The sequence below is a fragment of the Hemitrygon akajei genome, chromosome 18 (genome assembly GCF_048418815.1).
Source record: "Hemitrygon akajei chromosome 18, sHemAka1.3, whole genome shotgun sequence".
Classification (NCBI taxonomy): Eukaryota; Metazoa; Chordata; class Chondrichthyes; order Myliobatiformes; family Dasyatidae; genus Hemitrygon; species Hemitrygon akajei.
The window spans coordinates 11,162,138-11,234,226 of record NC_133141.1 but is presented as its reverse complement, the minus strand read 5'-3'; the positions used below and the strand labels follow the sequence as shown (position 1 = coordinate 11,234,226).

At 45.4% G+C, this 72,089-nt stretch overlaps 1 protein-coding gene across 1 annotated transcript; it reads right to left on the bottom strand.

The window, feature by feature from the left end:
- Window positions 1-18,178: 18,178 nt before the first annotated feature.
- Window positions 18,179-48,421, bottom strand: gfap (glial fibrillary acidic protein). The gene is made up of 10 exons (XM_073070779.1): window positions 48,268-48,421; window positions 33,004-33,402; window positions 32,429-32,489; window positions 30,243-30,338; window positions 29,957-30,118; window positions 26,540-26,665; window positions 22,933-23,153; window positions 21,697-21,740; window positions 19,911-19,996; window positions 18,179-19,148 (listed from the first exon to the last, which is right to left on the bottom strand). Exons 1-10 carry the CDS (start codon window positions 48,363-48,365, stop codon window positions 19,107-19,109), a joined length of 1,335 nt encoding a protein of 444 aa, XP_072926880.1. The 5' UTR covers window positions 48,366-48,421; the 3' UTR covers window positions 18,179-19,106.
- Window positions 48,422-72,089: the final 23,668 nt, after the last annotated feature.

The following is a 72,089-nucleotide window of genomic DNA, read 5'->3' as shown; positions in this document are numbered from 1 at the left end:
CCATTTTTAAGAGGGAGGTTGGAACGTGTCTAAATTTACACATGTTTAAAAATAAAATGCTCCACTGCGTGTTGTGCTCTTGAGACAGGGATGCTGAGGAGTGGAACGCTTCCCAGCTCCTCTGCAGTGACAGATCAGACGCGAGATACGACAGACTAGTCACAGTGTCAAATTCCTGAACAATGCCAGCTCACACTGTGAGGACAGGTACAGGCGGCCTCCCGTAGTATTCAGGTCCCTTTACAATGCCACATCAAACAGGGCATTTACAAGGATTATAAACAGTAAAGACTTTCTTATCAAATGCTCCCCAGAGGTGCTAACGCTGAATCAAGTTCCATTCTATTGTCGTCAAACACTCCTAGGGTTAGATGCGGAATAAAATGAGTTCTTTCGGCAAAACATACTCTCGCAAATAGGACATTGTATGGATTGCATACAGATCGTAAAAGTCCCTAATGCTGTTGCAAAACGGAGTAAATATAGTCTAGGGTTTCAGAGTGAAAAGCTGCATCAAACTACCAGCGCTTATCACAGCTTGGGTATCTTCCACACAACTCCTCAGAATTCTGGTCCTAATATCTGGTTAATGTCTTAGTAAGTGCGGTCAGATAGGAAGCTAATGGCAGGTGGCAGCGTGCTTCAAGGATCACATCCTACAAAGGTTCAATCTTGACTAAATATTTTGCAGTAATTGTCAGCTTTGGCTCAGCTGGCAGCATTTCAATTCAAGAGAAGATTTTGCATTCAAGTCTCCCTTCAAATATGTGACCATAAAATCCCAGTGTTTGCTAGTGCCTTTTCTTTGAGCTATTGTGTCATCTTTAAGATACGGAGTCACCTTAATTCCATGTCCTTGAAAATACAAATCTTCGAACTGCTCTCATTTTGAGATCCCTTTGCCTTCTCCTTAATGGAGAACTGCCTGGGCATCCACAATATCACCAGCCTGCTCCACAGGAGGAAGTCCTTCCCAGAATCTTGTACATCATGATAAAATGCTTTTCAATAGCTCATATCAAGAGATCCCTTCCTCACACTGACTGGAACCCTCTGAACTAAAGGTTAATCTTCAAACCCCTCTGTGAGCAACCTAGAAAGTTGAGAATGAAAAACAAGGACTTGCATTATTTAGCACTTTTCATGACCTTTAACAGTGAATTAAATACCTCTGAAGCATTTTGTCACTCGAGCACCGAGGTCATTTTACAGAAATCTAGCACCACAGACAAAGCAGTATTCCCTTAACAGTGCATTACCTAAAACATTTTGCTCACACAACTGTTGTAGCCCTGGACCCAGAATCTTCTGACTTGGAGCTAGAATTCCACCTGCTGAGCCAAAACCAACAGCTTGTAATTTTATGGAAACACTTTCATTTCTCACCTTACTCTCAACTGTCTCAATGTTCCCAGGACAAGTGTGGCTTCGTTCCTCTATCCCCTAAAAGGGCAAACAAAATGACAGAACAAATACAGCAGTTTCTGGAATTTGGGAGATTGTGATTATTCCAGCTATCATCAATTGGTGATGCAGACGATCAGAAAGCAAAGGTTGTAGCTTGGAAGTAGGGTATTCAGCAGGAGACCAGTGACAGAGCCCAACCGGTACCACCTCCACATGACACAGAGTAACTTCTCTACAGTCATTGCTGACAGCTCATCCTTTATTCTGAGTATTATACTTGGCTTGCCATAAAGGGAAAAATTAACTCTTCTGCCAAGTGACTCAATATAGCCTGCTAGTATGCAAAACCAAAACAGGAGTGTCAATTTTGTAAAGGTGTGATGTTTTTCATTGCATTAATGAAACAGTAAAAGGCCTTGTTGACAAAATCCCAAGGTGTGTTATCAGCAAAACATTCAATTATGTGCATCCAAGTGATATAATCCATCATCAACAGTGCTTTCAAGCAGCACCACTCACCAATAGCCAACACATCATCACTCAGTTTAGGTTACACCAGGCCCATTTAACTCCAGACCTTTGGAATCCATGATTCCACATGAGTTGAGTAAAAAATGAAAAGTTCACTAATTGACTGGTATCAATAACACATAGTCAATGTTGGGAAGATCCCACAAACCCTCATATCTGAAGCCCATGTACTTCAGTTTTCTCGACTTTCCTCACTCCACCTTTTATAGCCTCTCAGACTCCAGTTCAGCTGAATTTAGTAGAATCCAGTTGTAAAAATTTGCATCACGAAGAGGGGGACTGATGAAGGGTCTCAGCCCAAAATGTCAACTGCTTGTTCCTTTCCATGGATGCTGCCTGACCAGCAATTTGTGTGTGTTGTAATTAATTGGTGCTTAGTCTGCTATTGGCAGATATATTGAGATGCAGTTTAATGCTTTGTCTGCATGCCATCCAGATGGATTGTTCCATACATTAATACATCCTGGTAGTGCAAAGGAAAACACAATAACAGAATGCAGAAAATACTGTTACAGTTACAGAGAAAGTGCAGTGCAGACTGAAAAATAAGCAGCAGAGGGCATGAGGACATAGACAGAGATATCAAGAGTTCATCTTTTACATACACAAGATCTGTTCATTAGACTTATAAGATTGGAACTGAAGCCTGTTGAGACTCATTTTCAAGCTTTTATATTTATGGAAGTGGAGAGTAGAAGAGAGAATGACAGGGTGGGAAGGGTTTTTGATTATGTTGCCAAGGCAGCAGGACATGTAATGGGGAGACCAGTTTCTGTGTTCACAGCTGTCTGCAATATTGGGCAGATTAGTTGCTACGTGAAGCTGCTATTAGATAGAATGCTCTCTATGGTGCATCTATAAAGATTAGTGAGGGTCATCAAGGACATTCTAAATGTCATAACCACCTAAGGAAATTGAGGTCCTGCTGTGCTTTCTTGTTGAAGGGCGGGAGACTCATTAGTGCGGAGAACATTCTTCTGCACCTGTAGGTATGAATCCAGGATGATGGTGCCAGGGTCAAGAATGTCACAGGTCAGTTGCAGGACATTCTAAAGAGCCAGAGGTTGTGCTTCATGTTGAATAACATGGGTAAAAAGGAGGAAAAGGTGAATTTAGGGAGCAAAGCTACAGATGAAGGAACAGGACCTGAAGGATGTAATCTCTGCAGATGTGCTAGTGTGCATTGTCATGGGAGTATCAGTCCGATGACCGAGTGGCTCTGGATGGCACAAGAGGGAGGTCTTTAGATTTCTGGATCACGGGCCAGCTTCTGGGGAGAGTGGGATCTGTACAAGCTGTAAGCTTTGCACCTGAACTGAAGCAAATGCTTCATCCTTGCAGAGCTTGCCTGTGCTGTTAGGAGAGTTTAAACTAATTTGGAAAAGAATGGGACACAGTAGATGCAGTTGGGAGAAGGAGCAGTCAGATATAGAAGGAAAACTAAGTCAGTGCAATAGGCAGAGCAGACAAGCATGATTTAGCACACAGGAGGAATGGAAAGCTGAAATGCTTCTATTTTAATGCAAATGTATCTGACAAATATGGCAGATGAACTTGAGCATTGATCAGCAGATGGAAATATGATACTGTTACAAGCAGAGAGACATTGTTTAAAGAAGGGCAGGACTGGCAACTCAGCATACAGGGTACAAAATCTTCAGCCATGACCGGGAGTAGGGTGTGCTTGTAAAAGAGGGGACATTGCACAATTTAGGAGAACATCACGGCAGCAATGGAGAACTCCCCATAAGATTATTCGAACGACTGCATGAGTTCCTCCCCGCACTTTGTTTGGCAGCAACCTTGCCGTTTCTTTGGTGGTTGTTTGTTTTACAAGGCCAAGTTGCTAGCTGGACCCTCAACCCAGTACGGATGGAAAGTATGCAAGAAGATGGCCCGATTCGAACCTGGGACCACTTGTTCCACTACACCACCAGCATAGACTGCACAAATAGAGGAGTTTAAAAAAAGTGATCACTTTGCTGGGGGCATACTACATACCCAAATCAGTGGGAGATAGAAGAACAGATACATGGACATATCGCAGAGAGATAATTACAGAGCAAAGGGATTTCAACTCCTCCAAAATTATGTAGGAACATCTTAGTGTGAAAGAATCAAATGGAACTGCATCTTGTTTATTAATTATTGTACTGCCCTGCACTGTTTTGTGCACTTTATGTAGTCCTGTGCAGGTCTGTAGTCTAGTGCAGTTTTTATGTTGTTTTACGTAGTCTAGTGTAGCCTTGTGCTGTCTCACATAGTCTAGTGTAGTTTTGTGTTGTTTCATGTAGCACCAGGGTCCTGGAGGAACGTTGTTTCATTTTTACTGTGTGCTGTACCAGCAGTTTGTGGTTGAAATGACAATAAACTTGAACCTGACTTGACTTGACTATGAGAGCTTTTTGAACACACAGATCATCCTATAAGTAGTGCTGGACCTCATCTTGGGGAATATAACTGGGCAAGTGATCAAAGTGTCACTTTTGATGACAATGACCATACATTGAAGTTCAAGGTAGTTTAAGAAAGGGATAAAGAGGATCTGGTGTTTGGGTTTGAGGGGCATGGTGGGCGGAAAAGAAGTCAATTTCAAAATATCGCAAGACAGGACCTGGCAAAAGTAAACTGGAAAAAGTTGCATGTGGGAGTTACACAAATGTGAAATAATAGGAGTTCAAGACAAATGTTCCTCCAAGGGTGAAATGTAGGGATATCCATGGACCCCTGGATGCCAGGGAACAGAGAGTTAGATCAGGAAGCTTATGATAGAAAATGGAAAATGGGGGAAAGAGGTTTCAGGAAATGGGCGGGGAATGTGTAGAATTTAAAAATTAGGAGGCCAGAGGGTACTTAAAATATTGCTGGCAAAGAAGATTACTGAAAATCACCAAGCATTCCCCCTAGTACATTAGGGGGAAGCAGGTAACCAGGGAAAGAGTAGAGTTCATTAGGGAACAAGGAGCAGAGGGAGTACTCTGTCCATGTAAGTGGAGGGCATTGTAGTTGAATTCAGAGGTGTGTCTGGGGATGGGGAAAGACAGTGAAATCTTGGAATATAATTACTGTAATAAGAGTATATTTTAGATGTCATTTCAGGCTTAAAGATGGATAAATCCACAGAGCCTGATAAAATGTATCCCAGGCTATTATGGGAAGGAGGCAAGGGAGGAGGTTGCTGGGGCCCCCGATGAAGATTTAAAAAAATTTCTGCTGGCCCTTGGTGAGGTGCCAGTGATGGGACAACAACAAATATGATAAAATTATTCAAGAACAGGCAGCAGGGATGAACCAGTAATTACAGTTGAGTCTAACGTCCGTGAGGGGAACTCAGGGGAGAAACTGAAGGACAAGATTTACCTACGCTTAGAAAGGTAGTTTGGTCAAAAAATGTCAGCAGAGGTTTGCAAGAGGGTGGTGGTGGTGTGGTGCAGAAGAAACTCCTGTCTGATCAATTTGAATTTTTCAAAGTAGGAACAAAAAATGAACACATATCACAAACTCCCACAGCCCCCAATGATCCAGTGATTTCGGGCTCTGAGGAATCTGTAGATCATTAACCATGTGATCCAGATTAAAACATGGAGGAACCATCTATGTGATGAAAATTAATCTCAGGGTTGTGTATGATGTTGTAAATGTACTTTGGTGATAAGTTTACTCTGAACTTTGAAAATATATTGAAGACGACAGTGTGTGGTGTAGTCTATATGGATATAATGCTTTTGAAAGGTCTCTTTTGGGAGACTGATCCAAAATGTTAGATCCCATGGGATCCAAAGCAAATTGGAGAATAGCATGGTGTTGTTGATACAGAGGATAGTTGCATGTTATAGAATAATATTGATCAGTTGGTAAGAGTGCAGAGCAATGCTAGATGGAATGTAATTCTGATGAGTGAAAGGATTGGGCGGACAAACAGTGAATGGCAGGGCCCTAGGAAATATTGAGAAGCAGGAGTGCTTAGAGTATGTCCAAGATCCATGAAGGTGGCAGCTTAGGTTGATGAAATGGCGAAGACCATAAGACATAGGAGCAGAATTAGGCCATTCAGCCTAGTGAAGACAGCATATGGGATATTGATATTTTGAGTCCTGGGTAATGAAGGGAAAGGCTGGAAGGTTTTTTAAATGTTCTTATTCACTCTAAAGCCAAAGGCCTTCACTGTTTTCTGAAAGCTTTCAGTCTGGGTAAGACTTACCAAGGATCAGAAGTGGAGAGAGTGAGCAGCTTCAAGTTCCTGGGTGTCAAGATCTCTGAGGATCTAACCTGGTCCCAATACATTGATGTAGTCATAAAGAAGGCAAGACAGCAGCTATACTTCATTCGGAGTTTGAAGAGATTTGGCATGTCAACAAATACACTCAAAAACTTCTATAGTTGTACCATGGAGAGCATTCTGACAGGCTTCATCACTGTCTGGTATGGGGTGGGGGAGGGGGGCTACTGTACAGGACCGAAAGAAGCTGCAGAGGGTTGTAAATCCAGTCAGCTCCATCTTGGGTACTAGCCTACAAAGTACCCAGGCCATCTTCAAGGAGTGGTGTCTCAGAAAGGCAGCGTCCATTATTAAGGACCTCCAGCACCCAGGGCATGCCCTTTTCTCACTGTTACCATCAGGTAAGAGGTACAGAAGCCTGAAGGCACATACTCAGCGATACAGGAACAGCTTCTTCCCCTATGCCATCTAATTCCTAAAGGGACGTTAAACCCTTGGACACTACCTCACTTTTTTTTAATATAGAGTATTTCTGTTTTTTGCACGATTTTAATCTATTCAGTATATGTATAATGTATAAAGTATACTGAATAAGATTTATTTATTATTATTTTACTTTTTCTCTTCTAGATTATGTATTGTATTGAACTGCTGCTGCTAAGTTAACAAATTTCACATTACATGCTGGTGATAATAAACCTTATTCTGATTCTTCCATGGAGATGGACACAGATGTTTCATTTCTTTGCCATTTCCATATTTTCTAATACAATTTCTCCTGCCTTGTTCTAAGGGACCCACGTTAGCTCTCACTAAACTTTCCACAGAACTCTTGCTATAAAAGGAGTTGGGTCAGGCATGGGGCTAGCAACCCCATCCCAAAAAACCCCAGTGCTACAGAAATGTCACAGAAGCTCCAAAGACCACATCCCTGAAGGGGAAGGATCATTGCCTCGAAGACCTAGGAAGTCATGTGGTGGAAGTGGAAGCCACAGGGCCATTCACCCTTCTATAGGCCTAGGACAAAGGACTTTGTTGAGCTGCTGTTGGCAGCCTGTGCCCCAGAAGGGATGATGGGCTTAAGAAGAGAAAGAGAAACTCTCAACAGCTAAAGGCATATTTTAAGTTTGTTTTTGTTGCTTGCTTCCTCTGTTCTCACTTTTCTATTCCTCTATCATTGCTTTGGTTTTCCGTTGCTGAATCATGAAATTTACCAATTTTCAAGCTTACTATTTTTTTTGGCATCTTTGTCTTCGATCTAACTTGGTTTAGCTACTCTTAAATAGCCACGGGTGATTCATTCTCTTTTTATTTTTCCCTATATGGGATATTTACTTGGAAACTATGATTGAATCTTTCAAAATTAGCCATTGCTTTATTGTTTCATGCCTTTTGAAGTAGTTTCCTATAGGGCTGTTTTAATTAGATTCAAGAAGCTGGCTACAGTGTGAACAAAGTAATTTTAAATCTTATTAAAATTCCATCATATTCTGATCACTGGTTGCTATAGGCCCCTTGACTACCAGATCTTTAATTAATTCTTTTCATACACAATAATGAATCACATCTCTCATAAAAGATTTTAGCGGTGGATGTTGGAAATCCATCATCCCAGCCCTGAGACTTCACTGCAGGAATTCATCCATCATTAAGTCAGAAGTGGGGAGAATTGCACGTAGCCAATCATGAACAAAGAAAGCACCCATTCCTAAAAACGTTGCGATATGGAGATACAAGAGGCTGCACATGCTGGAATATGGAGCAACATTTAGACATGGGTTGCTCTGTGCTCATTAACATCAGACAATGAACATCACTAACAAAGAATCCTGCCATCTTCCCTTTATATACAATAGCATTACCATCAGAGTACCCCATTATCAACATCTCAGTGGTTGTGATTGGTCAAAAGCTCAACGGGCTATATAAATTCTGTCAAAGGTTTGATATTCTGTAGCGTGTGACTCACCACTTGACACTGCAAAGCCTTTTTACCATCCACAAAGCCTAAATATTAGAGACACCAGAAACTGCAGAGCTGGAATCTGGAGCAACAGATCATCTGCTGGAGGAACTCAGCAGGTTGAACAGCATCCATGGGAAGAAAGGAATTGTTGATGTTTTACATTGAAATTCTGCATCAGACTCAAATTTTTAAAAATGTATGTGAAGGGTTGCCTTACCTGTGAGGGCTGTTTGGTCCCAGGTTGATGGTGAGGGAGGACGAATGAGAACAAGTTTTTATGGCTCCTGTAAGGGCAGGGGAAAGTTCCAGGGAGTCAGGGATGGGTGGGTGGGGACCAGGACGTCCAGAGGGAGTGATCCCTGTGGGAGGTGGAACAGGATGGGAGGGGAAGATATGGTTGGTGGTGGGATCACATTGCAGCTGGTGGAAATGACAAAGGATGATGTGCTGGTTGTGGAGGTCGGTGGGGGAAAAGGTGAGCACCAGGGTAACTCTGTCTCTTTTCTATCAGGACGGAAGTGGGGTGAGAGTAGGAGAACAGAGGAGATGTGAGATTGGGCTCCACCAACCACTACAGAAGGGAAATCACACTTCTTGAAAAAGGAGGATAGTTCAGATGTCCTGAAACAGATACATTGGAAACGGAGAAGCTAGAAGAAAAGAACTGCATCCTGACAGCAGACAGGGTGGGAAGAGGTGCAGCCCAAGTAACTGTGGGAGTCGGTGGATTTATAGCAAATATCAGTGGATAGTTTGTCTCCTGAGATGGAAACATGGAGATCCATTGAAGGGAAAGAAATGTTGAAATGGTCCATATGAATTTGAGAGTAGGGTGGAAGTTGGTGGGGAAGGTACTGGCTCTTTTGGAGTTCTGCATGGGTGCAGAGAAAGAGTTGGGGAGTGGACCTGGAGAAGAATTGGAACAGGGGACCGCTCTATGTAGCCAACAAAGAGCCAGGAATACCAGGGGTTACACCTTTGACTTGTAGGAAATTAGTAGATTCAGAAGAGTTTTTCAGGATAAGAAAAAGTTCAGCCAAACTTGACCTGATACAGAGTTTCAACCCAGAATGTTCACAATTCCTTTCTTCCACAGGTGTTGCTTGACCTGCTGAGTTCCTCCAGTAGATTGCTTGTTAATCCTAAACACTCATTCCCTTTACCATTCTGTTGTGTGGCCTGTCTACAAAAGCACGACAGTTATTTGTTAAACTGTTGTGACAGCCCCGCCCTGAACCCATAACATAAAGCAGCATGAAGGTGCAAGGGAGCACACCTGTAATATACCCATTATCCTGACTCGGTAATATTGCCTATGCTGGGCTAAAAATGGAACTGCTATAACTGTCTGCTCCTCAGCACTGTGAGAGCACCTTCACCAGGAAGACCTGAAGCAGCACCACCTCGAGAGCTGGTCAGTGATGCACAGATCCCAACAATGAATAAAAGGGAGTAGGACAACATAGAAGGTCTATACTACCTTCCACAGGCTGGAAAGGTATGGCCATTATGCCACAGCTGTGAGCTGGGACCAGTAGGCGAGTTTTGACATATCCTGTCCCCGCGGGGGAGACCATGACAGGAGATGCTGTCACCAACCAACGTCTGATAGAGGCCCCCAGCTATTACCCTGCAGACCAGAGCTGGGAACGGTCCACTAGCACTGGGTCACAGGCGGCTGATGACCTGAGGGAACAGTGGAGGTTTGGGGCGGGAGTCAGGGTCCTACGACGGTTCAGGACAATAAACCAGTGGTCCTACTGGCTCTTTTGGAGACCCCAGCAAGACCAACAGTCAATCCAAGTGTCGTACAATGGAGGCCAAATGTGATGAGTGAGGAGTGTGGCTGTATAGAATCGAGTCTGGACCTATCCTCTAATTCTTCCCCCTCTCCAACACCCTCACTTAACCCTTCCCCCAACAGCCCCTCCCCAACCCCTATCCCCAACACCCACTTACTTGAACCCTCTTCTCACTCCCCTTACTCAAACCCTCCCCATTACCTGATTTCACCCTCCCCCTCCCTCAATGCCCCTTTGCCTCATCCCTTCCCTTCCCCATCTCTTAATCCCCACCCTGGAAGCAGGTGCTTTGACTGGTCACTCTGTGCCCCCCTACCCCACCATGAGTGCAAGGAGAAGTCCAGCAAAATGTCACCTTGTGTTTTGCAGAGGCAAGACATTGGCCCACAGCTCTATGAGTGGAAAATAAGATGGGGAGAGAACTGCCCCACACCCAGCACCTGAAGTCCCTTGGCAATGGCAACTGGTGGGCTGCCCCCAGACCAAGTCTCACCTCTGGGCAGGGAAATGGACCTCAGTCCATCAGGCATCAAGTTCATCAACAGGTCTCCCAGTCAGTCAATATATAGATCAGCTCAACTACATTGTTCACTGCTCCATTTAATTAATTAATCCAATCACTAATTTACCAGTCAATCAGTTGGTTAGAGCACAGAACAGTACAGCACAGGAACAGGCCATTCAGCCTATTATGTCTATGATGACAATCTACCTGGTCACGGTCTATATCTCTTTCTTTACTGCCAGTTCATGCGCAGGTCTAAGTACCTTAAACATAGATAGTTCATCATTCATTCCAATAATCTATCCATTCTACTATCAATTCAGCAATGTATTAACCAAACCAGCCTATCAATGAATACAGGAATAAGTAACATTGGTGCTATGGTGTATATTTCAAAGGGAGTATGTCTGAATAGCAGTTATTTCTCTTTGATATTGCACAGGCTATTTTCGAATAAGCTGGAACAAAATTAGTTGTCTTTCTCTTTCTTTATCTCCTTGCTGTTAGTAACTGCACAGTTACTCTACTCTGACCTTTTGCTATGTTCCAGTATTATCATAAAGAGATACTCTTGACAATATCTTCCTTTCTTCACCCAGCTTAGTGAAAAGATAAACAACTTTCAGTGTGGAAGATTCTGCCTCATCATTGCAGTAGAGTTGAAGGTCAACAGTAGACAGATTATTTATGAGCATACTGGTAGGAGCTAGTGGGGCGAGTGCAGATTAATCCTGCTGAGGGTAAAAGAGCAGCACATTGATCAGAATTAAGTAGAATCATGGAGCTATACAGCATGGAAACAACCCTTCAGTCCAATGCTGACCTAATTGTTTAACGGAGCTAGTCCCACATTGAACAGAGAAATCTACAGCTCATTCCAGGCCCTTCGGCCCACAATGTTGTGCCGACCATATAACCTGCTCTAGAGACTGCCTAGAATTTCCCTACCACATAGCCCTCTATTTTTCTAAGCTCCATGTACATACCCGATTGTATTCACCTCGACCATCGTCGCCAGAAGTGCATTCCATGCACCCACCACTCTCCGTGTGAAAAACTTGCCTCTGACATCCCAGGAAGATTGTGTTGTGGAACTGAACACAATGCCCAGGCATGGGACTAAAGATATCTTTGGACTGGACAAGCTAATGTCTATATTTGTTGTCCATAGCTGAAGTGATTAGTGAGCATTTTTATATACACATGTGAACTTGGAATGGCCAATGTGAATGTTTAAAATGCTTAGAGTACATTGAGATATTTGAAAGGAAATCAATGCAATGTTTCACACGTTGCTTGCTTCAAACAAAGGGTAAGTGACAAAAGAAGATTGTAATGGGGTGTGCAGAATGTAGGGCGATGCACAGAACGAGTTGGGGGGGGGGGGGAATGGGGTCTACTCAGACTATGGAATACTCCAGTAGGATGGTACTCTGTTTCAAAGATAGGTTTACTGCGTACAGTGATACTTTAAATGCTGGGATCAGAAACCCACCCTCAATATTTGTCATTGACCGAACTGTAGGTTGAAAGATAGCAAGTGTTTGTGAAAGGCTTGAAGACAGGCATGTTGTTGGAATGAGCTGTTAACATTCAATCTTTAATAAGTCTGGAAAAAAACTGAGGCTAAAGAAATGGCTGTACAGGTCTGTGTGTCCTCGCACATGAAACACGTAAAGCTCCCGGAAATAGAATGTTGACTTCATTGTCATTTGGGTGTAATACAAAGATTAGGAAATCTTACTTCAGGGTATTGGTGAAAATACACCTAGACCGCTAATGGCCTTGTTTAAGTGAGACATACTGGCAGTGGAGGCAGTGCAGGGAAATGATCCAGTGAATGGGAAACCAGAACTTTTTCAATGGTGAGAATCAAATTCAGTGCAAAGTAAATGAAAGTAGAGAGATATAGAAAGTTAGCATGCAGGAAGAAGAAAAGTGTAGGAAGGTGAATGGTGTGGCATGGCAAAGGGATGCAATACAGAAGTCTACAATCAAATTGGGCTTTGGTGGACTCACCTGGAGTACAGACAATGACTATCTCCATAACCAAAGAGTGACACACTCTCCTTAGAAGGAATGTAGTAAAGGTTCACAAAAACAGTTAATTGAGTAGAATGGGTCTACAGTCTCTGGAAGTTATAAAACTCTGAGAAAGGCTTGGCAGGGTTAATACGAGTTTTTTTTAATATAAAAGGGCCTAAGTGTAAATTGAGTTTTGTATGCCTTCAGTGAAGGATGACACAAGAGATTCTGCAGATGCCACAAATGTGGATCAACACACAAACTGCTGGAGGAACTCAGCAAATCAGGCAGTATTTATGGGGGGTGATAAACAGGCAGCATTTCGGGCTAAGACCCTTCATCAGGACTGGAAAGGAAGGGGACAGGAGCCAGAATAAAAGGGTAGGGGGAACGGGGAGACAATGGGTAAATCCAGGTGAGGGAGGAAGGTGGGTGGGTGAGAGGGGAGAAAATGTGAGAAGCTGGGATGTGATAGATGGAAGAGGCAAAGGGGCTGAACAAGATGGAATCTGGTAGGAGAGGACAATAGACCATGGAATGAAGGGAAGGAGGTGGGGAGTCAGAGGGAGAAAGGTGTGGGTGATGCGCAGGTAATGTTTGTGAGGGAGGGGAAACAGAAGGTTGAAAGGGCCGGAGGATTAAGGGGAAAACAAAAAGGGAGTAGGATTCAGAAGTTAGCAAAATCGATGTTGATACTCTATTTAGAGACTTTCAAGCTGGAATATGTTCCTCTGATATGTGTGTAGCTTCAATTTGGCAGTAGAGAATGCCTTGGACAGACATATCAGTGAGGAAATGGGTGGCCACCGGGAGTTCCTGGCTTTTATGGAAGGTAGAGTGAAGGTGTTTGATCCCCTAATCTGTGTAAGGTCACACTGATGTAGGGGAGGCACAGGGCGCAGTAAATGACGCTGGCAGCCTCGTCCAGAATGATTGTTTAGGATGTTTGATTACAAGGTCAGTCCTTGTTACCTTGCCTTACTGAATAGCAATGCGTGATCGCTACATTGGTAATAAGGATTGGGTATTGATGGTGGGGAAGTAACAAAGCATTAAGCTATTGAGGTTGGGAGCCCCAGACAGATACAATGGTACTTGGTGGGCAGGAGTTCACAGCTATTTGCTCTGGAGATGCTCTTGAGGGAAAACAATATTGTTGAGATCTCAAAGGAGGACAGTACAGAACAACATGGACAGGTCTGAGAAGGGAAGGTCATGCCTCAACTAACAGTGGGGCTTATTATTAGCACCACAGACAATAAATAAAAACTTGTGAGGACAAAATAAACATATAACCCTGTACCTCAGACATATTCAGCTTACGTCCAGAGTAATTAATACAGATCACTTCAAATGGGTTAAAGTTGTTCATAAAAGTGGGAGAGAGAAAACGGGAATCATAGGCCTGTTAGTTTGAGATCTGTTTTTGGGGAAATGTTGGAATTTATAAATTAGCTGGGCACTGAGAAAACAATAACAGGACTGGCATTGCGAACATAATTTCTGAAAGGGAGAACATGCTTGAGTTTGAGGCTGTTGCTATCAGAATGCTCTATTGATACTGGGGTGATGCCAGAACTGAGAGTGGCAGTTATTATTTCCTTGGTCAAAAATGGAAATAAGAATAATCTCAGTGACCACGGTTTAACCTCAGCAATGGGAAAGTTTTCAGAAACAGGATTCATAGTCACCTGGAGGAAAATGCCAGGGAGGACATGGGCAAATCATGTTCAGCCAACTAAGAATTATTTGATGAAGTAACAGAGTTGATGACAGAATTTCATTCCTGAAAACTGTCCATAGTGTGAACAGATGTAAGTCAGAAATGAAGAAGAACATCTGTAAGAGGAGAGTGAGCAGGCGTGGGATAACTCACTGAGTGAGCTGACAAATCCATCCCACCAGCCTCCCAAATGCTCGTCTGTAGGTATGGGGTAGCCAAAGGTTGGGCATTCATATCCTTAGGGATGATCTGTATTAAAGTTCAAACATATGGGGGGCAGGGGGTGGGTGGGGAGAGGAGAGGAGAGCTAGCACAGTGATGCAGCAGGTAGTGCTGCTGTCTCACAGTTCTAGCAGCCGAGGTTCACTCCCAACCTCCTGCACCTCCAGTCCTGCCGAAGGGTAATGGCCCAAAATGTCTGCTGTACTTTTTTCCAGAGTTGCTGCCTGGCCTGCTGAGTTCCACCAGCATTTTGTGGGTGTTGCTCCTTCTATCTGTGTGGAGTTTGCAAGTTCTCACCATGACTGTGTGGGTTTCCTCTCACCTCTGAAAAACGCACAGGTCAGCCACTCTAGATTTCCCCTGGTGTGCAGAAAAGGGGTAGAATTGCGGCTAGCTGAGGGATGCAAGAAAGAATAGGTTACAGGGAAATAAACTGGGCAATGTAATTGACAGAATTTCGAAATGAACTGGCATAGCCTTGATGAGCCAAATGGATTTCTTTAGCGTCATAAGAAAACGTGATTATAAAGGGGACATTGATGGTGTGGATAAAAAGTTGGCCCAGTAACAGGTGAGACAGTGTACAGTGAATGATTGTTTCCTGACAGGAAGGAGGTGAAGAGTGGCATTCCCCAGGGATCAGTGCTGGGGCTGCTGCTATTTTGATCTGTATTAATGACCCAGATTTGGGATGCAAAGTACAATTTCCAAATTTGTGAACGACACAAAACTTGTCAGCATTGTGAACTGCAAGAAGGTGAGAGTTACAAGATATAAACAAACTGATTAGGTGGGCAGATCCGTGGCTGATGAAGTTTAATATGGAGAAACGTGGGGGCGATGCTCTCGGTTACAGACAATGAGGAGGGGCTATGTGCAATATAGGGTATAGTTGCAAAATGGGTTTAGGAGCAGAAGGACCAGGGTTAAGGGTGCTCAAGTTAATGGAAGTGGCAGCGCAGATAGAAAAAGTTCTGTTGCGCCTGCTGCCCACTCCTATTTTCTCCCACTAGTACCTGGGTCTGTTCCTCCTTAGCTCTGCTCCCTTAATCTCAATGTAGCTTCATGCCACTTGCCCAGTGCCAGTGCAGCACTGTGCCTGCTGCCCCCTTGGTCCAGAGTCCCATTCTTGTGTCTGACTTGTGACACTATCTGTGTGGAGTTTGCAGGTTCTCCCAATGATGTGTGGGTTTCTCCCTGGTCCTTTGGTTTTACCTCACATTCTAAGTTGTGCTGGTAGGTTAATGGTAAATTACCCATTAGTGTAGGTAGGTGACAAAAAAGAGAAGTCAGTGGGCATGCAAGAGAACAAGTTGGAGGAGTACATGGAAATAAGAGGGGGAATAGGGACGGTGGGCTTGGTGTGTGTGGGTTGGATGGAATTGATAGTAAAGTGGCCACTATGTACTCCACAGTTAGTACCCCAGAGAGTTGGGAAGGGTTCTCCAAACCCTTTCTACCCAGGATCTGATGGCAATGGCTTGCAGGCCACTACTCTGACTGGTTTCACATTTGATTTGGAAGGCTGAATCGCAGGAAGGAAAGGGTTTCCAACTTGGGTCAATGGATCCCCTGGTTAATGGTAGGGTCCATGGTATTAAAAGGGCTGGGAACCCCTGGTTTAGAGAAATATGTGCCTAACACAGGCAATTAGAATTAGGTCAGGTAGGCATTTTTTTCTCCCTCTGGAGCATCAGAGGCTGAGGAGGGAGCAGATAGAAGTTTATATGATGAGAGGCACAGACAGGGTAGTCTTTTTCCCAGGACAGAAAAGTCAAATTCTAAAGGGCGAAGCTTTAAGGTGTGAGGGGGGAGGAGTTTAAAGGAGATGAGCAAAGCAAGTTTTTTTTTAAAGCAGAGAACAGTAGGTGCCTGGAAGAGGCTGCCGAGGGTGGTGATGGAGTGTTTAAGAGGCTTTTAGGCAGGCATATCAACATGCTTGGAATGGGGCGGTGGGGGGGGGGGGGGGGGATGGGGAGCCTGTGCAGACAGATAGTATTAACTTAATTTGGCACAGACACTGCATTGCGGGCTGAAGAGCCTGTCCTGTGCTGTATCATTCATTGTGCAATGTGACTCAAGCAGGAAGTGATTCAAAACTCCAAACTGTTGCTGGAGTGTAGCAGAGTGGAATGAACACATCACCCTGTCCGAGCCTCACTGATTGCTCTATCAGCACCTTAACATCAGTGATGCAACTCAGTCCATTCATGGAATCATTTATTGATGAGATAAATTATCTATACTAATCCTCATCTGCATAAAGATCGGAGAGACCACCTCAAGGACAAGAGAAGCCAGAGGCCACTTTCGCAACACACACAAGTACTGTGTGTTGTCAGTCTTTGAGCTACAAGATCCATTTTAGACAGCAATGCACACGGTGATTTTAATCAGGCAAATAGGACATCCACCTGGGGGATAAATTGCTGGATGTAATCCAGAGAGTCTCTCAAAGACCAACCCTAGGTCCCTGTCGTGAGAGGTGGAAACAGGTATGGCCGGTAAAAGGGCTCTATTGAAGTTGTATAGGCCAATCCCCTGCACAGTGGATACGATGGAATGCAGGAGCATTGATGAACTCCAAACATATCATCGACTTCAGGGGGAGGTCATCGATGGCCTATGCTAAGGACCCAAGTAAGTAAGTAATCCAGAGATGTGGGCTTATCCAGCCAATATATTGAACCCCCACCACCAAAGTTCCCTCTAAATCCTGCTTTTTGCAGGTGGAGCGAAGGTGCTTGACAAAACAGTCCCCCAATCTACATCAGGCCTCACCAGTGTAGAACAGGCCGCATTGGGAGCAACGTTCCCTCGAAGGCGTGTGCGTGCAAAGGAATTGAAACTGTGCACAAAGGTTATCACTCTCGACCTCATCAGCATATTAAGTATATTTCACGAATGTACACGAACACATTTCCTTTTCTGGTTTCTGATGCAGACGGTGTTGACAACATGGAGTTTGCCATGATTTTTCTGCAGATTTTAGACTGGCTTATTTATACTGTTTTTATTGAAGAAATTATTGATTCACTATGTTGAATTCCAAAGAGACAAAGGGTGTGAAGCGCAAAAGAACTGCTCGTTCATTTGAAGCGAAATGGCTCAATGAAACAATAGAAACTGCTATACCAAAACCTCATGAGGTCAGGAACGTGCAGCTACGACAAATATTTATGTACAATGCAGAAACCGGCGTTACCTGTGTTTATTGTCATGATGCAAATATTGCTGGAGAATTTGCAAGTGGGAAGAAGTGGAGTAATATTTGGAAACTTGACTTTTTAAAACGTCATTTAGCAAGCAAATCACATACAGATGGTGAGCAAAAGCTCTGGTGAGAAAATCCTTCATTACCCGCTACAGGTCTGCTACGTATGTTTTGTGAGAGTGCAGATGAACGAGAGCAAAAATGATCAAACCCAGAGGAGATCAAAGTTCTTATTGACAGTGTTTTGCTAGCTGTTCAAATGAATATAAAATTCAGTGCGCACGTGTTGTCACTGGGGGAAAAAAATTGCACAGAACAAGATCTTTGCGCAAACTGGTCATTACAAATTAGAGGGAACATTGCCTACCACATTGGGCTGGGAGATTTAGATGAGAAGGCTGGCTGTCAATGAGGGTGCCCTGGAGTTGGATAGGTGAAAATTGCTGTTGGTAGCCCAAAACTCACATCCCTTCCTGGGTCACAAAATCAGTGAAAACAATTCTTTCATTAAATCTCACCATTAGGGTGATCACACTGCCTTAGATCCACACACACCCAGTCTGCTAATTTCACTTCATTTTATTGTTACACTTGCATTGGAAAAGCAATCAGACTTTAGGATGTATATAAAGAACAGTAACGAGGAGTTAATACCAGAAATTGTTAGGATGTCTGAAGATACAGATAAGTTCAAACTTTCTGTTATGGTTAGAAGAAGTGCTGCCACATTCAGAGTTTAATCGGTCCAAACAGTATTCACTGCTGCTTTCATCAGCTCTCTTCTATTTCTGGAGACAGCACTGTGCCAGTGGTGCTGAATGCTTTAGTCCCACCAGTACTAGGTAGCAACCTGGTATCTGGGGTTTAGAGACAGACTGCAGTGTGCACAGCGGCAGTGGTAGGATGTCTCCTTGTGGGCACAGGGGAGGGATGTAGCACACTCGCTGCGTTATTCCCCATGTACAGGGTATTGCCTCAGGCTCCATCTTAAAAACTGCATCAAGGACATTTCTTTGCAGACAGCTTGGGAAGGACATTAATGAACTAAAAACACTGCTTTTTATTTTGGAAATCTGAACGTAAAGTACAACATTCTGTCGGTGCACAGCAGGCCAGGGCGCCGTGTTGGAGAAAGCTGGGGTTTCAGCTCAGTGATGTTCACCAGAAGCACGAAAGTCAAAAAACAAAACCCTGTTGAGGATTCCCAGTGGCATCAATGGGACACAGCCCCTTAATGTGTATACTGGTGGCGAAGAGATACTGCCCTGCCCTGTATGCAGGGACCGGGTGGGGGGGGGAGATGATGCCTCTGCCTGCGTACATGTATCATTGGTATGTGTTGATGTGTCACACAACCTCAGGATTCCACTTCCTTTTCCTTTATCTCCTATCCTGCTCCAATGGTGGCTACACAAGGTTACTCTAGATTTGCAAGCGAACTACTGTGGGGTTTCCACGCTTATCCCTTGTTCCACTGGGCTGGAACATTTAGTTACACCACTTCCTTGTGTTCTGCACTGGATTCATTAATTATCTGTGGGCAGAGAAGAGAAATAAGAGTCAGACTAAATGTGCAGGGTCAGTTTGCTGAAACTTGATGAGTTGTGGCATTGGGGGACAGAAAGATGTATTTTTATAAAACTTCATGGTGATGCCGTAATGTCCAACAAAACAAGCATGATCTAACCATATGATAACTATTGATCAGCTCTTAAACACAAAGTCATGTCACCACAGCGTTACCAGCCCCATCCATCTCGCTCCAGGTTACACTGAAGGAGTCCAGCAATGTCTGAAGTGCTCTCTTTCAGGTGAGGTTTCAAGGGCTCATTGGCTCTCTTGGTGCTGTGCTATGGGTTCCATGGCCAGGATTTGGGTACTTGCTGGTGAAATATTTAATCCACAACCAATGTCAAAAAATAATTACCCATGATCTCAAATGGGAATAGTTGCACAGAACAACATTGTGAAAGTACTTCGATGTCTGTGCAAAATTTGGGAAATATGAGTGAAAAGAAAGATACAACTCCTTCCTTTTTACGTAATCCTGGGAGATTTACTATGCCCAACAAAAATGAGCTATATCTGCTCTCCTCAGTTTAACACAGGCCAAGTACAAAGCCTAAAGCAGAGTGGGAATCACCACTAGGCAGTGCCAAGCCCACACCTGGGCACCAGTGAGACAGGGGGCAAGCAACATTAGGACAGAGGACAGCACTGGGCAGGGGTGGGGAGATAAGGGTAACACTTTGGCAACTCCTTACTCCATCTGGGATCACCTGGTTTGTCCACTCACCTGTCCATCATGGGTCTCCACAGTTTTTATCACAATATTCCTTCTTGCTTGAGTGTCAGTGGAACCTTTAGATTCCAGACTCGTCTCTATAGTAACAAAACATAGATAATGAAATGTCAGTCCAAGAGCCCAGGGAGAGAGAAAAGGCATATACTGGGTGTCTTCCTCAATACACAAGCCTAGGGAGAGAGAACGGACATACACCAGGGGTCTGCTGAGGGCAAGAGAAAGAGACAACCTGATCTTCAGAATAAAGGAGTTTTACTCCAAGTCCAACTGGTACTCCTGCCTTGGCTTAGCAAGTTCAAGTTCAAGCTCAGTTTATTGTCATTCACGTTGATACCACCAAACAAAACAACGTTCCTCCAGACCAAGATGCACAACACATTCTGTGTTGGCAGAAACATCTCTAGCTGCATCATACTCAACACTGGTGCCCCATCCACAGCCCCTCGGGTTGCATGCTCAGCCCATTGCTGTTCCCACTACTGATGCATGACTGCATTGCTAGATCCAGCTTAAACTGGATCCTCAACTTTGCTGATGATACAACAGTGGTTGGCCTCATCAACAATGATGATGAGACAGCGTACAGAGAGGAGCTAGACTGGCTGGTAGAATGGTGTGAGCCAAACCAACTAGAGTCTCAATGTGGATAAGACCAAAGGGAGGATTGTGGACTTTAGGAAGGTGTAGGCTGTTCACTCCTCACTGCACATAAAGGGCTCCTCCATGGGGAGAGCTAGGAGCACCAAGTTTCTGGGAGAGCACATAATGGACGATCTCAAGTGGTCCCTCAACACCACCTTTTTGGTCAAGAAAGCACAGCAGCATCTCCACTTCCTGAAGTGATTGAGGTGAGTGAGGCTCCACCACTTCACTATTTTAACCAATTTTTACAGGAGCACCATTGAGAGTGTCCTGACCAGCTGTATCACCATCTGGTACGGGAATTGCAAGGCATCTGACTATGAGTTCCTACAAAGAATTATGAGGACTCCTGAGAGGATCATTGGGGTCTCTCTTCCACCAATTAGGTATATTTATCAGGAGCACGACATATGCAGGGCCTTTAGCATTGTAAATGATCCCTCCCATCTGTCCCAGAATCTCATTGACTCCCTACCATCAGATAAAAGGCATTAGAACAAGAACTGTCAGGAAGGGAAACAGCTTCTCTCCTCAGGCCGTGAGACAACTGAGCTCCCTGCCACCAGCCAGCTTTCATCATTTATGAAGCATCAGTAGTGTTATGGTGTTTACTTTTTAATTTGTGTTGTAAATGCACCTTACTATTTGTTAATTTATTTCTTTACGTGTTGTATGCATATGTGAGTTATATATACATCAGTTATCTTTCAATCTTCTGTCACTTTGTCTGTGGCTAATGAAGTTTTAAAAATCTCCATCAAGGCCCCAGAAATCTCCTTCCTTGCTTCCCACAGCATCCTGGGATAGATCTTACCTGGCTCTGGGATTTATCCACTCTTATGCCTCCTGAGATATCTAACACTGCCACTTTCCCAGTATTGACATGTTCCTGTGTGTGAGCGTATCCCTCTAGAACCTCACTCTCCTCCCTTCACCTTCAGCTTGGACACACACGTTACCTCTTTTATCCCCGTGTCTCTCCTGGGAAGGTGCAGAGGCAGATTTACCCTGTCTAATCCATGTGTTACCTGCTCTGGGATGGAAAGTAATTCAGAAAACTGCAGAGTGACACCAATATCAAATCAGCTGATCCTACTGAGCTGTACAAATACAAGGTGTTGTTGTGCACACTTACCTCGTATGTGAAGAGTGGAGAAACTCTGGACAGGCATCGAAATTCTGCAAACAAAAGGAACACGGAGCTTTCAAATAGACTGAAGGACACTTCCTTCATACTGAGGGGTGTCTGTTGGGGTTTAGTACTGAGGAGAGTGAGGCAGGAGTTGTACCGGTGACAGCCAAGAGCAGTCATTGGACTAACAGCCCAGGAACACAAGTGTTAATCTCCGCCTTAAACATCTGGTGATCATATTGGACTGGATCACGTTCACAGATCCACCCAGAACCATCAGCAGGTGGATCATATATGCCAAGGTGTCAAAACACTGTCGGGCTAGATCACAGAGTGTCTTTCAGTCTGATCCTGACACATCAGTGATCTCAGATAGTTCTGAATATGAGATGTATACACCAACCACAGTGCACAGTAAACTGGGGCATCTGCTCTCACTAGACAGAGCAGTGGCTTGCTGTTTTAGAATATAGAACACTACAGTACATTACAGGCCCTTCGGCCCACAATGTTGTGCTGACCTTTTAACCTACTCCAAGATCAATCCGACCCTTCCCTCCCACATAGGCACATGGATGAAAGAAAAATGGAGAGCTATCTAATTTTAAAAATAAATTATGTTAATTTACATTTTAATTACTTGGTTATATTTAATATGGTGTTCAATTAATATATTGTAATTCATTCTTTAAAAACGATAGATGGTATGTGTCTCTGATCTCAAGCGGCTGGAGAGGACAGGACTCTAACAAGACCAGTTGGTCTGTCTGTGTCACTATACTGTCAAAGTGCAGAGGCCTGTCCTGTCCAGGGTACTGATCAACACCTCCCACCTGGTCTTTCTGACTAAAAGAAACCTTTCTGACCTGGCTGTCTCCATCAGAGGGGGTGAGGGAAGACTGAAAGAGTGGTGGATATTGTATTTTCTGAGAATGGTAAATCTGTGATGATTTAGTAATGATCAACAATCTAGAGTAATGCAACATGGGATGGATTAGGGTTGACGAGACAGTGACCGGGGTGGGGGGGGGGGGGAGTGGGGCCGTTTGATGCTTACCTGTAAGCAAAACAACAGGTAAGAAAAACAAAATTTGGCTCTTAAATCTACACTCAAGAAGAAGGGAAAAAGCAGGAGCCAGAGACCTGGCAGAGGTAGGAGGAAGGATTGGAGGGAGGAGGCACAGAGGTGCTTGCTGGCTGAATGGGAAGTGTAGGAATGTGCGTCTCGCATAGCCTTACCGGTTCTCCTCGCCTTCCAGCAGCTTTCTGTAGGTGGCAATTTCAATGTCCAGCGCCAGTTTGACATTGAGCAGGTCCTGATATGCCTGTAGGTGACGTGCCATCTCCTCCTTCAGGTTCTGGATATCAGTCTCCATGTGGCTGATGGTGTCCTGGTAACTACTGGTCTCAAAATGGAAGCGTTCCTCCATCTCACGCAACTGGCGTTCCAATGACTCGTTCTGTCAAAAACCAAAACCAGGTCAGGACCAAAAATCACATCCAAATCCCAACAACACAGTCCCGATCCCAGCTCCCAGCGCTGGAGTTACTAATATATAACCACTTTAGCCACCACGACCCTACCTTTTCCCCATCTCTCTGCAAATTTCAGGCAAATGCTGTGTCAAAGACATTCAACAGGAGATCATTCTGAAACTGTTAACCCAAGATGTAATTGTTGGAGGCACTGGGCATGAGCTTAATCCCACACATGCCTGTGTCCATACTTGTAATTCCCAGGAGCAGGGGTGCATTTTCTATAGCCCTGGTCAGAGAATGTATTCTGCTTAGTCTGGTTCATGGAGTCTGTGATAGGCAGAGCTGTGCAGACTCAGCCAGTAGGACAGGGATAAGGGGAGCTTGCCCTAGGCTTGGAACACACACCAGCCCACATTACTCAGGGGTCTCTACAGTCCTCAAACATCAGATGTTCTATGGTTGATCCTGTCATGTGAACTTGTGAATGAAAGGCATGTTGTTCTGCACCTTCAAAAGTAATCAAGGGACCAATGTGTATTTGTGCAGAAATCTCTGAAGTGGCAGAGAAGTTAGTAAAACAGCTGGGATCCTGGGATTCATAATTAGTGTCATGGACAACATAAACTTGGTGGTTTTGTTGGACCAACACCAAACACTGGTTAAGTCACTTCTGGATTAATGCATTGAATTCTGACCAGGACATTAGAAAGGCTGTAAAGACTGTGGACAGGGTGCAAAGGAGGTTTTACTAATGGCCCCAGGGAAGGAGGAGTGCAGCTATTGTTGATGCAATGAATGTTAGGAGATTTGAAAGGGAGAACGCAACTACAGCTGTGAAGATCCCTGCTGCACCTGATGACCCTGTGATCTCCGTCTCAGAGGCTGATGTTAGACTGTCTTTAACAAGGGTGAACCCTCACAAGGCGGAAGGTCCCGATGGAATACCTGGTAAGGCTCTGAAAACCTGTGCCAACCAAATGGCGGGAGTACTCAAGGACATTTTCAACCTCTCACTGCTACGGGCAGAAGTTCACACTTACTTCAAAAAGGCAACAATTATATCAGTGCCTAAGAAGAACAATGTGGGCTGCCTTAATGACTATCACCCGGTAGCACTCACATCAACAGTGATGAAATGTTTTGAGAGGTTGGTCATGACTAGACTGAACTCCTGCCTCAGCAAGGACCTGGACCCATTGCAATTTGCCTATCGCCACAATAGGTCAATGGTAGACGCAATCTCAATGGCTCTTCACACGGCTTTAGACCACCTGGACAACACAAACACCTACGTCAAGATGCTGTTCATCGACTATAGCTCAGTATTCAATACCATCATTCCTACAATCCTGATTGAGAAGTTACAGAACCTGGGCTTCTGTATCTCCTTCTGCAATTGGATCCTCGACTTCCCAACTGAAAGACCACAGTCTGTGCGGATTGGTGATAATATCTCCTCCTGACGATCAACACTGGCGCACCTCAGGGGTGTGTGCTTAGTCCACTGCTCTACTCTCTGTATACACATGACTATGTGGCTAGGCACAGCTCAAATACCATCTACAAATTTGCTGATAACACAACCATTGTTGGTAGAATCTCAGGTGGTGACGAGAGGGCGTACGGGAGTGAGATATGCCAACTAGTGGAGTGGTGCCACAGCAACAACCTGGCACTTAACGTCAATAAGACGAAAGACCTAATTGTGGACTTCAGGAAGGGTAAGACAAAGGAACACATACCAATCCTCATGGAGAGATCAGAAGTGGAGAGAGTGAGCAGTTTCAAGTTCCTGGGTGTCAAGATCTCTGAGGATCTAACCTGGTCCCAACATATAGATGTAGTTATAAAGAAGGCAAGACAGCGACTATACTTCATTCGGAGTTTGAAGAGATTTGGCTTGTCAACAAATACACTCAAAAACTTCTACAGATGTACCGTGGAGAGCATTCTGACAGGCTGCATCACTATCTGGTATGGAGGGGGCTACTGTACAGGACCGAAAGAAGCTGCAGAGGGTTGTAAATCTAGTCTGCTCCATCTTGGGTATTAGGACATTTTCAAGGAGTGGTGTCTCAGAAAGGCAGTGTCCATTATTAAGGATCTCCAGCACCCAGGGCATGCCCTTTTCTCACTGTTACCATCAGGGAGGAGGTACAGAAGCCTGAAGGCACACACTCAGCAATTCAGGAACAGTTTCTTCCCCTCCGCCATCCAATTCCTAAATGGACATTGAAGCTTTGGACACTACTTCACTTTTTTAATATATAGTATTTCTGTTTTTGCATGATTTTTAATCTATTCAATGTACACTGTATGAAGTATACTGAATAAGGTTTGCTTACTTATTTATTGTTATTATTTTTCTTCTTCAATATTATGTACTGCATTGAACTGCTGCTGCTAAGTTAACAAATTTCACGAGAAATGCTGGTGATAATAAACCTGATTCTGATTCTGAAGATTTGATAGATGTGTACAAGGTGGCGGATAGGGCAAAGAGAGGGAAGCTGTTCCCACGGGAAATGGTTCAAGGGCCAGGAAGTATGAAATGAATGGCAAAATCTGCAGATGGGATGCCGCGAAAACAGTTAATTAAAGAGAAAAAAAAACCCTGAATAAGCTTGGAATACCAGCTGTAACAGAGTCACACAGGAAAAAGAGGCATACAGGAATTGGTAAGGTATTTGAAGTAAATAATTTGTAGGCCTCTGGGGAAAGCTGACAATGAGGCCAAATAGATGAATCCTCAAAGAGCTGACAGCCTCCTGTGTCTTAATGATTATATTTCATACACATTCCAAATGAATTGATTCTGAAAGATTGATGATAGATCAAGTGTGTTACAGTGATTTCCCCCCATGCCTTTAATTTTTGCAACACAACATGAAGTAAGATGTCAGGTACACTGTAAAGCTCACCCCCCACCCTAACCTAGCTTTCCCTGAACTGGTACCGCTAGGTTGGGTATAGAGTAATACTCCTTTAATATGGCATCACATGACTGCCATCTAAAAACCTTTTACACCATGCCTGGTCTGTGCTAAACTTTAATTAGAAGTGTTCAAAATGACAATTAGTACTCAAAGGAAATGGGGGAAAAAATGAGTCTCCAGTTGGCAGAGCTAATTACAGGATAGAATAATTGACTGCAAGTTGTCCTTGCTTCAGTATCTTCTACTGTGGAAGTAAACGTATAGGGGCAGGTGTGCTGGCAAACAACACTGACAGGTACATGATTTAATTGCTCATGGGTGTCATTCTCTCTGATTGGAAGTGAACTTCCATTTAAAAGTACATGTTCAATTTTTTGGATTTCCACAGAACTACTCCGGTCAGCCCTGCCTAGTTTCCAGGGAGAACTCACCGTGCCCTTCAAACCTTCCAGGTCACAGGTCAGGGACTGGATCTGCCTGCGAGAGTCATTCACCTCCTGCTTGGCCTGACGCAGAACTTCAGACTGGCGAGAGGCAGCGTCGGTCAGATCGGAGAACTGCACATAGAAAGTCAAGGTTACACAAACAGCACATTGGATACCAGAGGGTGAGGACAGGGGTCCAGGCTACTTCTATCAGCCAGAGCTGGACAATAGCCCACCTTCCCAGCAAACCTCACGCATTACACAAAGGGAAGTCAGCAGGTGGAAGTGCAGGCATTGAATGTGTTCAACACTGAGGTAGGTCGTTGGACAGTTTCAAGATTCAAAGTACATTTGAATCTTAAATCACTGAAGTATTTGAATCCTTAGGGACTTGGGTGTAATGGGGAACAGGCAGGAAAGTGGGGCAGAGGGCAAGATCACACCCACCCTGATCTTATAGACAATAGGTGCAGGAGTAGGCCATTCAGCCCTTCTAGCCAGCACCACCATTCACTGTGATCATGGCTGATCATCCACAATCAATACCCCGTTCCTGCCCTCTCCACATATCCCTTGACTCCGCTATCTTTAAGAGCTCTATCTAACTCTTTCTTGAAAGCACCCAGAGAATTGGCCTCCACTGCCTTCTGAGGCAGAGCATTCCACAGATCCACAACTCTCTGGGTGAAAAAGTTTTTCCTCAACTCTGTTCTAAATGGTCTACCCCTTATTCTTAAACTGTGGCCTCTGGTTCTGGACTACCCCAACATCGGGAACATGTTTCCTGCCTCTAGTGTGTCCAATCCCTTAATAATCTTATAAATCTTATGGTGTTATGGAGCAGGATGGAGGGGTAAAATCAAGTTCCCAGCTCTTTACTTCATCCCTCCCCCACCTGGTTTCACCTTGTGTTTCTCTCTCCCCTCCCCTCGCCTTTTAAATCTGCTCCTCAGCTTCTTTTCTCCAGTCCTGCCAAAGGATCTCAGCCCAAAACGTCAACTGTACTCTTTTCCGTAGATGCTGCCTGGCCTGCTGAGATCCTCCAGCATTTTGTGTGTGTTGCTCAGATTTCCAGCCTCTGCAGATTGTCTCTTATTTGTAGAGGGGTAAAATGGCCAGTACCTGCTCCTGTGCAGAATTCACCCTCCTCCAAACACATCTACAAATTATTCCCAGTTTAATATTTGTTTGTGTTTGGAACGTTGATTCCCAAAGTGTTTGTTGTTGAGTTCTCATTTGGCTTCCTGGCATTTGGAATTCAGCCAGCATTCGGTAAAGTTGATAACTAATTTACAATCAGAACTGAAGTGTCTGAATACCTGTCCAAGTACAGACAGTGACCTCATGGAAACAGATTCAAGGTCACATTCCCATCTGCACTGGATGCTGGGGGTGGGGGGGGGGGGGGGGTCACACTTCTACTTGCCCCACAGTCAAAATAAAATTATGATCTTAAAAGTAAAAGCAACTATTGCAGAAGATTCATTACCTTACAAGTGAAGGAAGTTTTCCTCTTCTCTGTTCTAAACAGCCTACCCCTCATTTTCAAACTGTGCCCTGGTCCTAGACTCCTCAGTCTGGGCAAACATCTTTCCTGTGCCCAGCCCTCAGTCTCTGAGGATATATTGCTGGTGGGGAGTGCAGCGAAGATTCACCAGACTGGTTCCAGGAATAGAGTTTGCCATATGAGAAGAGATTGAATAGGCATGGTCTCCATTCTTTGGAGTTTAAAAGAATGGAGTGCATGCCTTCTCAATCTCCCCTCATATGGCAAACTCACTATTCCTGGAATAGGTCTGTTGAATCTTCACTGCACTCCCACTGGCAAATACATCCTTTCTGAAATAGGACTGAAACCATAGAGAATGCCCCAGGTGCAGACTTACCAAGGTCCTGTAGTAAGAGTTTCTCACTCCCATCAGACTTATTATAATAAAGAATTGACATTCTACTTGTCCTTGTAACAACTTCCTCTACCTGCATGCTGACCTTCAGTTTATAAAGACACCTGGGTCCCTCTGAAAATCAACTCTCCCCAATCTCTCACCATTTAACAAATGCAGTTCCTCTTGCATTTGTACAGAGCCCTGGTGAGACCACACCTGGAGTATTGTGTACAGTTTTGGTCTCCAGGGTTAAGGAAGGACATCCTGGCTGTAGAGGAAGTGCAGCGTAGATTCACGAGGTTAATTCCTGGGATGTCCGGACTGTCTTACGCAGAGAGGTTAGAGAGACTGGGCTTGTACACGCTGGAATTAAGGAGATTGAGAGGGGATCTGATTGCAACATATAAGATTATTAAGGGATTGGACAAGATAGAGGCAGGAAATATGTTCCAGATGCTGGGAGAGTCCAGTACCAGAGGGCATAGTTTGAGAATAAGGGATAGGTCATTTAGGACAGAGTTAAGGAAAAACTTCTTCTCCCAGAGAGTTGTGGGGGTCTGGAATGCACTGCCTCGGAAGGCAGTGGAGGCCAGTTCTCTGGATGCTTTCAAGAAGGAGCTAGATAGGTATCTTATGGATAGGGGAATCAAGGGATATGGGGACAAGGCAGGAACCGGGTATTGATAGTAGTTGATCAGCCATGATCTCAGAATGGCGGTGCAGGCTCAAAGGGCCGAATGGTCTACTTCTGCACCTACTGTCTATTGTCTATATTGTGCACCAAAGTGGACAACCTTCAGTGCCTGTACTCTCCCCGTCGTGTTCACTTCAGCTGGTTCATCACTCCATCACCCCCTTTGTACTCACCTAGGTTAGTACTAACAGCCCAGCAAACTTGGAAACATTACATTGTTCCCTCAGCAACACACTCAGGAACTGAACAGGTCAGGCACAGAGTAAACAGTCAACATTTCGGGTGGAGACCCTTCACCGGGACTGTTCCCTCAGCCAAACCACTGAAAACCAACATTTCTGTTTGAGCTTTTCCTTTCATTATAGCAGAAAATGGTGGTGGTTGTTCCGGTGTGCTGTTTGCGTGGTCATTTATCCAGTTTATTTATTTAGAGATACAGTGCAGAGCAGGCTCTTCCAGCCCAGTGAGCCGTAGCACCCAGCAACCCACATCTTCAACCTAATAACAAGACCATTTATGATGACCAATTAACCTACTAAACGGTACGTCTTCAGTCTGTGGGAGGAAACCAGAGCACCTGGATGAAACCCACACACGCGGGAAGAAGATACAAACTTACTTACGGAATTGAACTCTGAACTCTGACGCTCTGAGATGTAATAGCATCGCACTAACCGCTACACTACCATGGCACCTCACCTGAAGCTTCAGGCACTGCTGTGGGATTCTAGCTGACACAGCTCAGCTGTAGTTGTGTATTAAACCTCCCCCTCCAAAACAAATGTCGTTATAAGTGCTGTCCTCTTTTCAGAGGGGAGACTGCTGGGTGTGGAACGTGCTCACCTTGGCCTTGTACCACTCCTCAGCCTCCTGCAGGTTCTTGCTGGCCACAGATTCGTATTGAGTGCGGATGTCCTTCAGTGCAGCTGTGAGGTCAGGCTTGGAGACATCTACCTCAACGTGGACCTGCTGCAACTGCAGCTGCTCGTGCAGTTCCCGAATTTCCTGACGGCCCAAGAAGAGACAGTTCAGCGGCCTGTCATCATGTCTCTCATAAGCACCTCTACCCAGATCACAGTTCTGGCCACTTGAAGCCCATCCTTGGCCACAGTAGGTCAAGTCACCTTACCTCATCATGGACTTTCTTCAGGAAGTCAATCTCATCCTGCAAGGAATTGATCTTCCGCTCCAGATCAACCCGAACCAAAGCAGCATCATCAAGGTCCTGGGGACAGGAGAATAGAAAGGACAGGGTTAGGTACACCACAGGGTCATCAGTTAAAGTACCCGCCAGGATCTGATTTTTGCTGGGGCTTCCCACACCCAGATGTTTCAGGGAAAGAGAGAATCCTGAAATAAGCAAGAGGACATCAGAGAGTTTAGTGAAGACAGGGTTTCCCCTTAACCATTGCCAGTCATTTGCTGACTAACACCCAATCAGGTTTGACACTCCCATTTCACCCAAACCTTAGCTGGTGGCTTAGGATTGGTCTAGACCATTCTTCCCCATGACAGAGGTGCTTGTATTTTACAAGAGAATGGTCACAGAATGATTTTGTGCCCTGGAGTCCGACCAGGGTCTCCAGGTCTAAGAAGCAACCCCGAGCACCCTCCACTGAAGCAAAGAGGGTCTCCGTATTCCTTGGTTGCTGCTGGTAACCTTGTCATTCATTTTCCCCTTGTGAATGGAGCAGGGGGTGTCACCCAGGGTCCTATTCCTCCCTGTAGAAGCCTGTAATCTCTAATCCTGTCAACACCCTGGTTAACCTTGTCTGCACCTCTAAGAGGGGATCTATTTCATTCAGTCATGTCAGTCACACATCTCTCATGCCACCCTTGGGTGCACTGGATGGGGAGAGGGAAGGGCTTGCCCCTGAAGGATCACTAGTCTGCTCCCTGAGGTTTTCTTTACATTCTTTAGAGATACATGGGACCCAAATTTAATAAAAGTACATGGGGGCTTTTAGGCCCATCAAGTTGTTCCAATATTTCAGAAGATCAATCCAAAGTTAAACGCGGCATCAATCTCATTCTAGCCCTCCATTCATTGCTCACCCTTATTCGGCAGTCCCAGGATCCAACGTGGAATGCAGAACGGTAACAGGCCCTTCAGGTCCATGATGTCTGGGCTCACCAGGATGTCAGACTGGACTAATGCCACCCGTCTGCACATGGTCTAGATCCCCCCAATCCCTGCCTGTTTAATTGTTTTTTAATTATCACTTTTGTGTCTGCCTCACACATTCCAAAGCATTCATATCCTTCCTGTAATGTAGTGACCAGAATGGCACACAATACTCCAAATGCAAACTAAAGTTTGACACAACACACACAAAATGCTGGTGGAACACAGCAGGCCAGGCAGCATCTATAAGGAGAAGCACTGTCGACGTTTCGGGCATTGTGACATCCCTACTTTTACCCTCAGTGCCCTGATCAATGTGTGCCTTCTTTACCACCTTATCCATGTGTGCTGCCACTTTCAAGCATTCCTCCACTCAGATTTTGTGGATTCAGGGGCAACTGTTGTGAAACCCTAGGCTCCTCCATGAATGGGGCAGGAGGTGACTGACCGATGTGTGGGCTCGAAGTTCTCAGCATCATCCCAAATAAGCCTTCTTAAATTTGAATGCCTGTAGGTCAAAGGTACCTGGGTGTTGTTAAACTTCAAAGCAGATTTGAGCACATCCTTGAAGCTTTCCTTCTGTCTGCCTGGTAATTTTCACTTATGACAGAGTGTGGACTAGAACGACGGCTGGTGTCGGGGAGGAGGAGGGAGTAGCGGACTGAGAGAGAGCAGGGCTGCTAGGCAAGGAATGTTGGCCTGCTGGAAGACTGGTGTTAATTTGCTCTTCCTTCTCTTGAATTTTTGGGGATTTTTCAGAAATACTGTTGGTGGGTAGTGCATTTCCCAATGCCACAAGAGGCCTTCTGCAGGTAGTTTGGCTCTCAGAAGCACACAGGAGGGCATGGATCACTGCTGACTAGTAGACCATGGGATTTGTGCCAGTCTGAGGTCACCACCTTCAAATGTCCTTTTTTCTCAAGTGACAAAAAGCTGTGCTGGTACATTGTCAGTGATGCTAATTTTCTTCCTTGATGTCCTCCTTCGCTGGGATGTGGCTCCTGAGAATGGTCCAAATTTTCCCAGGGTGTGAACCTTTATTGTCAGAGGGTAGTGTGGTGTTTGGGTGCAGAGTTTTCAGCTCATACTACACTGTACCAAGAAAGACTGAGGCATTGACCCATTACGCCTGATGTGTTTTATCCCTGCCAGCTCCTGTCAGAGCTTGGATCTCTTACTCAGTTTCTCACCTGTTTGTACGTGGCCAAGTTGCTCTCAATTTCTGTACGCAGATTGATCTCATCCTGTAACCTGTGGAACAGAATTTAGTGGAGTGCAGTTAAAGAGCGAGGTGCTCAGCAGTAATTGCAACAGTTCATGCTTGCAAAGTCAAAAGTTCTAAGTCACAAAGTATGCGACAGACTCCACAGATTTCTTACCGGGCACCCAATTCTTGTCTCAGCTCCCTTCTAAGATTACTACCCAGAATGAATCAGCACCTACTTGTGTGTGACTTGTTCTCAAATTCCTTCTCAAATCCACCTCCTGTTCATGCATTAGTGCACGGGAGATGTTAATTAGAAAATGAGAGTCAATCAGATCACATCTTTACAAATGCTCCTCATACATTTTGTTCCTCATACTGATCACTGTCAAGAAGGAAGAAAAAGATGGATGGATCAAATAGTGATTCTAAGGTTGGTGGGTGTGTCAGGGTGTTAATGTGGCGGGTTGGAGTATCTAGCTGTGTGAACCCAGCCCTTCCTGGGGGGACTCCACTCTCCCTCAGCAGGGCATCTCCCTCCCAGAAAGCATGGGCTCATACCTTTGTTTCAGGTTGGTCTGGTCCTCCAGCATGTTGTCCCTCTCGATTTCCAGGCGAGCCTTGGAACTGTTCAGCTGGTCCATCTGCTGCCGCAGTTCCCGGATCTCGTCCAAGTACATATCCCCCAGCCGGCTGGGCTCCTTCCCCTTGATCTGGTTAAGTTCAGTGGCCAGGACTTTATTCTGGTTCTCCAGGAAGCGCACCTTCTCAATGTAACTGGCAAAGCGATCGTTGAGCTCCATCATCTCAAACTTCTCATTGGTTCGAGTCTCCTTGAACTCTGCATTGAGGGCATTTGACAGGGTGAAGTTGAGCCTCTCCTGGTACATCACTTTAGTTGGGTAGTTAACGTGTTTCATTTGAATTACAGAGCTTCTGGAGGAGACTGGCAAAACAGACCTGTGCAGGAAGATAAAATTACCAGGCAATAAAGGTTTGTACCATGGAGAACATCACCATCTGGTATGGAGGGGTCACTGCGCAGGATCAGAAGAAGCTGCAGAAAGTTGCCCGCTCAGTCAGCTCCATCATGGGCACTAGCCTCCCCAGCATCCAGGACACCTTCAAAGGGCAATGCCTCAACAAGACTGTTTGTGTGTGGGAGGGGGCAGGAAACTTTGGAGTTCTTATGCCTTTTTTTCTGTCATTCATTCTTTGGGATTTTTCTTCTGTTTTGAGGACATCCGTGGAGAGTAAGAATTTCAGGCCGTATATTATATACATTCTCTGATATTAAATGGAACTAGTGAACTATTGGGCTAGTGATGAACCCCCATCACCCAGGACATGATCTCTTTTCACTGTGTGAGAAGGAGGAGGTACAGGAGCCTGAAGACAGACACTCAATGTTTCAGGAACAGCTTCTTTCCCTCCACCATCAGACTTCTGAATGGACAATGAACCCATGAACACTACCTCACAGTTTCCCCTCTTCTTTTTGCACTGCTTATTTAATTTATTTTTAAAATATTTATTGAAATTTATAGTTTTTATTATTCTGTATTGCTGTGTACTGCTGCTGCAATACAATTTCACATCATATGCCAGTGATATTAAACCTGATTCTAATGAAGATGCAGGAGACTGCAGATGCAGCAATCTGGAGGGAAAAGAGCAAACTCTGGAGGAATTCAACAGGTCAGGCAGCATCTGTGGGGGGAAATGAACAGTCAACATTTTGGGCTAAAGCAGGCAGCACTGTGGAGACAATACTTTGGGTCAAGACTGGATTCACACCTGAGCTTTTCCAGTTAAAATACCTTTATTCCCACCTCATTTTCTTGAGCATTCCAGAGGTCTTCCAGGCTGTGAATAACTTTGCCCTGTGACCTCCCTGCCTGCACACTATTTGATAATGGTGAATCACAACCCAGAGTCTGTGATTCTTCCCGTTATCAATTGAACCACTCTCCAAGGTACCACCCAAAGAACAATGTCTGCCAGCCATCCAGCCCGTTCACCAGGTCCTGGGCCCTGACCCAGGTGACAGATTGTACCCAGGACCTTCTGAAGTGTGTCACCACACCTGCCAGATTCTCCTGTGCACCTCTTTGGGTGAAGTAGAATTTCTAAGTCAACGTATCTGCAAAGTTCTCATGGTTCTGCTGCAAGTGTCCACAATCGAACAAAAAAAGTAACAAGAATCAAGCTGCAGATTCCACACGGACAGCCCTGAAAGGCAAGATGCAATGTGGTTCACTCGAGCTGTAGAAAGCAGATGTACTAGTTGATCCTCAAGCACGACCGGTTAGAGCTCGATCATACATCACCTAACAGTGTGTAATATTTCCTGCGTTCTTTACAGCAAGGATAATTGCCAAAATTTAAAGTTCATGGGAGTTCATTGTTGGCAGGGGTTCATGAATTGTCATAGTGAGAATTTCAGAGACATGTGGGGGGGATGGGGTGAGGGTGAGGGGGAAGGGTACGGGAGACAGTAGGGCCTCGATTCTTGCATTACCTTTGCTTCCACAGACGCAGTGGTGGCTGCCAGTTTTAGTCAATCAGCACTCTCAAAGTCACATCGTAAATCACAGCGCAATAAATTAGATAGACCTGCAGATGTTGAACTCAGCAGGCAAGCTTGAAGCAAATCAGTCACCAGAGTACTGCAGCGATAAACTCAGAAGAGGGAGAAATATTCAGTGCAATATGCACTGTCTGTCCTGACGGGGAAGGAGTACATCCACTCTGCAGCGGTAAATGCCCCTAGCCGGATGTATACCGACCATAATGCGGTAACTGAGTCGATACTCACTCCCTGTAACTCAGTAGCTGCCCTCAGTAATGGTAGATTTTCACTATAATACCACCAGTGGGGTATCCACAATCTGTACTCCCATAACTGCTACACTTTCATGCATATTCTCCGCACTTCATGACTTACCGGTACTTCTGCATGGTGAGAGCCACCAGTAATGGCCCTACTAGAGTGGAGGATGAGGGGGGGCTACACTTCACCTCCTCTTGGGAAACGAGGCAGGGAATTAGAATTGAAATTGGCTTATTATTGTCTCATGTACCAAGATACAGTGAAAAGCTTGTCTTGCACACTGTTCATACAGATCAGATCATTACACAGTGCATTGAGGTGCAACATGGTAAAACAATAACAGAATGCAGAATAAAGTTACAGAGAAAGTGCAGTGTAGGGTGACAATTAGGAGCAAGGCCATGATGAGATGGACTGTGAGTTCAAGAGTCCATCTTATTGAACTAGGGCACCGCTCCATAGTCTTATAACAGTGGAGTGGAATCTGGGTCATGTTCTTAGGTTTTTATATCTTATGCCTGATGGGACAGGAGAAAAGAGAGAATGTCCAGGATTATGCTGGCTGTTTCACCAAGGCAGCAAGAAGTACTGGATACAGCCCTCCCTCACACCATTGAGCACATATACATGGACCATTGTCACAGGAAAGCAGCATCCATCGTCAGGGACCCCCCACCACCCAGGTCATGCTCTCTTCTTGCTGTTGCCAACGGGAAGAAGGTGCAGGAGCCTCAGGACTCACACCACCAGGTTCAGGAACAGTTATTACTCCTCAACCTTCAGGCTCTTGAACCAGAGGAGATAATTTCACTCAACTTCACTTGCCCCATCACTGAAAAGTTCCCACAAGCTATTGACTCACTTTCAAAGACCTTTCATCTCAGGTTCTCAACATTATTTATTTATTTATTTATTATTAATTTATTTTTGTATTTGCAGTTTGTTGTCTTCTGCACTCTGGTTGAACACCCTCGTTGGCTGGTCTTTCTTTGATTCTATTATGGATTTACTGAGTATGCCCACAAGAAAATGAATCTCAGGGGTGTATATGGTGATGTATACGTACTTAGATAATTAAAATTTACCTTGAACTTTGGAGAAGTGCAGACAGAGCCTGTGGAGGGGAGCTGGTTTCTGTGTTGAGCCGTGTCCACAACTTTCTGCAAGTGACTGAGGTGACAGTGAGGAAGCACTTTGGGACCAGTGACTATAACTACATAAGATTCTTGATTGGACACGGCATTAAAGGTTATGGTGAGAAAGCCGGGAACTGAGGTTGAGGAGGAGGTAGAGAAAAAGGATCAGCCGTGATGGAATGGCAGAGCAGACTCAATGGGCCAGATGGCTGAATTCTCCTCCTGTGTCTTACAGTCTAAGATTCAAAGTAGCCATGGAAAATGATAGAGCTTGGCGACAAGTTAAAGTCCCAAATTGAATCATGGCTAATTTCGATGACATTAGACAGGAACTGTCAAAGTTTGAGTGGGAGGGATTGTCAGTAGGTAAAGGCTTTTTAAAGTGAGATGGGGAGAGTTCAGGTCTAATGTATCACATCAGAGTGAAGGGTAAGACTGGAAGGCGTAGAGAAACTTGAATGACAATGGATTTTGAGGAGTCAGCAAGGAGAAATAAGACATGGGTCAGGTCCAGGCAGTTGGGATCAAATGTTGAGGTTGACCAAAAGTGCAAAGTTATTTGAGGAGGATAAGACACTTAAAAAGAAAATCAGAAAACAAGGAGAGGACATAGGATGTCCCTGCCTGGTCAGGCAATGGAGAATATTGAAAGATTCTCTAAGTGGCAAGGAGAGAATATGGGCCCTTAGGATCAGTGTGGAGCTACAGGGAATGGGCAAGGCTTTAAATGGAAATTTTCTCATCTGTATTCTTGTGTGAACATGGAAGTAAGTGACTTTAGGGAAGAGAACAGCGATTCCTGCAACTGATTGACATTACAGAGAAGGAGTTATTGGTGGCTTTGTAGGATGTAAAGGTGGATAAATACCCAAAACCTGATCAGGTGCACCTTGGGCATTGTGGGTAGTAAGGGAAGAAATGCTGGGACCCAAGCATAATAAATTGTATCTTCCTTAAACAAGGGTGAGATGCTGGAAGACTGAAGGGTGGCTAATGTTGTTCCTTTTCTCATATAGACAGTGGTGGTATATGGAGTAAACTGCCAGATGAAGCTGTCGAGGCAGGGATAGTAATTATCATGATTAAACCTCATTTGTGAAAATAAACATGAAGAGGATATAGGCAAAGCACAGGCAAATGGCTCTAGTTCAGATAGGCATGTTGGCCACTGTGGACATGTTGGGCCAAAGGGACTGCTTTCATTCTGTGCTATAAATCCACGAGGCTTATGCTGGCTGTGTTGCAAATACACTCATTGGGTTCTGTTCTTGTTGCACAGTATATTAGTTGCAATGCGGAGTTGAGGCAAATATGGATCAGCCACAATCATATAGTTCGAGTGTAATTGTCATTCAACCATTCATGAATACAGTTAAACAAAACAGTGCTTCTCTAGGGCTAAGGTATAAAACACAGTACCAACAGTCACACACAGCACAAAGCACATATAAGGTATCAGTAAAATACAGTCACACAAAAAAAACAGAATCCACGACCCCGAGTCCATGAATGTTTCCAGGAATCTGCAGTTGAACACAATACGGCTTGTCTTCTGCTGAGCGAACACTGGGGGCAGCACCGACTCCAGCTTGAACATTGTACCACACCGCCCCCCGGTGGAGCACGCCGACTGCGACGCCTCTCTCCTGGGCGACTGTGTGGTGGGACAGTCGCGGGGGCCTGGCGACCTACTCCTGTTCCTATTTTCTGGTATTAATGTGTGTTTGATAGGCATAACAGCAGTTTCTGTGGCTGTGCTCTTTGAACCAGAATGCATACTGCCAGTACTAAATTAAATGACTCCAGTAAGTTCTACTAACTTCAGTGCAGTAACTGTTGCATTGCAGGTTATTTAATTGCAGACATTTGAATTACAGTTTCTTTGCAGAAAATGCCCTGGTTTAGCTTGTACTCACTGTGCTGCAGCAAATACATCCTTTTGTGGTATTTACTGTGGTGAGCAGACATTCCCAATAGTGGGCTTATTCATTACAGTACAGTAGATGCTTCACTGTGTTATACAGTGATTACAACATTCCCCCGCCCCATGGAATGTGCACGCACCTTGTACAAATGCCCCCAAGTGGTGATACACACTTCACTACCATGATTAACCCCCCCCCCCACCCCCAGTGATATATAGTCTTTATAATGAAATTACTGACCATTTGATTATACCCATTTTACCTCAGTAAGTGCCCCGGTTGGATGGTACAGTTGCTGCCCCTATGGGGTGTACACCCGCTGGAAAATAAAATTGAAGATCTTGGAGCAGGCTGCAGTACCAGAGAGACGCCCGAGGGGTGGCACAGGAGCATAGTGGTTAGCATAAAGCTTTACAGCATCGGGGTTCAACTCCTGCAACCGTCTGGAAGGAGTTTGTACTTCCTCCCTGTTTCCTCCGGGTACTCCTGTACGAATTAGGGTTAGTAAGTCGTAAGCCAACTACGCTGGCGACAGAAGCATGGTGAGACTTGCGGGCTGTGACCAACGCATCTCAGACTGCTAGTGCAAAACAACACTTTTCACCGTATGTTTCGACGTACGTGTGGCAAATAAAGGCAAAATCTTTAAAACACTGGGAACAACTGGAGTTCTTTACCCCAGAACTCAGTGCTCCAGCCTGAGGGCTTCACCGTCTACTGCACGGACCAGACAGCAGTGTCAGGTAAAGACAGAGGCGTTTGCTTCAAGATTAACTCATCATGATGCACAGGTGCCTCAGGCCCACTCCTCAAACTTCGAGCACCAATGACAAACAGGAGCAGGTTTGGCCATCTAAGCTGTCATCTCCACTCTGCCAACCAATAACCGATCATATCCCTTAATTTATCAATATCCAAAAATCTATGGATCACTGCACCGTATATAGAACATAGAACTCCACGCCACAGGAACAGGCCCTTTGGCTCACAATGCTTATGCTGAGAATAACTGCCAATTGAACTAATCCCTCCTGCCTGCACATGATCCATATCCCACCATGCCCTGCATGTACATGTGTCTGTCTAAAAGCCTCTTGTTTGCCACTATCATATCTATTTCCATCTCCACCCTTGCAGCATGTTCCAGACCCCCACCAATTTGTGTCAAATAAACTTTTCCCCACACATCTCCTTTAAACTTTCCCAAATTTGTCCTACCTCTCCTTTTAATCTCTGGGTGAATAGCAAGTCCTCATCCTGGTTCTAGGCTTGCTATTCAAGAGATCTCCCGTCAAATCCCAACAACAGGGATTCTGCATTTCAATGAGGCCATCCTTCAATTTTCTAATCTCAAGTGACTACAGGCTCCCTCTGCTTCATCCCTCCTTGTAAGAGAGACCATTGATTCATGGAGTAAAGCTGCCAAATGTTTGCTATACTCCTCTATCAGAAATATATTCTTCCCTGCATTAGTATGGGGTGTAGGGGGCTTCAATGTCTGGCAGCTGCACTCTACCTCGTAGGGTGGATGGGCATCACTGGTCCTCATCCATCTCCTAATCTCTCATGTCTGCCTCCAAGTGGCAAATCACAGCACACTGCTTCAGCTGGCAGGCTAAACAATGTGAGGGGGTGGTGTTAATATGGCCCCACTGGGCCAAGGACCTCAACAACAAAGTCACTGGCCAGGGCAGATGAGTTCCCTGAAGAACTACATCGGCCACGTGCTCGAGACCAGGGCGAGCCACCGAGTTGGAGGACATTGGCTGTGGTCTGGCCTGGAGAGGAATGGGCGCCCGCCAGGCCTCATGAGCCCAAGACACGTGAAAGCGCCCCTACAACCCATAGGCAGGTTGCGAGATCCGAACGGAATATTAGTAAAACAGACCAGTACAGTACACAGTATTCCAGAGGAGGTAATCTCTTGTGTCCACAACATTCCAAGCATGGTCTCAGTTTGGTTTCCTATCATCGCAGCAAAATGTCCCACCTCTTGCCGTCAAATCCTCTTGTATTCAAGGCCAACATACTGTCTGTCCTCCTAATTAGTTGCTGAAGCTGCGTTCTGAATTTCAATGATCTGAGTACAAAAACACCCAGCTCCCTCTGAACACCACCATCTTTCATCTCTTGTCATTTCCATTTTCCTGCCAATGGTACCATGCTCTCAGCCCCCAAGCGGTTCACACATCCCTCGCCTGCAGTAAATAGCCGCCCGATGGAGTGTCAATGCACAAAATGGTAGAAAGTGGCTGCGCTAGTGTATATACTCACATCTACTGCTAGTGGTATATTTTCTCGTCAGTAAAGTGTAGACATGTGTGCTGTTGTCATCATCATCATTATGTGCTGTGTCGTATGACATAGGAGATCATGCTCTGCTGACCATGAAAACATTTTCTACAGAAGTGGTTTTTCATTGCTTTCTTCTGGTACAACCTGCTCCCATGGTTTCACATGACCCTGATCATGGGGGCTAAGCAGGTGCTACACCTTGCCCAAGGGTGACCTGCAGGCTAGCGGAGGGAAGGAGCGCCTTACACCTCCTTTGGTAGAGACACATCTCCACCCCGCAACACAACGTGTGCTGTACGGTGGCAAATTCCCTCGGTGGCGTACACCTTCTGAGGAGCAGTTGAATATATACTCACCCAGCAGCAGTAGCTGCCAACCAGCACAGGATCAGTAACAAAAAATGTCCACCATCGGTTGTAAAAGAGTCACTACTAGCCAAAATGTTTGACATCAAGAAATGCATTTTGGCTACAAATCTGTTGAAGGAATCATAGTGTCTCAATGATAAACATCCCTCACAGGCACGTGACCAGCCAGGATCAGCAGGTATCCAGAACTTGTTTATCATTATCAAGTAGGAATACACAGATCTTTGATGATCAGGGGCTCTCCTGTTTCAGAGCTGCTAAGATCACATGCATAAGACCCGATGCAGATAGGGAGACTGCCTTGTCAAGTACATTTGCTCAGTACATTGCAAAAGGCAGGATCTCCTGGTGGCCACCCATTTCAATTTGACTTCCCACTCCAGGTCTGACATGTCTGTCCATGGCCTCCTCTACCGCTACGATAAGGCCAAAGCTCAAGTCGGAGGACCAACGCCTCATGTCCATATGGGTGTCCTCCAACCTGATGACATAAACATCAATTTCTTTAACTTTTGGTAATTTCTTCCCCCCTTCCTTCTCTTTTGAGGGTTAGTTCTGGTTTCTCTCTTACCCCTTCTCTTCTCCTCACCTGCCCATCACCTCATTATGATTCCCCTCCTCCTTCCCTTTCTCACATGCTCCTCTCTCCTGTTAGATTCCTTCTTCTTCAGCCCTTTACCTCTTTAACCCATCCCCTCCCAGCCTCTTATTTCATCCACTCTCCCACCCACCCACCTTCCCCTTCAAGTGGGTCTCACCTATCACCTTCCCCTCTTCCACCTTCTTATTCTGGCTTCTGCTCCCTTCCTTTCCAGTCCTGAAGAAGGACCTTGGCCCAAAATGTCGACTGTTTATTCCCCTCCATAGGTGCTGTCTGACCTGCTAAGTTGCTTCAGCATTTGTGTGCTGATCTGGATTTCCAGCATCTGCAGAATCTCTTGTATTCAAGATCACAAGACTAATTGATTCTCCCAGAGTGCTGTGGTGTCAGAGTGTATGCTTCGGAGAGGTGACAACCACGAGCAGCAACAACTAGGCAGTTTTATCTTTCTTTACTTCTCTTGTTCATTGAAGTAAAAGTCAAGGTAGGATTTTGGATTGAAGAATGCCGTGCTTCAAGTGGAATTTCCTTCCCGGGGGTTTTTGTCACTTCCTGAATTTAGAGTGCTAAGGTAATTCAAGTGTCAACCACAGCAGGAGAACGTGGGCCCTTGGTGTGCTCCTGCTGCAGTGTGTGGAGGCCAGGGAGACTCCCAGTGGCCCCAGTAGCCATATGTGCAGGAAGCTTGCCCAACCGTGGCTACTGATGGACCAGCAGGGGAGGAGAACATTACAGCACAGTCCAGACCCTTCGGCCCATGATGCTGTGCCGACCTTTTAACCTGCTCTAAGATTAATCTAACCCTTCCCTCCCACGTAGTCCTCCATTTTCTTATCATCCCTGTTCCTGTCCAAGAGTTTCTTAAATGTCCCTAATGTATCTGCCTCTGCCACCATGTTGGGCAGGACCTTCCCAGCACCCACCTCTCTGTAAAGAACTAACCTCTGACATCCCCAGATACATTCAGGCTGGCGTGCTGGCATGCACACTCCGAGTACTCGGCCTGAGTTGTTATCTGGCCTGGCAGCTTTACAGGGGTTGCCTCTCTGTAGAGACTTTCTCATATCTGCTGCTGTTACAGACACTGGCTTCTCACCTGGAAGGGGGTTAGCTTTTGTGGCTCACATCGTGTTGCCTGCCTCGAACCATGCATAAAAGTTTTTAGAGCATTGGGGAGGAGGCGCCACTGGTACAGTTTTTCCTTACGCAGTCAGCAATACCCCTGATGCTCAGCCACATACACTGGGGATTGTTATCAGGCTGGTGCTCCTGAATTTTTTGTGCGTAGGCGATCTTTGCCCTCTTGATGTTTAAGATGAGGTTTCTTCTGGCTGCTCTGAGAGTTGTTCTGTCACCAGACATTTTCAGACAAAAAGTCTGATTAGTAAGGCAGATGAACATAGAGTGATGATTAATTTGGAGGGAACCTTAGATGACAAGAGAGTTGTAAATTTAGTCAAAAAGGGAAAGGAAATATTCAAGAGTCTTGGGAAGCTAAAATCAATCAAGGTCTTTGAAGAGTATAAAGTGAAAAACTTAAGAAATTAGGAGGGCTAAAAAGGGGCATGATTAAGGAGAATATTATACATACATTATGAGCAAGGACAAAGGTAGAATTTATGCCTGGAGCCAGAGAAAGTGGACAAAATCCTATAGGAGTACTTCATATTGTTACTCACCAAGTAGAAGGATACAGATGATGGTGTGATTAGAGAGAGGTATGGTGATGTTGTAGATCATGTCAATATTAAGGAGGAGAGATGTTCGGTGTCTTGAAAAATATGAAGATAGACAAGTCCCCAGAGCCTGATAGGACTTAACCCAAGATACTGAAGAATACAAGTGAAGAGAACAGCTAGGGCGTTGACTCAGATCTTTGTGTCCTCATTAGCCCTAGAAGATTGATGAATAGCTTTAGTTGTCCAAGAAGGGCAACGGGGACAAATAGACCTAGAAACAATAGACTGGTAAGCCTTACATTAGTGGTAGGAGTTATTGGAAAGGATTCTTAAGGACAGGATTTACTTGCAACTAGAAAGGTATTAAAGAGAGTCAGTATGAATGAATGTGGGGAGGTCCTGACTCACAAATATAATTGAGTTTATTGAAGTGACAAAGGTGATTGATGAGGGTCAAGGAGTGGACATTGCCTACATGGACTTTAGTAAAGCTTTTGTCAAGGTCCCTTATGGTAGACCTGTCCAGAAGATCAAGTTACAGGGACCCACGGTGCATTGGTGAGCTGGATACAAAGCTGGCTTGGCCATAGAAGGCAGAGGGTAATGTCTTTTTTAACTGGAGGTCTGTGACCAGTTGTGTTCTGCACAAACCAGTGCTGGGACCTCTACTTTTTGTAATACATGTAAATGATCTGGATGAAAATGTAAGACGGCAAAAAAGTTTGTCAATAGATGCAGCAGGATATATGGTAAATTAGAAATGTGGACAGAGAAATGGCAGATAGAGTTTAATCCAGACAAGTGTGAGGAGGTACTTTATAAGAGAACAAGTGCAAGAGTAAGTTACACAATAAATGTCAGGACACATTGGAGCATTAATATACAGGGTGGTAAAGAAGGTGACCAGCATGCTTGGCTTCATTATCGGGGCATTGAATATAAAAGTCAGGAAGTCATGTTGCAGATAGAGACTGTTTCCCAGAGTGGGTTTCAGGTGAGAGGGGGAAAGTTTAAGTATGATTTCCAAGATGAGAGTTTTGTCTTTTTAAACACATACAAAAGACTGGCAGGTGCCTGGAGCATGATAGCCATGTCTAAGTGGTATTTGACAGACAGATAACCAGGCAGGGAATGGAGGGATATGGACTACTTGCAGGCAGATAGGATTTGTTTAATTTGGCAACATGATTGGCACATATAAGGTGGTGCATATACGGTGGCCCAAAGAGTCCGAATGGAGATGTTTACATCTTCACTGGCTGCCAGTGAAGGGCCAGATGACTCCAGGACAGTAAATAGGTACCTTTATTCAAAATGAATGGCAAGAAAAAATAATCAAACCAGGTCAGGAATTTGAAACAGGAAGCCAATGACCAGAGTTTGGTCTTAGGACTCTTGCCATTTGTTATTACATCACTTACTCTGAGACGAGTGGGGAAGACATAATCAGTCAGTGTTGTTGACAGTGAGGATGACATTGACGACCCAGTAAACTGAGCAGAGCAATGGCAGATGCAACTTCATGCTGTTAAATGTGAGGTCCAATAAGGGCAGAACATATACACTGAATTGTAGGTCACCAGGGAGTATTGAGGAACGAAGAGGGCATTGGTATATTAGCTCACAGATCCCTTAATGTAGCATCACAGAGAGGTAGCGTGGCAAAGAAGGGATACTGGGCATTTGCCTTCATTCGTTCATTTGTGTTGCATGACGCGGGTGGGCAATCACGGTCTTTCCATGACCATGATTGTCCTTGGCAAATCTTTCTACAGAAGTGGATTGCCATTGCCTTCTTCTGGGCAGTGTCTTTACAAGACGGGTGACCCAAGCCGTTATCAATACTCTTCAGAGGTTGTCTGCCCGGTGTCAGTGATCACATAACCAGGACTTGTGATATGCAGCAGCTGCTCATATGACCATCCAGTGTCTTCATGTGACCCTGATCAGGTGGGGTGGGGGGGGGGGGGTGCTAAGCAGCTGTTACAGCTTGCCCAAGCTAGCGGAGGGAAGGAGCACCTTACACCTCCTATAGTAGAGACTTATCTCCACCTGCCACCCAATTGCCTTCATTAGCTAGGGCATTAGAGCAGGGAGGTCTTGATACAACTTTAAGAAACTTTGAGTAGCAGTTGCTGGAGTATTGCATGTAGTTCTGGTTGCTACACCATAGGAAGGACATGATTGCCCTGGAGGGGGTGTAGAGGAGATTCACTAGGATGCTAGAGTCATAGAAAAGTACAGCACAGAAACAGGACATCTAGTCCATGCCAAACCATTTAAACCATCTACTCCCATCGACCTGTACTGAGACCATAGTCCTCCATACCTCTACCATCCTGTACCTATCTAAACTTCTCTTAAACGTTGAAATCAGGCTCATATGCACCACGTGTGCTGGTAGCTTGTTCCACACTCCCACGACCCTCTGAGTGAAGAAGTTTCCCCTCACGTTCCCCTTAAACTTTTCACCTTTCACCCTTAACCCATGACTTCTGGTTGTAGTCCCATTCAACCTCAGTGAAAAAAGCCTGCTTGCATTTACACTATCTATATCGCTCAAGGTTCTTTTAGGTGTTTACAGCTGGGGATGGTAATGGGGACAAACTCTCACTACCTATTAAATGCTCACAATGGTTTGTGTTTCAAATAGCCTCTGACAACCAAGTCCAGCTCCTGGCCCTTATGTGTGGCTTAGCCACTAAGCCCAGCGGAACCATTTCTACTGACAGGAGAAGGGGCAAAGGTGGGTTACTGGCACCTTAAATCTAGTTGCTTTGGACAGATGGGGCTCATCAGCCATAGTTGGCAGCTCATCTAGGAGAAGGAAAACTCTGATCTCAAACCTCCACTGTCTTGTGGCTATACCCACTCATGCGGAGGGCTTTGGGAGTAAACCCCGAGGGAAAATCCAGAGCTGGAGTCTGGACCATCTGTCTGATTAACTTAGCGACAGCCCTGCCCCTGCCTCCCTCCTTTTGATTTGCTCAGTGGATAATTGACAATGCAATTTAGTCCATATTTCCTAATTTATTATTCAATCAAAAATCTTGCGAACTAGTGTGACTGGGACTGTCTGGTCAATCCAATGTCTCTCTGCCCTGTGTGCAATCATATTTTACCAACCGCACCAGGGCAATGTCAAAAGGTTTGCCCACTTATTTTTTGCCAAACATGAAACTCTATGCTCGGGAGAGCGTGAAGACAGAAATCAGCATTTACATTGTCGGTCACTACACGGCATTTTAGGAAGTACCAACGTACTGTCAATGGAAACTTGCAAGTCAGTGTGTGCTCAGCAAGTTCCTGTCCGTAGCAACGTGACAATGTCTAGATTACTAGATGATCTGAAATTGTGCTGAGAGTAATGGGCCAGAACAACACAAGATCACCAGAAATTGGAGTCAGAGGTGTCTTCTCATCCTTTGAGCCTGCTCCACTATTCAGTACGGTCACAGCTAATTGTCTACCCCGGAACTGTTCCCAAAACTCCACATCCTTCCAAGCAAAGATCTCCAGAAATTCCCCACCCACTGAGTTAAGAAATCCCTCCTCCCCTCTGCTCTGATTCCTGCTGTCACGGTGACCCCAGGTCCAGCATTCCTCAGGCAGGGGAATGTCCTCCCTGCATCCCGGCTCGATCACCCGGCGCTAGTTGCTCCTTCATTCTAAATGTAGTTTTCCCAGAAGGAAAAGCTCCTCTGCGATCTTCGACCTTCTGCATTCGGATCTTTTGCATCCAAGTGCCACCAGTTGTGCTCATCTGTTCAGTTCTAGCCCTCACCCCCCCCCCCCCCACCCTTGCCAGTACACTCATTGCTTGGTGTATTTTGAGACAGAGAATGGTTAGTCCTCTGCGTTAAGCCCAGCCCCAGGGGACTGGCTCCCCAAGCCCCCTCTCCCATGATCTCCCCTCTGGATTTTCTCTCCCCTCCCCCTCTCATTTGTTTCCTCTTTTATTCACCCTTTGTCACCCTGTCACACTCTCTTCAGTCCCTATCATCTTTCATCCTGTCTGTGAGCCCTTTAATTACTGTCATCCCTTACTCCCATCTTAATTTTGCCCTCCTCCCCACCCCCAAAGTTCACTGATCAGTAAACACTCGTGTTTACAGTGAATCAGTTTACACACCGTTGAAAGGTTCACTGCTCTACAATTCCCACACCACTAGGAGGTGCCATTTCCTTAAAATTAGCCTCCTGACATGGAACAGACGGGATCCCTCCGGCAAAGGGTCAACAGGCAGATCAGCGGATCAGCTCAACGTGAAATAAAAATGAGTACTTCCCACCCTCACAGCGAGACCTCTCAGCTGGAAGACCCACCACCTTTCCCTTCTCCCCTCCCGCAGTCTCACTCACTTCATGTCTCTGTACCAAGACTCCTCTCCTTCCAGCCTCAATCCCACCCTCCCCACAAACAGGATCTCCCAGCGCAGCATCGATCACGCTCTCTTCCCGATGTTGAGCCTCAGTAACCAGATCCCTCTTCCCCATCTCACACCTTTCCTCCTTTCATACCTCACTCTCCACACAATTCTGACCACTCAGTCTTCCCCTCCCCTGGCACCGCCCTCTCTCCCGAGATCACCCACCCTCTCCTTGCATTTTCTCCGCACAGTAACCCCATCGCCCCTCTCTTTCCCTCATCTCCACCGGCCGAGTTGAGACTGCCGGTTAGAACATCCAACACTAAATTAATAGAAACAAAGATGCAATGAACAGTTTAAGATTCAACAGCTGCACCGCCCGCAGGATACCGGGACAGGTCTGCCAGAGCAGTGATGAAGTTTAGGTACTGAAAAAACATCAGGACTTTACTGTGTGGGAGAGCTCCTCCAGTCTCGAACCAGAGCACACCAGACGGGCTGAACCAGACCAAACCCCAGCAGGTCCGTTCCCTGCCTCTGCTCACATCAGGAGGACGCTCCGCTGTCTGAGCGGTGGGTTACAGACTGGCAGTAGGGGTGGGTGACATTACTAAGTACCTCTTGGTGAAGCTGTATCTGCTCCCAGGAGCTGTGCCGGCAGTTCCAAATCTCCTTCTGTAAGACGAGGTCTGAGTGGATTCGAAGCTCGTATTCATCTTTGCGCCCGGTGTGTAACTGCGGGACAGATTGACACTCAGCGTGAGGCAGCGCCTTATATACAAAGTCCGGCCGGGACTCAGGTTGGCGGGCGGGCAGTGCCCAGGGTCCTAGCGCCTCCTCTAATCACGTGGTCATATGTCCGACAGACCCCCTCCCATTAACACAGTATGTTAAAATATTAATATTTAACAATTACACCTAATCCTAGAATTACAGAGAGAAGCTCATTACGGTTAAATGGATTGAGTTTGGTTTTGATTACGTGTATGTATGGATTGAGCACGTTTGGCAACAGGTCAGTTCTTTGAGAGAAAATGTAATAAAAGAACCCCCTGATATAGGCACCCCTAATTTAGGAATCTCTTTAATAAAGGACCCCCTGATATAGCAACCTACCGATATTGAAACCCAGCCACCAATAAAGGAACCCCTTGATGTAAATAACCCTGATCGAAAAAGAGGATCTTAGAGGGATATGGACCAAACACGGGCAAATGGGACTAGCTGTATTTTTCAATGACTTACTATCACTCTATGACTATGATAATAGAATCCCAGATTCAGTATGATTAGGATGTTGGGCTGGGAGACCCTGAACATTGGTTTATTTGTCCTGTCAGTGTATTTCGAAGTTTTGAAGAGTTGGTGTTGGTGGGATCTCTCCCACACTTTCAGCTGTAGTTCAGGTGGGTAGGGATCGCTGTGCCCGGTACATCATGCTGTGTGCTAGGTCTGAGGGCTTGATCTCTTTTTCCTCAGCTGTCCAAAGGTGGTTCTGGTGCACTGGAGCTGAGGATGAATTTGTTCATTGATGTGCACCTTTGTCAAGGGGTGACTCTCCATATATATGGGGACTGTGCAGACCAAGTCACACATCCAACGCCAGACACCCAAAACAAACAGTCCATTCTGAACTCTCCAAGGATAGAGGAGGATGTTCAAGGGAGTTCCCAAATTCTCCTTGATGAAATGTGACATCGCTACAGATCCCTGGGAATTCTTTTTTATTTTATTGAGATACAGTGTGGAACAGGCCTTTCCAGCCTTTTGAGCCACACAGCCCAGCAATCCCCCAATTTAACCCTAGCCTAACCTTGGAGCAATTAACAATGACCAATTAACCTACCAGTACATCTTTGGACTGTAGGAGGAAACCAGAGCACCTGGAGAAAGGCCCATGACTATCAAAGTGGAGAAACATAGAAACACAGAAAACCTACAGCACAATACAGGCCCTTCGGCCCACAAAATTGTGCTGAACATGTCTTTACCTTAGAAATTACTAGGCTTACCTATAGCCCTCTATTTTTCTAAGCTCCATGTACCTATCCAAAAGTCTCTTTAAAAGACCCTATCGTATCCACCTCCACTACTATCACCGGCAGCCCATTCCATGCACTCACCACCCTCTGAGTAAAACACTTATCCCTGACATCTCCTCTGTACCTACTTCCAAGCACCTTAAAACTGTGCCCTCTCATGTGCTAGCCACTTCAGCCCTGGGAAAAAGCCTCTGACTATCCACACAATCAATGTCTCGCATCAACTTATACACCTCTATCAGGTCACTTCTCATCCTCCGTCGCTCCAAGGAGAAAAGGCTGAGTTCGCTCAACGTATTCTCACAAGGCATGCTCCCCAATCCAGGCAACATCCTTGTAAATCTCCTCTGCATCCTTTCTATGGTTTCCACATCCTTCCTGTAGTGAGGCGACCAGAACTGAGCACAGTACTCCAAGTGGGGTCTGACCAGGGTCCTATGTAGCTGCAACATTACCTCTCAGCTCCTAAATACAATTCCACAATTGATGAAGGCCAATACACCGTATGCCTTCTTAACCACAGAGTCAAAATACGCATCAGCTGCTTTGAGCGTCCTATGGACTTGGACCCCAAGATCCCTCTGATCCTCCACACTGCCAAGAGTCTTACCATTAATACTATATACTGCCATCATATTTGACCGACCAAGATGAATCACCTCACACTTATCTGGGTTGAACTCCATCTGCCACTTCTCAGCCCAGTTTTGCATCCTATCAATGTCATGCTGTAACCTCTGACAGTCCTCCACACTGTTCACAACACCTCCAACCTTTGTGTCATCAGCAAACTTACTAACCCACCCCTCCACTTCCTCATCCAGGTCATTTATAAAAATCACAAAGAGTAGGGGTCCCAGAACAGATCCCTGAAGCACTCCACTGGTGATTGACCTCCATGCAGAATATGACCTGTCTACACTCTTTGCCTTCTGTGGGTAAGCCAGTTCTGGATCCACAAAGCAATGTCCCCTTGGATCTCATGCCTCCTTACTTTCTCAATAATCCTTGCATGGGGTACCTTGTCAAATGCCTTGCTGAAATCCACATCCTCAAAAAATTCAATCAGGCTCGTAAGGTACGACCTGCCCTTGACAAAGCCATGCTGACTACTCCTAATCATATTATACCTCTCCAAATGTTCATAAATCCTGTCTCTCAGGATCTTCTCCATCAACTTACCAACCACTGAAGTAAGACTCACTGGTCTATAATTTCCTGGTCTATCTCTACTCCCTTTCTTGAATAAAGGAACAACATCCGCAACCCTCCAATCCTCTGGAACCTCTCCTGTCCCTATTGATGATGCAAAGATCATCGCCCGAGGCTCAGCAATCTCCTCCCTCGCCTCCCACAGTAGCCTGGGGTACACCTCATCCGGTCCCAATGACTTTGCACTGGACACACACAGAGGCAGAAGGAGTGATCCACTGCACAAACTGATCACCCATTAAACCCTCCAAGCACCTCCTGCGCTGACCACATCTAACAGAGACCCAATGAACAGAAAATAACAGCGGAGTATTGACTTTGTCTTCTAAGGAGGGATTAGTATCTCTAATGAGGAACATTGACAGTTAGATAAATCCAACAGTGAACCCTTGGCTGCATCCAACAAAGGGGCATTGACATATAGAATCAAGAGGAATTTTCTAAGCGAGGTGCACTGTTCATGTCCAATAGAGGGACAATGTGCATAACGAGGGGAAGGTGTGAATCCGTATCCAAAAGGGTGGTTTTTAGTCCTGGGAGAGTTGAGTAGATCAGAGTGCAGTTACAGGTAGGCAGGGTGGTGAAGGTTCGTAGTATGCTGGCCTTCATCAGACTGGGCGCAGATTGTAGAAGTTGGGATGATACGTTGGAGAAGCTGCGTAGAGTCATGGAGTCATACAGCACGGAAACTGGTCCTTCAGCCCAAACGGTCCATACTGACCAAGGTGCTCACATCTCCCTAAATCTGTCCCAGTATCTTTTAAAATTTGTTAATGTACCTGCCACAACCACTTCCTCTGGCAGCTTGTTCCATACACTGCCCACTCACTAGGTGAAAATGTTGTCCCTCGGGTTCCTATTGTGTCTCGGCACTCTCACCTTAAATCTATACCCTCTAGTTCTTGATTCCTCAAACTCTAGAAAAAAATGTGTGTGTTGACCCTACCTATGTCTCTCATGATCTTCCACATCCCTCATTCTCCTCCTCTCCAATGAAGACAGTCCCAACCTGCTCAGCATCTCTCTATGACCCAGAACCCCAAGTTCCAGTAACATCCCCATAAATCTTCTCTGTAATTTTTCTAGCTCAATGACATCTTTCTTCTAGTGAAGCAGTAGGCATACCTATAAGGGGGTTTTCACTGTATCTATCAGAGAGATAATGATCCTAAACCTTGGGAGTGGTGAAAATATGGGATCATGAACACAGCTCCCTGTACAACAGGCTGCCTGGACTTCTGTCTCCTTAGATTTAGCCTGTGAATTATTTCCATTGCTTTGGAAGTGAAGACTGTGCAGCAACCTCTGTACCCAAGATGTAAACAATGCCTTTATTCTCAGAGTTGGGCTGGAAATGAAAACAAAAATCTTTTCTCAAAATCTCCTGGCAGTGTCACTGAAATTCACCCCTCTTCTGGGTTATTTTAGGAAGTCCCACAACAGTTAGTTACCCACCCGTCATGCCCTGGCTGACCCAGTATGGGCAACCTGCCTTAATCGATGTGCACTTCATTCAGTGGCTTTCTTCATGGGAATGATTTGTGGAACAGCATTGTTTACCACTGTAATGGGAGCCAACCTCCCCCAGCGTACAAGCCTTGAATAGTGAAGTTACTTTTAATGTGATTGTTGTTTGAATTCTGGGAGTACGAGCAGAGGGTGTAAGCAAATTCCCCCAGGACCTCTGACTCCAGTGTGTGTAGTGCACCACACACCTCCTCTATATGGAAGGCTACAGGAACCTGGCAGGAGCTGGGGGTGAAAGTTACCACCCGGATAGAGTGCTGGACAGGACTGCTCTGAGTCTCTTAAAGGGCCCAAGCACTGACCATAAACCAACTGATCACCCCCAGGGGTAGTGCTGGTTGGTCATTTTGATTCCACACTCCACCATTTTGTAACAATCCAGAAGAAGCTGATGGATTTCATCTGGGACAAGAAGGAGAACTGAGTATCAGCTGAGTTTTAAGTCTCCCATTAAAGGACAGTGGTCAGTTGCTGGCGTGTCTCCAACTTCAGACTCTGCATTAATTCTTCCTTTACACAACTCCAAATGGCAAGAATCAGTACGCTGCTCTGCGGGAGGTGTCTACCTTTCACCGGCTTCTTTTCAGAGTCTGGGATGCGGTCGCCTTAGGTCAGGGCACTCCCCTGCTGCAAAGGGAGGTGTTCTGGCTGCAGAGTGGTCAGACAAAGGGACGGAGTGGATGGTGGAGCCAATCCCGCACAATAACAGGTGTGTGTTGGAAATGGTCTCCATGCCCTTCTATGCTGCAAGAAGGCATTTCCCGTATGGGCTGCTACTGCACTCTCCCTCTTCCTCACCCTCGTCTACTGTCTAGACAAGCAAAGGCTGTCTACTCTCTCATCTGGCAGTGGGTTTGTGTGTGAGGAATTGGTCCCACTGAGATTTCTCTATATGAGAGACATTGACAATTTCTTTCTCCCCAATAGATTCTATGCTGCACATCTCCCCTCACTCAGGACACTGGACTCAGTGTGTTGCTCAGATTCCTGCATAAGACCATAAGATATAGGAGCAGAAGTAGGCCATTTGGCCCATTGAGTCTGCTCCACCATTCAACCCTCTCCAATGTCAGTATATCCCTTTCTAAAATAAGGAGCCCAAAACTGCACACAATACTCCAAGTGTGGTCTCACGAGTGCCTTATAGAGCCTCAACATCACATCCCTGCTCTTATATTCTATACGTCTAGAAATGAATGCCAACATTGCATTCACCTTCTTCACCACCGACTCAACCTGGAGGTTAACCTTTAGGGTATCCTGCACAAGGACTCCCAAGTCCCTTTGCATCTCTGCATTTTGAATTCTCTCTCCATCTAAATAATAGTCTGCCTGTTTATTTCTTCCACCAAAGTGCGTGACCCTACACTTTCCAACATTGTATCTGTGGGTATCACGGGACTCACAACAGGAGGTATTACAGGATATTACCCCTCCCCTCCGCAGGAGAAAATGCCTCCCCCCCCCCCCCCACCGGACCTGCAGACTGAGCAGGGAGTAGGGAACCCACCCCAGCGGTGCCATTTGATGCATCATAAGGTGCTTGGAATTCCTCGGCATCTTCCTTTCTCATGGATGGTCCTCTCTCTCATTGCCAGCCTCTTAGACCCATTATTTCAGGCATGGGGTGGCAGGGAAAGGGCCTGTCTCTCTGTGGAACCCTGTGTTGGAACTGGCTGCCTAGAGGTTGGGACTGTTCCGAGTGTGTCCCACTTCCTTGCAGGCATGGCACTATACTCCTGACCTCAGCTTACACAGGTTATGCTGGGAGGAAGGAGGAGATCACCAGGAGTAAAGGGCAGGATACAGGAAAGTACAGCCGTTGCCATGGTGACCCCGTCCCTCTATCCACACCACAGTGAAGGCTCTGCTCCGAGCCAGAGACAGGCCTCCGATACCAGGATAAACAGAAGCCCTCACCCCATTCATCGTCTAAAGGATGGGAGGGCCACAGGAGTGGCCACGACTGCCAGAGCAGTGGCACTGTGGGAGGCCCCACCAGTGATGAGAGAGTGCTCCTGGGTGGGATCATACGGCCACACCCAACCTAGCTTATAGGAAGCGGGAAAATTTAAGGGTAGGGGTAGGGAGGGAAAAGCCAAGGATGATGACTCTGCTTCTGATGGTAAAACACCATGTTGTGGCTGATTGTTTGGCAGTGAGAAATATCTTCACCCAGGTCAACAGAGGGGCTGCCCTTATTGAAGTCTGAGGTCTGAAACGTTCTTCTGTCAGGCAGCTCCTGTGGATCTGCACCAAGCACTAGGGGTGGGGAGGGGCTGAACCAGCTCAACAATGGAAACTGCCTGTAGTCAGGCATTCCACCCCACCACAGCTTCTGCTCTTCCCTCCACTGTCTGCTCCAGCCGTTGACAACAGGTGGAGACACAGAGACTGTTCTCCTGCAGAGGATGAATGCATGCCAGCTGGTATCTGCTGGCCACAACTTCCACATGGGAGCACCGAGTTGTGGTTCTGAGTCTCCTGATTGAGGAAGAAGGCCAGTCACTGGTAGGTGTCTGGACCTTTGTCCTAGCAGACCCTTCAGAGACACCTGTACATTGAGTATCCGAGCAGACAGGCTTCCCTGGTTCTCCTGGAGCACTGTCTTCAGGATGATGCCATTGTCCCGGTGAGCACCCTGCTCTGTGGGAGTTACCTGTCTGTAACTGGGAGCTTCTCAGAGCCTGGGACGTGTTTGGCTCCAGTCAGAGTGCTCCCCCACCAGTGGAGGGAATTGTTCTGTCTGAAAGAGTGGCTGGATAAAGGGACAGATCAGACGGTGGAGGAGCTGAAGCCTCCAGCCGACCTGTCGCAATGAGTGTTGAGAGGGTACATAAATGTGGGGTGATTCTGACTGGGCTGATCCCTACTCGGCTGCACTTCACCCCATGCTCTTGATCTTTGGGCATCTGGTGTGGCTAGTGCACCTCCTCGTTGGTCTGAATTTGGGCCTGGCCAAGTGCCTATTCAAGGTTCAGGTAGAGGGCCATCAGGGATGCCACCCAGACTCAAAGCCTGGTTATAGAACATTTGGCCCATTATATTTTTGCTAACTCCCTAGTAGGCTAATATCAAGTTCCAACCTTGGCCTCTTCTGTGCAGCTTTGCAAATTTGTGGGATGCTTTCCATGGCCACAGGAGCGCAGCATAGAAAAAGTGTTGTTTTTACAAGAACTGTGTACATTATTATCTAGGACACAGTCTGACTGCTGTACTTTGCCCTGTTCACAATATTAGGGATGTGGCTGAATTGGAGAAGATGCAGAGGATATGCACCAATGGGATGGTAATAGGTGAATGGGAAGATTGGATGGGCTGGGGTTGCTTTCTTTAGAGAAGGATGAGAGAGATCTAAAACTATGAGGGGCTTTGATTGTTGAAATAGTATCCCTCAGTGGAAGGGTCAGAAGCTAGTGATTGGTAGAGAAAATTGGAGAGAAGAAGAGGATTTTTAACCCAGTGGAAGTGAGTGTCTGGGACTCACTGCCAAACACCTCACCACACATAAACACTACTTGAAGAGCATGACCCACAAAGCTACAGGGCTAGATCTGGGAGGTGGAGTTAGGTCAGGGATCGTGTCCTCGACAGTCATGATGGGCCGAGTAGCCTTTATCTGTTCAATGAATCCCTGACAAATTCTAGCTGATATGATCTAATTGGAGTTTAAAGAGGCCCCAGTGAACTGCACTTGGATATTTCACTATCAATGCAAGTCATTGTTTATTTTGATGTACGGTGATCCTAGGCCACTCTTCTACTGTCATTCCTGGAAATGGGAGCAGTGCCAGTCCACAAGAGGATTAGAAATGCTCTATCCCATTATAAGGGGAGAGATAAGCCTGCCAGCCACAGTGTTCAGTCTAAAACCAGTGGTGGGAAACTTTTTGAGACAATAATCTGAGACAAAATTAATTGGCCATTACAAGGCTTTGGCTTAATAAATCTCAGCTCAGCTGGATTTGAGAAAAGAGAGTTCAAGTTTTACTGACTTGCTTGTGCACTTTGATGAAGCCAGGTTGATGGCTGTATTTGGACATACGGACTGTCACGAAAGGGGTCTGAGAAAGTAATGCATGATCAACTAACAGCAAAAGAGAAAAACAATGTGGATTTATCATTGGCTGACGATGGAAGAGCAGAGTGTGGCAGTGATCAGTGTGGACTGAAGTGTCTTTCCAGAAACTGGTATTTGCACCATGGCTATTTTGATAAATTTCAATGATTTGGACTTATTTCACAAAGAGTAGTCTTTACATTTTAAAATAATGGTTGTTAGATATGTGGGTTATGATCAAAGGAAAAATGGCTGGAGTCACTTAGCACTTTAATGCAAGGGTGTTTATTAGGTGTGTCAAAATTAAACATTAAAAAATCAGTGAAAAGAAAACTGCCAATATTTACAAAACACAATAATAACTCCATACTATTTTTGTCCAATGTGAACGTCTCGCAGCCCTCATCTCTCTCCCCTACTGAAGGTGATCAGCTCCCTTTTATTCAACACCAGGACATACCATCTTTAAATACCTGCAAAGTTAACTTAAGACTGCACATGAATCAGAATATGATGCACCCCACAATGTAGTTACAATAATATTACAAAATAAACAGAAGTATCTGCCTTCAATACAGTATGCAAACAACATTATTCAAGTTTACACATCTCCATTACTAAAGAAAAGGAATATTGTGCCGCGTATGATGGTAAAGGCACCATAAAACCAACTCTCGGTTTACGACCCATTATGAGAAGATACCAGGGAAGACAATGAAGTGTGTGTACTCAGTGCAGCAAAGGGCATGTGTGTGTGTGTGCGTGTGTGTGTGTGTGTGTGTGTGTGTGTGTGAGTGTGTGTGTATATGTGTGTGTGTGCGTGTGTGTGTGCGTGTGTGTAAGTGTGTGTGTGAGTGTGTGTGTGTCTGTGTGTGCGTGTGTGTGAGTGTGTGTCTGTATGTGTGTGAGTGTGTGTGTGTGCGTGTGCGTGTGTGTATGTGTGTGTGAGTGTGTGTGTGTCTGTGTGTGTGTGTGTGTCTGTGTGTGTGTGTGTGTGTGTGTGGTGTGTGTCTGTATGTGTGTGAGTGTGTGTGTGTGCGCGTGCGTGTGTGTATGTGTGTGTGTATGTATGTGTGTGAGGGTGTGTGTGAGTGAGTGTGTGTGTGTATGTGTGTGTGTATGTATGTGTGCGCGCGTGTGTGCGTGTGAGTGTGTGTGTATGTATGTGTGCGTGTGTGTGTGTATGTGTGTGTGTGTATATGTGTGTGTGAGTGAGTGTGTGTGTGAGTGTGTGTGTATGTGTGAGTGTCTGTGTGTCTGTGAGTGTGTGTCTGTGTGTGTGTGTGCGTGTGTGTATGTGTGTATGTATATGTGTGTGTGAGTGAGTGTGTGTGTGTGTGTGAGTGTGAGTGTGTGTCTGTGTGTGTGTGTGCGTGTGTGTATGTGTGTGTGTATATGTGTGTGTGAGTGAGTGTGTGTGTGTGTGCACACGTGCGTGCGTGTGAGGGTGTGTGTGTGTATGTGTGTGTGTGCGTGTGAGTGAGTGTGTGTCTCTGTGTGTGTGCCTGTGTGCGCGCGTGTGAGTGTGTGTGTGTGTGTGTGTGTGGTGTGTGTGTGTGTGAGTGTGGGTGCGTGTGTGTGAGAGAGAGAGAGAGTAAGGAGTGAATTTACTGAGTGCTCTCCGTCACAATGGTAAAACTCAGAAAATTTAGGGAAGTTGTGAAGAGCTTGGTAACAGAATTCAAGCTGGCAAACTGCTCAGCTTGACAAGGATATGGCAGTAAATGTCATTTCCACAGACTCTAGTAAGGCATTTGACAAGGTTCCTCATGGTAGGTTGATCAGGAAGATTAAGATTAAGATTTACCATGGTGACTTTGTTTATTGAATTCAGAACGATCTTGTGCATCATTCAGATTCGTGTTATTCTGGCTGGAGATCTGTCAATAGTGATGTTCTGCAGAAATCAATGCTGGGAACTCTGTTGTGTGGTGTATACAGAACACTCAGTGGCCACTTTATTAGGTACAGGTGTGGCCTCTGAGTGTATGTTCATGATTTTCTGCTGCTGTAGCCCATCCATTTCAAGGTTTGACATGTTGTGTGTTTACAGCATGGTTTAATGCATGGTTAGTTGAATTATTGTCACCTTCCTGTCAGGTTGAAAATGCAATGTTAGCATTCGTTTTGAGAGGACTAGAATATAAAAGCAAGGATGTAATGCTGAGGCTTTGTAAGGCACTGGTCAGCAGTTTTGTGGCCCTTACTTAAGAAAGGATGTGCAGGCATTAAAGTGGGTCCAGTGGAATTTCACAACATTGATCCCAGGGCAGTGATACCAGTGTAGGCTTGGAACATAGACTGTTCCACATGGCTGACAAAAAGGCAGGCATAGCTGGGACCCATGCGAGTGCCCATGGCTACACCTTTAGTTTGGAGGAAGTGGGAGGAGCCAAAGAAGAAATTATTAAGAGTGAGGACAAGTTTTGCCAGACAGATGAGAGTGGTGGAGGAGGGGAACAGGTTGGGTGGGTCTGTTATCTAGAAAGAAGCAGAGAGCTTTAAGGCCCTCCTGAAGGGGGCTGGAGGTGTATAGGGACTGGACATCTATAGTGAAAATGAGACGATTGAGGACCAGGAACCTGAAGTCATTGAAAAGATTCAGTGTGTGTGAAGTGTCACGGATGTAGGTAGGAAGGGACTGAACCAGGAGGGATAAAACTAAGTCGAGGGATGCAGATATAAGTTCAGTAGGACAGAAACAAGCAGAAACAATGGGTCTATCTGGACAGGCAGGTTTATGGACCTTGGGTAGGAGGTAGAAATGGGAGATGCGGGGTGAAGGAACTATGAGGTTGGTGGCAGTGGACAGGAGAACCCCAGAGTTAATAAGTTGCCCTTACCTGCTGGTCAGGAAAATGACAGACCCCAGTTGAAGCATTGACATTCTTACGGTAAGACAATCCCAGAGAGGCTTCTCTGGAACTCTGAACTCGACAAGGATTCACTATGTCCCTACCCTGCACAGTTCACAGCTTCCTGTGCCATATCACAAGAAAGACAAGCCCAACTTTATCATCCTCATTGTTGCTGCATCTCACATCAGCTAATTACACCTCTGCCCCAAATGGTTCAGGATTTGGTGTCATCACAGAACTGGAGGTGTGTCCTCTGACCCCCGACACAGAACCAGACGATGCCCTCTGACCCCATCACAGAATCTGTTGACATTCTTTTGAGATATAATTTTCCTCTTGGTACTAAGAATAGTGAAAAAATATTAATAGATGTTTGAAAATAGATAGATAAACTATATAGACAACCCCAGTCCAAATGGAGGGTCTTGACTCAAAACCTCAACTGTCCGTTTGCCTCCACAATGCTGCCTGACCTGCTGAGTGCCTTGTTTGTTGCTCCAACACCTACCAACTGTTTAGGTATGCACTGCCACCAGTCTACAATTCCGAGCACTCTTACTCATTTGGCAAGGTAAAGATTGTTGTCATGGTGATCTCCTGAGCAGCTCATCTTTATGCAGCCCTCTGTGATGACGGAAGCTTTTACCATCTCAAAGTAACCCTAACAACCGGGTTCTTGTGCATCTTACACCCACAACTAGGCACACTTATTAGGACTTCATATTCAGCTCATAATTGCGGGCTTGCAATCTGACTAGACAGGAGAGCACTCCCTATAGCAGCAGGGATGACGTATGAGGCAGCGTGCACATAAAAGGGAGGAATTATGCAGTGAAATGGCAATTCAGAGGCCAGTCACCTGAGATCTGTTGGTGAGCTCAGAGAATGGCCCTGTAGAAACACCTATATTTAAGGAATCAGCGAGGAATATTAAGCGAAAAACTTAATTATTAAAATATTAATTAAAAATCCCACTGGAGGGACTCGGCATCCGTGGAGGGAAAATTTCAGCTGACATTTGGATTGAGAACCTTTATTCGGAGTTGAGGAGACAGAAACAGGCTCTACGGGGTTGGGAACTGTGAGGCTGTGGAGGGAAGATCTCCTGAAGTGACGAGGTGCGTGATGGGAAGGGAGACAGTAGCCTAATAATTATTTGTGGGCTCATGGTCAAAGGGTAGGTATGAGGAGGTATCCAAGAGCTCGGCACTCTTGACATTCTATGATTGTATGAAATGCTTCATATCCAATGTGAACAGACAGACCAGGTAAACAGGAGCATTTAATGGTTAACCTGGATTACATGCTCAAGCCCAAGCTTCTGTCTCAGAGGTGATAAAGCTATCAATGAAATGCACCCTCTCAAGAATACTGACACTTCTAAAACATCCTCTTAACCTTCCTTCTCAATGAGAAAAGTCTGAACATTCGAGCATTTTTTGTAACTCTAACCATTCACTACTAGCGTCAACCTAGTGAAGTTTCTTCCCAGGCCTCCGATCTCCTTCCCATGCTGACGTGCACTTAAACCTCAACTGTTGCCTCAGTTCTGCTTTTAACAAATTCAGAATAATTTTGTTGCTTTCATAGTCAGAGACCCCCACATATTAAATGCCATTTTGTCCTTGTACATTATAAAATTATTTCGAGATCAGCACATCCCCTCTCAAAAAGGAACAGTTGCTTTGCCAAAGCATTCACCTGCCATTTCAGTGCCATTTGTCTCCCTGGTAAATAATGAACTGTTGATGTGGTATAGTTGGTGGTCCACTCAACCACAACCGGTAGGCCTAAGTTCCACTCCTGACTCAGAGACACTAAATGATACAGTGGGAGTGCTGCACTGTTAGAAGAATTGTTCATCCAAGTCCAATCTCTCATTTGAGTATAAAAATCCTCACATTGCTATTCAAAGCAATTCCTCCTGAATCCCTGGAAGGTGTGTATTCTTCAGCCAACATCACTAAAACGTCGTCATTATCCCCATTAGTGCAATTTCTATTAGTTTTGAACTGCTTATGTTGTCCTGAGTTCATGAAAGTTTTTGTTCCCTTTTTTTGGCAGAAATGGACTGTGATTCTTTCTTCAAAACCATGTCATTGTCAATAAGACAAGTCCGACTTTGTATCCCTGAAACTGGCAGTCTCTTCTGGTGTTCCCTGATTGGTCCATGCCAATGTTCCCATGCTGACTGAATTCCTTTGCCGTTCCAAGTAGCCTGTGTAGAAACCTTTAAGCTTCTGCCACCACTGATTTTAGCAACAAAATAACAGGCTTAATTTGACTTACAACTCTACATTTTGCAACCTAAAAGCTTTCTTGTTAGTTACTAACTACTTGCAACAAGTTCTGTGAGCCAAGCAGACTTTAGTTACAGCCTTCTAATTTAAGAAAGTTTCAGTGGTTCTTGTCCAGGTTGCCTGGGGCAGTCACATGTTTACTACTACAGGAGACAAGTTGATATTCCAGGGCCTGGTGGAAGGCTGGTCAAGTTTCCATTCAGTCTCTATTTACTTCAGTGGAGGACTTTGTATTTTAGGCAAGAGCAGGGCAGGACTGATACCCGAGATTATCCAGGAATTGTATTCTTGGGTTATCATAGGTAGATTGGACGGGTTGGTACATCAGGCCATTCTGGGTCCAGGAGAGGGGAGAGATTAGGAGATTTGCATCTATCTGAGAGCGGGTTAATTTCTGCAGATGTATGATGGAGAGCATTTTGACTGGTTGTATCACCGTCTGGTATGGAGGCTCCAATACATGGGATCAGAACAGGCTGCAGAGGGTTGTAGACTTGGCCAGCTCCAGCACAGGCATCACCCTCCCCACCGTCAAGTGCCTCAAGAAGGTGGCATTGGTCATTAACGATCCTCACCATCCTCAACGTCCTTGCTTCCTTGTTACTACCATCATGGAGGAGGTACAGGAGCCTGAAGACCCACACTTAGTGATTCAGGAACAGCTTCTTTCCCTCTGCCATCTGATTTTTGAATGGTCCCATGAATACTACATCAATGTTCCTTTTGTTTTGCACTATTAATTGATTTTGTAATTATAGTATTTTTATGACTTTGCACAGTACTGCTGCCACAAAACAAAATATTTCAAATCATAAACACAAGAGATTCTGCGGATGCTGGAAATCCAGAGCAACACACAAAATGCTGGAGGAACTCAGCAGGTCAGGCAGCCTCTATAGAAATAAATAAACAGTTGATGTTTTGGGCCAAGTCTCTTCTTCAGGACTGGAAAGGAAGGGGGAAGACACCAGAATGAAAAGGTATGGGTGGAGGGAGGAGTAGGAAGATTATCAAGAAGGTGATAGGCAAAGGCAAGTGGGTGGGAAAGATCAAGGGCTAGAGAGGGAGGAATCTGATAGGAGATGAGAGCGGACCAGAGGAGAAGGGGACCCAGGGGGTGACGAGAAGAGGTAAGAGACCAGAGTGTGGAATAGAAGAAGAGGAAAGGGGGAGGAGAAATCAATGTTCATGCCATCTGGTGGGAAGCTACCTAGCCGGAATATGAGGTGTTGTTCCTCCACCCTGAGAGTGGCCTCATTGTGGCAGAAGAGGAGGCCATGGACAGACATGTTGGCACGGGAATGGGGATAGGAATTTAAATGGTTGGCTATCGGGAAACACTACTTTTGGCAGATGGAGTGGAGACATTTGACAAGGCGGTCCTCCAATATACAACAGGTCTCACCAATGTAGAGGAGGCCATATCGGGAGCACCGGACACAACAGACGACCCCAACAGATTCACAGGTGAAGTGTTGCCTCACCTGGAAAGAATGTTTGGGGCTCTGAATGGATGTGAGGGAGGAGGTGAATGGGCAGGTGTAGAGCTTCTGCCACTTGCCAGGAGGGAGATTAGTGGGGAGGGATGAATGGACAAGGAAATCATGGAGGCAGCCATGCTTGCAGAAGGCCAACAGTGGGGGAGGGCGAGAATAAAGATGTGTTTTGTGGTAGGGTCCCATTGAAGATGGTGGAAGGTGTGGAGGATGATGTGTTGTGGAGGGTCATGGAGCAGTAGGTGAGGACGAGGAACTCTATTCCTGTTAAGGCAGTAGGAAAATGGACTGAGTGCAGATGTCAGGGAAATGGAGGAGATGAGATATCAGTGGACAGCTTATCTCCAGAGATGGAGACAAAGATTGAGAAAGGGGGAGAGAGGTGTCAGAAATGGACCAAGTGAATTTAAGGGCAGGGTGGAAGTTGGAAGCAAAGTTGACAAAGTTGACGAGTTCAGCGTGGGTGCATGAAGAAGCACAAATGCAGTTGTCAATGTAGTGCAGGAAGAGTTGGGGAGTTTAACCAGGGAAGACTTGGAACACTGACTGTTCTACATAAGCAATGAAAATGCAGGCATAGCTGGGGCCCGTGTGGGTGCCCATGGCTACCCCCTGAGTTTGGAGAAAGTAGGAGTTGCTGGAGGAGAAATTGTTGAGACTGAGGACCAGTTCTGCCAGATGGAAGACAGTGGTGGTGGAAGGGAACTGGTTGGGTCTTTGGCTAATTGCAAACAGGATGTGAGACAGAGAGTGGAACGTCCAGAAGAAAAGAATAGATGCAAAGGCAGTTTATGAAAGGCCGTGCCAATGGATTACTGAGGAATTCAAAATCATTCACTTAGCATGAAAACGCTTTGTGGTCAGCTGTTTTACAAATTGTACTGTGAGGCTGTGGCCTCTCTTGCACTCCCTCAACTCTACGTTTTGTACAAAGAATGAAACAAATCCTCTTTCAGACTCAACCATCATGAAAAAAAATTCACTCACATTCACACACATTAACAAGATATTGAACTTTGTGAAACACAGTAAAATTGTGTTTTCCTGACTGAAAATTTACAGCATGTGAAGCAGAATTTAAAGATATGAATTCATGGCAGTTAATGCATGTAGATCTTTAGGATGAATACAAAGGAGTACAGAGTTTGCCATGGAGAATCATCATCAACATCATTACATGTCATGCCTACGATGTGGGCAATCATGGTCTTTCCATGATGATGATTGTTCTTGGCAAATGTTTCTACAGAACTGGTTTGCCATTGCCTTCTTCGGGGCAGTGTCTTTACAAGATGGGTGACTCCAGCCATTATCAAAACTCTTCGGAGATTGTCTGCCCGGTGTCAGTGATCGCATAACCAGGACTTATGATCTGCACCGGCTGCTCAAACGACCACCCACCACCTGCTCCCATGGCTTCATGTGACTCTATTTGGGGGCTAAGCAGGTGCTACACCTTGCCCAAGGGTGCCTGCAAGCTAGCGGAGGGAAGGAGCACCTTACACCTCCTTTGGTAGTGACCCAGGACATGGGGACTATATACAGTAAATAGGGCTTTAAGCCTGGGAACAGTTTAGGGGCTGATGTCTAAAACGAAAAGGCTGTAAATGAAAATAAAGATCAGTGACTTTAAAACTGTTCAGTGTCTTTTGGGACACGAGACTGCAGTCTAGGAACATCTCAGCAGGTCTATCTGCATCTGCGGGGAAGAAAGGAATTGTCAAAGTTTTGATCTAGGGATTTCATTGATATGTCACAAGTTGCCTTCCTCACACAGAATGTTTGCTGCTCCAGTACCCTGTGAAGAAAAAACAGCTGATGGTGAAGTGCCACAAACAAGAGACAATCTGCAGACACTGGAAATCCCAAGCAACACACACACAACGCTGGAGGAACTCAGCAGGTCAGGCAGCATCTACAGAAAAGAGTAAACAGTCAACTTTTTGGGCTAAGACCCTTCATCCATGCATGTGTTTTTGATGGTGAGGTCAGGTTGAATCTAGGCCTTCAATGTTGGACAAGGTTCTGTAGTGGCTGGTGATTATCTGAAGTCTTTTAATTTCATTGTTTAACCCACCATTACTTTCATTCTGGATGTTCTGATCCCTATCTCAAACCCTGTTTGCAATCAGCTTATCTTTAGGAATATCTTGGCTCAACTGGGTAGGAACTTAAAAAGGCAGGAGCTTATGTCGACAAACTGATCTATAAACGAACCCTCCTTCATAGGCAGTTCCCTGTGCTCCCACTAAGGTTCTCTATACTCTATAGGGATCCCAGACTCTGCAGTTTGTCAGGGGGGTGATCAGCGTTTTGACCTGAAACATCAAATGTTCCTTTTGTCCCACAATCACCCACTCTAAGTTTGGTTTCTTCTGTGTGGAACACTGTGAACACCAAATTTAGTACACTAGACTGGGAGAAGTGCAAGGGAATTAATTTTGTTTATCTTGGAAAGGCTTTGAGTTCCTGGATGCTAGGAAGGGAAGAGGTGAAAAGATAGGCTTTACATTTCCTGTTGTTGCTTGGGAAATTGGGGAATGGTACTTGAGGGTTGACAATGAATAGACAATACAAACATTGAAAGAGGGCAAATAAAACAGGAAACATGATTCCACCATGATTTACAAAAGATACGTATCAACAATAGCATTAGATCCATGTGAGAGAAACATAAAAATGGCAGAAAGAGCAAACCTGAGGATTGGGAGCAGTTTGGAATTCAAGAAAGGAGGACTAAGAGTCTGATGAAGATGAGCAAGGGTAAATAGAATGTGTGAGTAAGTTTGCAGAGAACACAGAAACCGAAGCTAAGAGAGAAAGATTAAAGAAGACAAATGCTGGTCTATTTCAGGCTGAATTGGGGAACTTAAAAAAGGAAACAAAGATGCGACTGACTATTTAAATACAGACCTTAGTTCTGTTGTCACTAAGAAGAATATAAATAACCTGTGTGCAACATTGGAGAACATTAGATCTGTTGAGTGGGAAAAACCAAATGCAAGCAGTATAGTGTTAGGTAAATTATCGGGATTGAAGACTGATACATCCTGAGGCCCAATAACCTACATTGTAGACTACTTAAGGAAGTGGCTCTATAAATAAAGATGCATCGCTGGTCATTCTCCATGGTCTGGATAGTAGGGCAAGGGCTGTCTGATTAGATGGCTGGGTGAGAAGTTTGTGAGGTAGATCATCCTTTGCTCTGATTGGCCAGACCTATTGGTGCTCCTGCTCCCAGTGCATAGGCTTAAGGTCCTCAATATCTTTTCTGTCTCCACGATGGACTGTAGATGTGATGATTGTACGCTCTAGTATCAGTTGTTTGGTGACAATAAAGTAAAGTAAAGATTCCTCGGAGATGGTGGAGGGGATATTGCATTTCTTCCAGTATGCTACGAGAGCATTGTTGAATCTTTTCCTCTGTCAACCTGGCTGTCCGGAGCTTGGAATAGAGTATCTGCTACACAAATCTGGTGTTGGGCATGTGGATGAAATGGCGTGCCCACCCAATGAAGCCCAGTGCTGGAGACGTCAACCTGGAAGAGGGCACTGACATTGCTTCATACCTGCTGGGCACCTGCCCCTGAATTTGAAAGTATTTGCAGAAGTGGTGTCAGTGGTATCCCTCCAGTGCTTTGAGGTAGATAGTCAGAGGTGTACAGAACGTTAGGGATCCATGCTACCAAGTAGACCATAAGCTTTGTACTAAGCTTGAGGCTTTGATCAGCAGACACCCATTTCCTCAGATGCCCAGAGGCTGTGTTGGTGTACTGAAGGTGGTGATGAAGTTCAGCATCAATGCCAGTCTTTGCGGAGAGATGGTCCGTGTTTTCCAGGGTCTCCTCATGAAATTTCACTGTCAGTGATATGTTCTGCAGCAAGGATAGGTTGGTAGAAGCTGTCAGATTTGCGGGTGATATGTTTTGGCCCCTCCAGTGGGGAATGTGTTGGAGCATTGCAGCAAAAATAATTGTCGAGTGACAATGCAAGCTTGTAGCAGTGCATCGGGGCAGCACGGTAGCGTAGTGGCTAGCACAACGCTTTACAGTACCAGTGATCTGGGTTCAATTCCCACTGCTGTCTGTAAGGACTTTGTACATCCTCCTCGTGACTGCATGGACTTTCTCTGGGTCCTCTGGTTTCCTCCCACAGTCCAAGTGTTTACCAGTCGGTAGGTTAATTGGCCTTTGTAAATTGTCCAGTGATTAGGTTGGGGTTAAATCGGGGGTTGCTGGGCAGCACAGCTCGAAGGACTGGAAGGGCCTACTCCACGCTACATCACAATAAATAAACATCGAGAGTGGGTCTTTCGTGGACCGTGGTTAAGATCACAAGTTACATGGCATCACCTGACAGATGTAAAGTATTCCACAGCCAAATGTAAGAAGGATGTTCCAAACTCTGTCTCTCTCTATGAAGTCAAAGAGTTTAATTGAAGTCCTGAGGTTGATGCTGGTCCCTGCGTTTTGGAGTCTGCCATGGTTGATCACTGCCTGCCACAGCTCTCTGTTAAGGTACAGCCTTTGTAAACAACAGGATTTAAAAAGGATATACAATGGGACCCCGCATGTTTATCCCCATGATTATAGGCTAGAGATGTGGATTACAAACTCACTGCCCCTTCACTCCCTGTCAAATCAGAGGGAGCTGCTGACATTGTGCTTTACATAAAGGGAGCTCTCATGCGATAAAATAACATTGTCCATCAACCCTAGTGACACCCAGTGACTAATGTTGCATCTGCTGTGAGCTTGTCAACCCCACGCTTGCAGGCAAGAAACTGACACACAGACCATTGCTGTATCCTATGTGGTTGCTTCAATTTCACACACAAAATCCCTTTTGGAAACTAGTGCCTCACCAAGCTGTACAGAATTTAACGAGAGACGTGGACTAGGAGCAGTTACATCTCAGCACTGGCATAGACATCCCTGCTCCACTCAATATTCTGTCCCACCATTTTGTAACTGACTGCTGGCCATTGACATGGGAACAGTTGGAAACTTGACGTGTGGCAAAATGTTTTAGAAACTTTACCAGAAGGTCTGAGCCTTCTCACAACTTGTTCATTTCTTGGTATTGAATCAGAGGAACAAAGGATCAAGTGCTGAGGACACATGGTTTGTATTCTCAGATAGAATTACTCTAATTGAAGTGTTGAAATGTTAAATAGGTGAAAAAAGAGAAATGATCCCCTTCGGGGGCACCATCTAGAAATAGAGGAGAATATACAGACAAAAAAGTTGCTAGCTACTTGGATTTCTCCGCCCTAGGAGGATTAAAGTCCTTTAGTGTTAGAGCTTTTAAATCTCGGATCAATAGGTTTTTGTTAGGTCAGGGTAAATGCCTAAAATTTACAACATGGAAACTGGCCGTCTGTCCATGCACACACAGAACTGCAATAGATAATGCTGGAAATACCCAATAACATGGTGAACAAGTGAGGCAGAGAAAGAAAGCTCCGATTTCAGGCTGATGACTAACAGGAACTGGGAACAGTCAAAGATAAAACAAGTTTCAACTCTCAGAGAGAGTGCAGAGAAGAGAATAAGAGGGAAGATGGTTTGAAAGGGAACTTAGCACTGCCCATAAGTTCCCATTAAATACACACCATGTCAACTTGGAGGTCCTCACATTCCTTCGTAACCATCAAAATCATGGAAGACCCTCCCCCAGACACACTGTGGGAGGACATTCACCAGAACACCTCCAACAGTTCACACAAAGCCCTCCACTGGTTGGGGTCGACCATATGAATGTTGCATCCCACTGACTATATGATACGCAAGCCAGGGCAGTATGAGATGGAGAGCAAGCTATTGCCCATGTAGCAGGCTCTCCCTCGCCACGCACATGATGAACCCAAAGGAACGGCAGAGACCGATACAGTTCGGCATCAGCAGTGTCGCAGGAGTTGCCAGTCAGTGTTGAACTCAACGTGGGACTGCCTTAGGGACTCCAGCTCCGGATTTTTTCTCAGAATTTACTCCCGAAGCCTTCTCCATGAGTGGGTATAGCTGCAAGGCAGCGGAGGTTTGAGCTCAGAGTTTCCTTCTCCTAGATGAGCTGCCAACCACCGCCGGTGAGCCCCATCTGCCCCAAGCGACTAGTCTTAAGGTGCCAGTAGCCTGTCTTTCCCCTTCTCCTGTCAGGAGAAATGGTTCTGCTGGGCTTAGTACCTAAGCCTCATTGAAGGCCGGGAGCTGGACTTGGCTGTCAGAGGCTATTTGAGGCGCACGCCATTGGGAGCATTTAATAGGTAGTGGGAGCTTATCCCCACTACCTCCACTGGCTATGCCATTCATAAGGTACCAGCGGCAGTTCCTCATGATTCTCATAGATAATCAGGGACAAGAAATAGATGCCAGTGATGCTCCATACCATAATGAAGTAAATTCCATCTGATATCAAGGACCAGTTGAATGTAAGCGATAAAGAGAGATCTGTGGGGTTTGTTAACATTTCAGCTGTCATGCTGAAGACTTGTTCCAGCCACTTCATTCTAATTCCGTAGCATCTGCTGATCCATGATCACAACCACCGAGAAGGACAAGGGTAGCAGGTACACATCAATTCAGCCACTCTGCTGACGTGCTGGGTCAGTGAGGTCAAAGACTTGTACCAGAGAATACTGGGCCCTATGTTCATGCCAACCTTTTTGCCTATTTACACTAATCCCATTCCTGTATTGTCCTTATCCTTCTGTGCCTTGCCTATCCAAGTGAATAAATAGGTAGTGGGAGCTTATTCTCCAGCTGTGTATCCCTTTTACCAATCAACTTTCCAGCTCTTAGCTTCATCCCTCCCCCTCCTGTCTTCCCCTATCATTTTGGATCTCCCCCTCCTCCTCCCATTTTCAAATCTCTTACTATCTTTTTTCCGTTAGTCCTGATGAAGGATCTCAGCCAGAAACGTCGACAGCGCTTCTCCCTATAGATGCTACCTGACCTGCTGTGTTCCACCAGCATTTTGTGTGTGTTGCTTGAGGAATGTCTGGCAGCTCTTGGGTTGTATTCCCTGGAGTTCAGGAGAATGAGGGGGGATCTCATAGAAACATTCTGAATGTTGAAAGGCCTGAACAGATTAGATATGGCAAAGTTATTTCCCATGGTAGGGGAGTCTAGGACAAGAGGGCACAACTTCAGGATTGAAGGACGTCCATTTAGAAAAGAGATGTAGAGAAATTACTTTAGTCAGAGGGTGGTAAATCTGTGGAATTTGTTGCCATGAGTGGCTGTGGAGGCCAAGTCATTGGGTGCATTTAAGGCAGAGATTGATAGGTTCTTGATTAGCCAGGGCATCAAAGGGTATGGGGAGAAGGCAGGGGAGTGGGGATGACTGGAAGAATTGGATCAGCCCATGGTTGAATGGCAGAGCAGACTTGATGGGCCGATTGGCCTGCTTCTGCTCCTGTATCTTATGGTCTTAAGTTTGCTGCTGATTCTTGAGTAAGAGAATTTTGGAATAAGAAAGCAATGCAGCAGACTGTAACGTGGTAACAGTGACTGTTTGCTGGTCTCTCCTCTTGCTGTGAAAGGCACGACACCTCTCTGCCACTTGTTAGGTACATTGAATTGTCTGGGCTGGTGAATGATTAGTTTTTGCAGGGTCTCTCTTTGGGGTTTTGCTATTCCTTGCCTGGTGGGTAGTGGCTGCTGATACTTCCTGCTGGAACAAGTGGGGAGGGGGAAGGCTGCTGCTCATGTGTGGCAGGGGAGAAGGGGCTTCGGCATTCTAACATTCTACTTCATTCATTCTTGGGGTTCTCTTCCATTTATGTGGATAGAAACACAGAAAACCTACAGCACAATACAGACCTTTCGGCCCACAATGCTGTGCCAAGCATGTACTTACTTTAGAAATTACCTAGGGTTACCCATAGACCTCTATTTTCCTAAGCTCCATGTACCTATCCAGAAGTCTCTATCACATGCCTTTGGATGAAGGCATAGAAAATAACATCAGCAAATTTGCTGATGATACTAAGCTGGGTGGCAGTGTGACATGTGATGAGGATGTTAGGAGAATTCAGGGTGACTTGGATAGGCTGGGTGAGTGGGCAGATACTTGGCAGATGGCATTTAATGTGAATAAGTGTGAGGTTATCCACTTTGGGAGTAAGAACAGGAAGGCAGATTATTATCTGAACGGTATAGAGTTGGGTAAGGGAGAAATACAAAGAGATCTAGGAGTCCTTGTTCATCAGTCACTGAAGGTGAATGAGCAAGTGCAGCAGGCAGTGAAGAAGGCTAATGGAATGTTGGCCTTTATTACAAAGGGAATTGAGTACAAGAGCAAGGAAATCCTCTTGCATTTGTACAGAGCCCTGGTGAGACCACACCTGGAGTATTGTGTACAGTTTTGGTCTCCAGGGTTAAGGAAGGACATTCTGGCTGTAGAGGAAGTGCAGCGTAGATTCACGAGGTTAATTCCTGGGATGTCTGGACTGTCTTACGCAGAGAGGTTAGAGAGACTGGGCTTGTACACGCTGGAATTAAGGAGATTGAGAGGGGATCTGATTGAAACATATAAGATTATTAAGGGATTGGACAAGATAGAGGCAGGAAATATGTTCCAGATGCTGGGCGAGTCCAGTACCAGAGAGCATGGTTTGAGAATAAGGGGTAGGTCATTTAGGACAGAGTTAAGGAAGAACTTCTTCTCCCAGAGAGTTGTGGGGGTCTGGAATGCACTGCCTCGGTAGGTAGTGGAGGCCAATTCTCTGGATGCTTTCAAGAAGGAGCTAGATAGGTATCTTATGGATAGGGGAATCAAGGGATATGGGGACAAGGCAGGAACCGGGTATTGATAGGAATTGATCAGCCATGATCTCAAAATGGCGGTGCAGGCTTGAAGGGCCGAATGGTCTACTTCTGCATCTATTGTCTATTGTCTATTGTCTATATCTGCCTCCACCACAGTCGCCGGCAGCCCATTCCATG

Excerpts from the sequence above, each read along its gene's own strand:
- gfap (XM_073070779.1), bottom strand. The coding sequence starts at position 48,365 with ATGAATACGAGCTTCGAATCCACTCAGACCTCGTCTTACAGAAGGAGA. Across the intron at positions 26,666-29,956 it reads AGGAGTGGTACAAGGCCAAG|TTCTCCGATCTGACCGACGC; the intron begins GTGAGCACGTTC and ends TTCTATGTGCAG. Across the intron at positions 23,154-26,539 it reads TGGAAGGTTTGAAGGGCACG|AACGAGTCATTGGAACGCCA; the intron begins GTGAGTTCTCCC and ends GGTTTTTGACAG.